This window comes from Adiantum capillus-veneris, chromosome 22 (assembly GCF_014529385.1).
Source record: "Adiantum capillus-veneris isolate H3 chromosome 22, ASM1452938v2, whole genome shotgun sequence".
In the NCBI taxonomy this organism is placed as follows: Eukaryota; Viridiplantae; Streptophyta; class Polypodiopsida; order Polypodiales; family Pteridaceae; genus Adiantum; species Adiantum capillus-veneris.
In genome coordinates, this window is record NC_140952.1 from 44,007,381 (window position 1) to 44,078,859 (window position 71,479).

The following is a 71,479-nucleotide window of genomic DNA, read 5'->3' on the forward strand; positions in this document are numbered from 1 at the left end:
TGACATCTTCAACATTTTCTAACCTACAATATGGGCCAAATGAAGCTTGTTTAATTATAATTAACTCTCTCTCTCTCTCTCACTCAGTAACTTGTTTTTATTTTTTAATTGAATTCATGCATAAGAGCTCTATTTTACCTCTCTGCCATAGCTAAATGTGCAATGGTGTGTGTTGTTAGAATCAGGTGAAGCTGATTTAGACTCGACAAGCCTTGTCTCCACTCTTCGAGGGTGGGCAGCCACTCTTCCAAGCAAGATACGAAAAAATTACACTGTATGGATAATGCGCTGGTGTGTACTCGACTGCTTATTGGCCGCAGAGGAAGAACGGGACGTGAGATGCATGATCTTCATGGCGTAGACAGCATTGCAAGTTGCCAGTACTGTGCGCACGCAGGCATGAGCTGGTACTGCATGCGGCACGCAAGCAGTAGGGATGATCACAGTAGACATTTAACATCCGTGCTCGGCAACGAGTAGCTGGTGCTAGACTGCAATATGCTGGATACTGAGAACGTGGTGCGCACAGGAGCTAGACATGGCGATGTTGATCAGGCCTTTGTCACACATGTCAAAACGTGTGTGACATTGAGTTGGTGAAAGTTGAATTACTGAAGGATTTGTTCGTACAGGCAAAAAATAGATCTGGATTACCCTCTCGCTCAACAACGGGTAACATAGGATCCGTACATGCAAAACACAGGTACAGGGATTGAATTGCATCGCCCTCTCGAAGGCTCTCGCGGTTGACCAATTGTCATAACATTGTTGGTTGCATTTCTCCCTTTAGATGTAATATATAAAGTGTAACTCGCCATGTGTGGTAGCCCAAGCACCCAAAACAACATGTTGAAGTTTGTCCGGGTTTAGGCCTAAGAGTTGTTTTGTATCCACCTTTGACCTAGTCTTTTAGAGATGTTTGCCTCAACTTAGGCCTGTGCCGGTTGAAAATCAAGACAAGCTAATTGGTAGGTGCATTTGCAAGGTATTTTATAACTCCTATGTTTGACATGAATAGGTAAACCTCTCATTTTTTTAATGAATGAGCGGGTTTTTTCCAAAATGGATGAATAAAACTCCTCTTGTTAACATATATTTGTTAAATTGCTTAAATAAAAACCTCTTTTGCTAAATTCGCGTGGTACATTCCCATGTTACATGGTGGACCCCCCATGATTACTAGTGGTGACCGGTTTTTAATTCTTCCATCATCCTTGTGACTTGTTCACATTTCTTGTGATGATGTATTTGTTGACATGATTTAGGAAACTAGCAATTCTTTTAATATAAACCTTAAGCTCTTTGTAGGCCTGGACATTTAATAGCATTTTTTTAGCTTCATTTCATGAAAAATATTTAAGGTTTTGCTGAGATATTGTAATTATTCTAGTCTTTGATAAAAGGATCTCGCTTATAGTGTGCACATGTACATGCCACTCGTTTTATGGGTTTTTTTCATGATTTTAAAGTTAGCTTCCTTGGGAAAATATGCAAGTGGATTCAAAGGACATGAAAAATTAAGTTCTTCAAGATTGATCTGCACTTTGGTAGTAACAGGATGGGTAGTCCTGCTCTCCTTGTGTGCACTCAAATAATGAGATACTACTTCTTTCACCATATTTGGCAAGCAAGGAACCGCTGCGTGTTTGAGGGGGATTTGGCTGTGGCAAGCTTTTGTGAAATCATACAAGAGAGCAAAGTGACGATCCACATGATCGGAGGCAAACAAGCCTCAGAGGATTGGTATAGAACCATACATGTCATGATGAAACTTTGGAGTAGTTGTGGTCTCTCTGTCAAGCAAAAAACTTGTAATCTTTTGACCCTCAAGGCTCGGTTTGAGCTTGAGGTTGGTGTATTTTTATGATGTTTTTAATACTATCCACTCACAATTGTGAGTTTTGCAAAAAAAAAGAAAAAAAACATTAGCTTCCTTGGGGTAGCTTCTTTTACCCTATGGCAAGGAGCAAGTCAGCAAGATCATTACTATGTGATATGGGATGAGAATGATACTTCAGCAAATGGCTTGCAACTATTAACAAATACCCAAAGTAAGATAATGGGTCATTATAAGTGGGTCTAGCCGTGCTGGTGAAAGTGCAACAACTGGTAGCTTTGGGTCCCGAAGCACTCGCATGCCAAGCTTTAGGGTTCATCCTCTACCCGCGGTTAAGGAGAATGTGAGGCGATTCAGGTTTTACTGCCGAGAGAGTTTTCCAGATTGATACTAAAACATATGCTTAAATAAAAAACCTCTTTTGCTAAATTCACGTGGTACATTGCCATGATTACATGGTGGACCCCCCATGATTACTAGTGGTGATCGGTTTTTAATTTTTCCATCATCCTTTTGACTTGTTCACATTTCTTGTGATGATGTGCTTGGTGACATGATTTAGGAGACTGGCAATTCTTTTAATATAAATCTTAAGCTCTTTGTAGACCTGGATATTTAATATCATTTTTTAGCTTCATTTCATGAAAAATATTTAAGGTTTTGGTGAGATATTGTTATCCTAGTCTTTGATAAAAAGGATATCGCTTATGGGAGAGCAATGGGAGAAATGGGTCCCTTCCGTTGACAGACTCACATGACTTACCTTCTTTGTCCACTGATGTTGAATGAGGATCTCCTTCGAGAGGTCCGTCGAGCTCCATGAGGACGGAGCAAGGGTCGGGGGAAACGATGGGTTCAGGCAGCCGCCATAGCTACGACTAAAGGGTGGTTACACAGCTCATCCCATGACAATGAGCAATGAGGAGGCTCTTGGAGTTTGGAATTCTTATCTAATGCTTGTCAAAAGTGGGAAATGTGGAATTAGATAAATGGGTATGGAGCTGGATTATACGAGTGCAACACCTGTCCTACGGTCCTACGGACGGAAAAGGGCCTCAAAAGACATCTTTTTGACAACACAGAAACACTCACTCTCTCTCTCTCTCTCTCTCTCTCTCTCTCTCTGGTTGCGTGCACTGTGTTTAGTGAGGCTCTAGAAGTGAAAAGCTCGTGCCATGTGTCAAACATATAAAGCTCCCTACTTTAACGGTGTTCAACGTCCTTTAGTATATAGGAAGGAAGATTAGAAGGTCTTTACACAAAGTCTCTCTAGATTTTATAGGTATTCCAATTTCCCACCTTCAATTTTAAGTTTTACAGGTAAATAGCAGCTCCAAATTTCGTCTGTGTTTAATGCACTGGTCATGGCGACGTGATGTCTACAGTCCTGCATCTGCATCTGTGCATGCTGATTGATACCACGAGCTCTTGATGATCTGCGCACGACGTATAACAGTTGTTATGTAGGATATCACGCTTATGGGCGTCCGTGTGCTGCAGCATCCTAGTTTAACCTTCAAAGCCTTCTCCTGCCAAGGAAAGCTCGCGATCAGGCCCGTGAGTTCCTTTACAAATATAATACATTTGTAATGCGATCCTCGACTTTGCATGATGTGCTTCATGTCCGTTTCTGCCTGACAATTTTTTGGTCTTTTATAGGATATTGTTGATGTAGTGGTGGGATGTGATTGTCTCGTTTTTGGCAAAGGCTGGCTTCACATAACACACCTGGGTTCTGGCTTGCCATAGTTGCGCCATTGAGGGGGTTTCACAAAGCTTTTTTGGAGTCGTTTTTGAACCTTTCAGTGCGAGAATTCAAGAGAACATTTTTGTAAGTTTCTCAATTTCACCATTTTCTGTTTAAGCCTTCTCTTCTTGGAGAGATTACTTGTCATTGTCATGTGGCATGCCCTTGTCTATTTTGAATGGGCTAGTATTGATTCCTTGAATTACTTAACCTGGACGTTTGATTGTTGGATATGTTAGGTCCCACATCTTGTATCATTTTGTAGACATTAGCTCACTATAATTAGTTGGCAGACAACACGCACACTAGCATAGTGTTAAGGCACTCGGTTCCTAATGGGAAGGTTAGGAGATCATACCCCAATGAACCCTTTGTTTTTTCCCCCAAATGGCACTTAGGATCCAGGGTTCCCTTTTTGGAGGCAAGCTCGCCATAACTAGGGTGGTCACTGGTGGCCATGCTTTTGAGCAGCTCGTAAGAGAGGTAAAGGGAGGTCAATAGAGAGAAGGGGAGTAATAGCTTGTGTTGCAGGAGAGGAGACAAGACGATTGATGGCATGGTTGCTATTGGCTATGATCGGTCCTTCTCTCTTGATGGTTAACCCCTGAACAAAAATCATCCCAACCCTCATTGGTTTGGATTTGTAAAGTTTTGACCACTAGGTAGGCTGAGACTAGGCCCTGCCCCTGTAACCTAAAACTGGAAATTAGTGCACTTGAAGAGTCGACATCCCAGGCATGAAGCTCCTCAAGCACTTTTCGTGCTTTCTGAAGTGCAACACTCCTGGCACACATGTTGACAAAGGGAATGCCAATATCGCATCTTATTTGAACAGCCCAGATCAATTGCCACACGCTCAAGATACAAGCATAGGTTATTGCAACTAGAGAGATGCCCCCGATTCACATCTGCTGAAAACAGCCTAAAGCTTGCTATCCCTACCCCTGTTGGGCATATCTAGAAATCAATGCAGTCCGCTGAAAATAGACCAGAGCTTCCTCACCCTGCCCCTATTCGGCATATCCCACAATTAGTGCATTCAAGAGTCGACATTCCGAAGAAGAAGCTTCTGAAGCTCTTTTCGTGCTTTCTGAACTGCATTATACTTGGCATACATGCCAACCACTATTGCCACACACCTTCAAGATGCAAGCATAGGTGATTGCAACTAGAGAGATGCCCCCGGTTCTCATCTGCTGAAAACAGCCCAAAGATTCTTGGCCCTGCCTTTGCTAGGCATATCTGGAAATCGGTGCACTCCAAGAGACAACATGACGGAGAAGAAGCTCTGAAGCACTTCTGTGCTTTCTGAAGTAGACCACAGTTGGCATACATTGTGAGCAAGGCAGTGCCAAGTATCACATTTTGTAGTGCCACATGCCTTCAACATTCAAGCTTTGTTAATTGCATCTGGAGAGATGTCCTCACTTCGCATCCTATGAAAACAGCCCAGACCTTCCTTGCCCTACCCCTATATCCTGCAATCAAAACATTGCAAGAGGGGGCATCTCTTCAAGCATTTTTTGTGCTTTTTGAAATAGATGACATTTGGCAGACATGTCGACCAAGGCATTGCCAAGAACGATGTTTCCTTTTAATAGCCCCTTGACTAACAATTTGATGCTTTCAACATTGTAATTAGAAGTCGTAGTATTGTAATTAGAAGTGGTTCGTTTACGAAAGTTCATTGGTGATTTGAGCATTGTAACTAGAAGTGGTTCATTTGGTAGTTTCAAAGTTTGACGTCTTTTGTTGCAGATAACTACATTGATTGGTCAACCTAATGTGAGATAGTGTGACCCTCCATAGTGAAGGCCTTGCATTGTTGCGGCTTCTGAAGCTTCTAAAAAAAATCTGTTGTGGTTCCTGGTTGGCTTCTAGAAATGGCTCATGGATTGCTTAGAGGTGCAAGATCTTGTCGTTCTTTTTGCCTTTTTGAATGTTTTGTTTGATGCTAGCTTTTCTAGAACTAGAAATTGATGTTGTAGAATTTATTCGATAAGCTTGTAGTGGATCTTAGTGTGAGTTGGCCTCGATAATCCTTGGTGATTGTCCTTTGAGGCAACATCTATCGCTTGTTGATAAACATTTTGTAGACAACATGTCTATTTTCAGTAGCCCTTGAATCTAAGTCGCATTTTTCCATTATTATCTCTCATTTGGCGATGCTAATGTCTTGCCACGTACATTCAAGCTCAAGCATACACGATAGTCAAGCCTCAGAATGGCCAATCATATAAGAAATAGCGTTTTGATACTAGCACAAATATAATTTTGATGTACTTGCTTGCTTGAATCTCTAAATTTTTTTCATTTTTGTACTTTGTTAATTTCAGTCAACACCGTTTATGGATCACAATGACAAAGAATTGGACTCAAGTCTTTTAGATTGTGTGATTCGAATCCGGTCATTGTGTGATCAACATCAGACATCTGTAAAATTTCAAGATGATCTCTTGAGAATTCTCTTCGAAGGTTTACATCCAACTGTGGGGAAAAAGATGGTCACATCCTCTGAGAAGAAGTGCTTGGCATCGCTCTTGGTTTGTAAGCTAAGCAATTGGAATGGGCGACTAGGTGACAAGCAAATTCCATGCAACTTTTCTCAATTGTTACATATGTACAAAGAGAAAGGTATGGTTAGCCCTCAAGAATGGAAGCTCTGTGTTGGCACTGAGGACACTCCACATAGTCCTCAAGTGTTTGAACCTAGCATGGAGGATGCATACGAGGGTGTTGTTCTAAAATGTAGATGTAGTATGGAAGGTAGTTCTTCAAGTTTGCAGCGTGATTGTAGCGCATGTTGTGTAAGGTGTCCCCAATGTAGGAAGCCAAGGAAAGAAATGATATCGTTTCAATATATCTCTTTTGTAGATCAGTTGCAATTGATATGTGGAAGTGAGTCCCTTCGCCATGATTTCCTTGCCATGTGGAGACAAAGAGCACAATGGCTTGGAAGAGAAACCCATGACTACCCCTCACATATTAATGAGTTTTGGGATGGAGAAAAGACAAGAATGTATCAAAATTTTTGGAATCCAGATGTGCATTGGGAGGCACTGTCACGAGGACGTGGCAATTGCTAACCTTAGTTGTTGGTTTCTTTCCAATGATTTTTGTTTAATTTTTGAGACCCTCTTTTTGAAGTTGCAAATGGTCGGACATTGTATGGCCAATGTGAACGGTAGTATCACCCGCAGATGGATAGTGGTCGGCACTGGAATTCGTATAGTAAGAGGATGTTTAGGCTCAGAGCAAGATCATGTAGGTCCCCTCGTTGCACTTAGCAAGTTGGTGGATACTAGGAAGTGAACTCAATAAAGGCATAAAGCCAAGGTGGGATCACCAACAGAAAGTATCCGATAGTTGGGCCACATTGCACTTTTGGATGCGGTCCCGATGAGGATAGATGGTCAGATGACCAGTGGGAGCCCAACGGAAGCATCTCCTAAAATTTAGGAACCTGCTATTTTGGGCCGTGAAATGTGTTCGCGTCATTACCTTCGGTATGACCCGGGGAACATTTTATTACTCTGCTGCAAAGTCAACTGATGTACTAGTTGCGAGATTTTTAAGCAAGAAGCCCAATGCGGGGAAATTGCATGCATGAGTGCCAAGTGACACTTTTTGGCCAATTTACCAAGTCTGTGAGAAGAGAACTCGTAACTAACTCTTTGGAGCAGTTTTGGAGGCTGATAACTCTGATTTTGAGCCATCTCTCTCCATTTTTGAGCTTCCCATGACTTTACCTTGGACCAAGGAGCTCATTTTCAGCATTGGAAGGCATTAGCTGCGTGTTTACAGGGCTGTTTTGCTGCGATTTTAGCGATACACAGGTTTTGGCAGCCATGGAAATCTTTCCCTTTTTGCATCTATTTGTTCACAGATGCATTACAGGTCAAGGGCAGAAGAGGGGGCGCTTGATTTATGCTGGAGGGATGCTTCATTGAGAACCTGTCACACAGGTTAAGAGCTATGGAGTGCTTTCTTTCCCTCTTATGTACAGTGTGGTGCCAGGAGTGATGCCCTGCACGCTACACACTGCTCTCTCTCTCCCCTACGTGCAGTTATGTGATGCCCCACAAGAGGGATTTTCATTTGACCAATGTACAGTTATGTGGGTTCATGCGCGATTGCCGAGGCAAGAGCCTCTTGCACAGGTACTGGATTAGCTAGCGGCTAATCCCCCGCAGGTACATGTGAATTTGGAGAGGTTTCACCTTAGAAATCTCGTCCGATTCAAAGGGCAAGTAGCCCTACAGGTGCGGGAGCTCGAGGTCTTGCTACAGATGCGATTGGCACGCGAAATGGAGCCCAAAACAGGGAATTACAGCCTGCTGTGTATTTTTGCAGGTTTAGGGTTTCGGCCCTAAACGGACCCTAATACCCCCAGGAGGTTCGGGGAAGCGGGGGGACCGCTGTACAGGTGAACTGGCGCATTTTTGAGGCAGAAAACAGAGAATTCAGCGTGCTGCAGATTCTCGCCAGGTTTTGCAAAGTGTCCGTATTCGTCGGGAAAGTCACCTATTGCGTGGGGATATTGACTGTGAAGCGTCCTAGTACAGTTATGCTACCGAAATCGGGGCAGAACAGGTGTTTCTTAGCCTAGATTGTGCGGGACAGCTTGTAGGAGATCACAGGTTTGTTAAAGAATAAAGAAATACCGAAAGGGGTGCCAATTTTGGGGCCTACAAGTTGTCGGCGTCTTCTCGGAGCATTCTAGCTTCCGAGCCCGTGTGTGTTCTTAAGTGTTAATCCCCGTTACAGGTTACCTTTGCAAAGTGCTCTGTGTGTGTCTGAAGTAAAGAATTTCGGGTGAAAGCCGAAGCCTACCGCCCCACAGGCCGGTTACATGGTTCCATTGCCGGGATAGAATCACTTTTTCCTCAAAGAGTGAGCCTCGGTTCTTTTGGGTAAAGACACAGAGTGTAGGAACGTGGGATTACACTATGGCCGACAAAGGGAAGGGCATTATGGAAGAGGGTTCCTCTTCACAGGACAGACAGGAAATTCCGCATGTACGCCCTGCTAAAAAGTGGTCAAATTAGGGCTGATTTTCTGCTGCGTTTTTAGGGTTTGCAAGTATGAACCAAGATGAGATAGGGAGAGGTCTCACAGTGGTAGATTGGCCACTAGATCTCCTCCGAGAGTGATGTGGGTCTGCCAGGTGACACGCTGCTTGCCGATTCTCTGAGGCAATTGCTTGGATTCTATGACGCATTGGTAAATCATCTTGAAATTTGAGCTTGCTTGGTCGTGGATAGTACGCTACAGTGTTGTGGAATTATGCTCGTTTGCAGAGGCAAGAGCCTTTTGCACACGTAAAAGTTAAGGGACACGTTGCAAGATGCTATGTGGTGAAGTTCAAGAACTATCCACCAATGGATGCAAAGTGGATGGAAGAGCATGAACTGTCAGAGTCACCAAATGTATTGCTGCTTTTCCTTAAGGCCTTTGGGTTACAGCCTACGTATGCCTCAACCCAATGTCTGCAAAGGAGGGGTAATGATAGAGCTAGCACATCAAATGTACTCATGGATTCAGTGCAACAGCAGTGTACAGTTTGACAAAAGTATGAAGGTCTCATTAAGTCATTTGTACATATGTTTTGACAGTCTTTCTTGCGGATACATGCGATGATAAAAGGGTGCTTACCACACAAGATCATCTATGGCATGTATTTATGGTATGCAATCGAGGACGTTTGCGATTTCAAGAGGGGGGTATGTCATGAGGACGTGGCAACTGCTAACCTTAGTTGTTGGTTTCTTTCCAATGATTTTTGTTTAATTTTGGAGACCCTCTTTTTGAAGTTGCAAATGTTCGGACATTGTATGCAAAGTTACTTGGAACGGGAACGGGGAACGGGAACGGGGGGCTTCGAAACGGTACCGGAACGTATAGGCGGGGACCGGAACGGGAACGTTGGAACGGTCCACCAAAAAACGCTGAAATTAGCCTCAAAACAGCCTATAAGTTAGGAAACAACTATAAGCCAAGCTTCTAACACCTACTTGGACAATTAGAATCATGTTCAAGCATGTTTTAAGTTTCAACATGTCGCTTGTGCGCGATGCGCGTTAGTGGTTGCGGATGTAAATTCAATTTACCGAGGTTGTAGACCATAGTTACCGGGGAACGCCCCCTAGCCCCCGTTCCGGCGTTCCGGGGGGCAGTTCCCTTCCCGAACGTTCCGGAACGTCCCGGAATGTCTGACGTTCCGGGTGGCCAATGCAAACCGGAACGGCCGTTCCGGAACGTTCCGAAACGCCCCCGGACCGTTCCGGAATGCTCCTGGAACGGCCAACGGCTACAAACAAATTTGGCAAAAATTGAAAAAATTGAAGTAAATGTTTGGGCTTCTTTTGAAAGTGTGCAAGGCCTCAAGGACTCATAAAATGCACCCCCCTCCCCCTTTCTCTTCACAAGCTAATCCTCAAGGCTCAAGCTCTCTCCCTCTCACTCTCAAGATCTCTCCCTCTCAAGACTCACTCTCTCAAGGCTCAAGGCTTCAAGCCTTCAAGCTCTCTTCCTCTCCCTCCCACTCTCTCAAATCTCTCCCTCTCCATCTCTCTCTCTCTCTCTCTCTCTCTCTCTCTCTCTCTCATCATCTAGTCATAGCAAGGTTGAATGGTCTTCAAAACGAGTTTTTTGTGAGTATTAGAGTCAAAGCACTCTAATATTCCTTGTATTTAAACACAAGGAGCTAAAAATTGCACTATTTGGGTGTTTTTTATACCTCCCGTTCCGCGACGTTCCCGTTCCGGACCCCTAGCCGTTCCCCCGTTCCGCGGGGATCCCGTTGCCGTTCCCGTTCCGCGTTTCGGGTAACTATGTTGTAAACACCTCATAACATACTAAGTGCATCACAAATAACATTATCTAGGAAGTGCAAAGATTGAAGAGCTCAATAAAGTTGAATAGACAGAAAGACGGATTAAAAACTTAAAAGACTATGACTATATAGTATAAATTCAAGTGTGGCTTATAAGGCCAGCCAAGGCACTACAAAAAGGTAAGCACTGAGAAAAGATAAGAGTCGAGGCTCAAGAGTAAAGACTAGCCACTATGGACTCAAGAGCTCAATACATAGATGCCAAAATGCCATAATGGAAACATGTCAAGGGCCAAGGCTCAAGGACCAGTGGCAGAAGAGCTAGCCTGCCAATCTGTAGTGGTGTCATGGAGATCATGGATGTCATCCCAATCCTCATCCCCAACAGGCTCGTCCGCATCATCCACTTCATGTAAAACCTCTGTAGATCCACCCTCCCCAAGTATCTCCGCCTCTGCCTCCATCTCCCACTGTAGAAAGGGATCTGATACTTTGGATGCCGACTTGCAAAGCATACGCAAGTTTGCACTCACAAATACAAGATCATTTGCTTTCTCCACTGCAAGTCGGTTTCTCTTCCTGGATGCAACGTGGCTATAAACACTCCACAATTGCTCCAAGCAAGAGGAGCTAACCGCTTGGCTGAGGATGCGGATAGCTAGTCTCTGAAGCTCTGGCCCATCTGAGCCATAGTCCTGCCACCACAAAACTGAGGAGATCTTGGTGCGATCAACTTGGGCATCGGCAAGCCCAAATGATCCTCGCATATCCCTGTACATAGCAAGTTGATCCTTGATTTTGCGGCGCTCTTCTCGATCAGGGTGAAACATGGTCAAGATCTCGTTCCATTGCTTGGTCACCTCCCCATCATGCTCCTGTCCTGCACCTTGAAACTCTGGATCCAGCACAAAAGCCGCACCATGGAAAGGGGAAGCATAGGCGTCCCATCTGCTCTGACAAAGCAAGCTAATCTCCTCAAACCTATCTGCATTTGGCTCAAGTGTTTGGAGGGCCTCCACCATGCGATCCATGGCCTCATAAACCTTGCCAATGCAAGGTTGCATGCCATCAACTACTCGAAGCAAGTGGAGTACCGGCTGTACCATTTGGTCTATAGTCTTCAGTGACTCCCAAAACTGGGGATCCTCTGACTTGCTTGCACATAAGATCCCTGCGACTGAACCTGCGTAGGATGAGGAAGTATACTCCGTACTGCTGAGGGTCTGCCGCACTGCACTCTGACATTCGCATAGGCGATGAACCATTAGGTAGTTGTAGGCAAAGCGGGTCTCGCAATACTTCAAGAGAACCTTATCCCCTGACCGCTTCAAGAATGCAGCACGAAGGAGATTGTGATTGTTGATGAAGGACACTATCTTGGACGCACTTGTAATGAGAGGCTCAATCCAAGGTAGGCGCCCTATATCCTTTAAAAGGTTATTGAGACAATGTGCCATACAAAATGACACTTTGATGCGGGGATACATGCCCTCCAAAATGGCGCCGGCTGCCCTGTTTGATGCCTCCCCATCCGTGACAAGTTGCAACACCATCTCTGGGCCAATGATCTCTATGGCAGACGCCCACTCTCCAGCAAGCACATCGGCGGATTTCCCTGTTTCTGTGGCGTCATGTGAGTGGGCAAAGTACATCTCTCCCTTGCAATAAGCCACAAGCCCATGAATGGATCTCCTCCTTGTGTCGCTCCATCCATCTGCAATGAGTGTCACTCCATACTTGGCCCATTGTCGCTTCATGTTTACGGCTGCCATCTCCACAACAGCCTTCTCTCTATCAAGAAGAGTAGTACGGAGGGCCTCTGAAGTGGGTGGCACGTAGCGTGGCCCGTAATCCCCAATCCTTGTGCACATTGCCTTGAAGTAGTCCGACCTATACAATGTACATGTCACAAAGGTCAAAAGAGAAGACAATGTAGATTGAAAAACAAACATACTAGTTATGGTCATGATATGAAAGAGCATTGAGAACTTGGAACTTACCGAGCCTTTATGAAAGGGATATGATCGTGATAAAAAAAGCGGGCAACGGCGGCATCCACATCCTCCTTCTTTTTGGGATCCCATGACGAATCTAGAGTTTGTTGACGATGGGTGGGATGAGAGGGAGTGCTCGTTTGAAATGATGATTGAGCCGCCGCACTACTACCTCCAACGGAAGCGTGCGAATGAGTGGTAGAAGAAGGAAAAACCAAGTGATTGGGGTCAATGGCTTTCCGCTTGGGTCGATCATTTGCTTTGGCTCTTATGATGGCATCCTTGATCTCAAGCTCCTTCTTCTTCTCGGCCGTCACATTAATGCAAAGTTTCACTTGCTCCCCCACTATGTGAAGGAGATGTGCTCGAACCTTGCTTGTCCCGGATTTGCGTTGAAATCCACATAGTTTGCACGTCCATGATCTTGCACCGCCTTCTTTGCCCAAGACTTCGGAGTGCACCTCATCCCACCATGAAGGCTCATCCTTCTTTCCTCTCTTACCAACCGAGGGACCTTCATTTGATGCGGAAGCTTGTGCCATGTTGATGGCGCTTGAGACTTGAGGCTTGAAACTCAAGAGAGAGATGGAGGCATGGAGCTTGAAAGTTGAGAGAGGGATGGAGCTTGAGAGAGGGATGCAATGAAGGAAATTGGAATGGAGCTTGCAAGTTGCGAGAGGGATGAAGCTTCAACCTTGAGAGCTTGTGGCTTCGAGCTTGAGAGAGAGGGTGAGAGAGGCTTGAAGCTTCAAGCTTGAGAGAGGGTGTGAGAGAGTGGCTTCAAGCTTCAAGCTTGAGAGGGAGGGTGAGAGGGAGAGAGTGGCGCTTCAAGACTCAAGTAGCAATGCGGGAGAGTGAGGGCTATGAAATTGTGAGGGGTGTGCATTAGCTTTTATAGGAGAAAATAGTGAAGACCCCCCCTCCCCCCCCCCCCCCCCCCAAACACACACACACCTCTAGTGTGAACCATCCCATGAGTGGGCGCTCCAAAAACTGCCACCCAAATTTGAATTTTAAAAACTGCCGCCAGACGTTCCGTCCGGCCGTTCCGTCCCGTTCCGTCCCGTTCCGCCCTGCTGGAACGCCGTTCCGCTGTTACGTTCCGGAACCGGAACGTCCGCCCGTTCCCGTAGCCGTTTCTCCGGCCGGCCTTGCTCGGAACGCCGTTATGGAACGAAATGCCCCCGTTCCGCCCGTTCCGTGTTACTGTGGGAAATTGGAATGGAGCTTGCAAGTTGCGAGAGGGATGAAGCTTCAACCTTGAGAGCTTGTGGCTTCGAGCTTGAGAGAGAGGGTGAGAGAGGCTTGAAGCTTCAAGCTTGAGAGAGGGTGTGAGAGAGTGGCTTCAAGCTTCAAGCTTGAGAGGGAGGGTGAGAGGGAGAGAGTGGCGCTTCAAGACTCAAGTAGCAATGCGGGAGAGTGAGGGCTATGAAATTGTGAGGGGTGTGCATTAGCTTTTATAGGAGAAAATAGTGAAGACCCCCCCCCCCCCCCCCCTCCCCCCCCCCCCCCCCCCCCAAAAAACACACACACACCTCTAGTGTGAACCATCCCATGAGTGGGCGCTCCAAAACTGCCGCCTGTTTTTGAAATTTAAAAACTGCCACCCAAATTTGAATTTTAAAAACTGCCGCCAGACGTTCCATCCGGCCGTTCCGGACCGTTCCGTCCCGTTCCGCCCTGCTGGAACGCCGTTCCGCTGTTACGTTCCGGAACCGGAACGTCCGCCCGTTCCCGTAGCCGTTTCTCCGGCCGGCCTTGCTCGGAACGCCGTTATGGAACGAAATTCCCCCGTTCCGCCCGTTCCGTGTTACTGTGGGAAATTGGAATGGAGCTTGCAAGTTGCGAGAGGGATGAAGCTTCAACCTTGAGAGCTTGTGGCTTCGAGCTTGAGAGAGAGGGTGAGAGAGGCTTGAAGCTTCAAGCTTGAGAGAGGGTGTGAGAGAGTGGCTTCAAGCTTCAAGCTTGAGAGGGAGGGTGAGAGGGAGAGAGTGGCGCTTCAAGACTCAAGTAGCAATGCGGGAGAGTGAGGGCTATGAAATTGTGAGGGGTGTGCATTAGCTTTTATAGGAGAAAATAGTGAAGACCCCCCCCCCCCCCCCCCCCCCCAAAACACACACACACCTCTAGTGTGAACCATCCCATGAGTGGGCGCTCCAAAAACTGCCGCCTGTTTTTGAAATTTAAAAACTGCCACCCAAATTTGAATTTTAAAAACTGCCGCCAAACGTTCCGTCCGGTCGTTCCGGACCGTTCCGTCCCGTTCCGCCCTGCTGGAACGCCGTTCCGCTGTTACGTTCCGGAATCGGAACGTCCGTCCGTTCCCGTAGCCGTTTCTCCGGCCGGTTGTTGCTCGGAACGCCGTTATGGAACGAAATGCCCCCGTTCCGCCCGTTCCGTGTTACTGTGATTGTATGGCCAATGTGAACGGTAGTTTCACCCGTAGATGGATAGTGGTCGGCACTGGAATTCGTATAGTAAGAGGATGTCTAGGCTCAGAGCAAGATCATGTAGGTCCCCTCGTTGCACTTAGCAAGTTGGTGGATACTAGGAAGTGAACTCAATAAAGGCATAAAGTCAAGGTGGGATCACCAACAGAAAGTATCCGATAGTTGGGTCACATTGCACTTTTGGATGCGGTCCCAATGAGGATAGATGCTATTTTGGGCCGTGAAATGTGTTCGCGTTGACGGACGCAAAGCGGACCCCGAACCCCGACGGCCTCTAAAACGCTGGGGGCTGAATGGCGCGCCTCGAGCATGCCACGTGAAAGTGAACAGGGGGCACCACCTAGCTTTGAGCGGCTAGGACGCAAACCACGATGATATGAACACCGCAAACTTACACACACACAGAGAGAGAGAGAGAGAGAGAGAGAGAGAGAGAGAGAGAGAGAGAGAGAGAGAGAGAGAGAGAATTTGCAAATGATGAAAACCCTCGGGGGTGTGAGGGTGAATTATTTCTGCAATATTTACAAAGTGGCACGCCGTGGTGGTAATTTACCATTCCAGTAATTTATAGTTTTATCTGGATTCATCTAGGGATATCCTGGATTCATCTAGGTATATTTTTTAGTCGTATAGCGGACATGCAGACCTCACATTCCAGGATTCACCATTCGCCGACGCCATTCCAGTAATTCCGGGTGAAAACTGAAGATAATGATGAAAATAACCTATAAATTACTGGAATGGCGTCCCGGTTGCGTGTTGCCGGTGCGTCGGTGTCGAGCGTACTTCTTTTCGGGGTCAAACGAGGCATGCCTTCAGCACATTTTCTCTTTTTGTTGTTGACGACGCGTGCTTTGGATCCTTCTTCTTTTTCGTCGATGTTGTAGTCATAAACCTTTGGGTTTTTTGTATTTGTGGTACGGTGCGTATATGCGTGTGTGTGTATGTATAGGTGCATGAGGGTGGATGTGTGTATGTATTGGTGCATGAGGGCGGATGTGTGTATGTGCGAGTGTGCACGCGTGCGTGTATGTGTGTATTTGTATATGTATGTGTGTGTGCATAAGCGTGCGTGGGAAATGGGGGCTTAATATTATTATGTAATTAATATATATATATATATATATATATATATATATATATATATATATATATATATATATATATATATATATATATATATTGTTTTCTATGGTGGTTGATGGCCGGCTGCCTGCTACGCTACGCGAGGCGGATGGGGGGGGAGATAGGGTCAGAGAGAGAGTGTGGGTGTGGGCGGTGTCGAGCGTGTATTGTGTGTGTGTGTGTGGTGTTTGTAGAGAGAGAGAGAGAGAGAGAGAGAGAGAGAGAGAGAGAGAGAGAGAGAGAGAGAGAGAGAGAGAGAGAGAGAGAGAGATGGGGTGAATGGGGGGGGGGAGATGGCGGGTTGTGGGTGTATGTGCATAGAGTGTGTGTGCATAGAGAGAGAGAGAGAGAGAGAGAGAGAGAGAGAGAGAGAGAGAGAGAGAGAGAGAGAGACTTCGGGCTGAGAGAAGGAGAGAGAGATGGGGTGAGGGAGAGGGAGGGATAGGGTGTGGTGTGTGGGTAGAGAGGGTGTGTAAGGGAGGGAGTGTGTGTGGATAATAGAGAGAGAGAGAGAGAGTATTTTTCTGTGCCTTCACAGGCTCGTGAGAGAGAGAGTGTGTGTGAGGGAGAGATAGGGTGAGGTCCACGCCTTCGGGGGCCGCCGGACAAGAGAGTGAGGGAGGGGGGGGGGGGGGTTTGGCAATGGAGTGGGGTAGGGGGAATGTGTGGGTGAGAGAGAGAGAGAGAATAGTATCTACTGTCTTGCATGGTATCTTAAAGACGAGAGGAGGGGAGCAAGTCAATGGGTGGGAGTGAGGGAATATTAGCGGGCCAAGGGAGGAGGGAATGAGGCCGAGGGGAGGGTGAGGCGAGCGGGTGGGGAAGAGGGGGGAGGGGTTAGGAAAAGAATATTAGCGGGCCAAGGGGGGGTAATGAGAGTGGGGGAAAACGTGTGAAGGGTGAGTGTAAGAATACTGGAGAGCGGAGGGGGGGGTTTCCATGCGGCTCACACAGAGGGAGCACGAGAGAGGGGTCGGGGGGTGAGTGCTCAAAGCTTGCGCCTGGCTGGGGGGGGGGGGGGGGGGGGGGGGGGGGGGTTTGGTAAATTTGGGAGAGAGGGAGAGAGATATTAGAGAGAGGTATGTAGGGAAAATGAGAGAGAGAGAGAGGGGGTGTTATTTCATCCAATGCCCGTCGGGCGGGGGGGGAATAAGCTATGGGAGGGGTGTGAGAAAGGGTATCTGAAATCGAGGGCGGCCGGCTAGACTGGGGTATGGATCAATGGGGCTGAGGGTGATAAGGTCGGCAAATCGAAGGGGGGGGGGGGGGTGTGTCATGCCCGTAGGGGTGTTGGGAGGATTGACCAGGTTGTGCCGAGCCTTCCAACAGTGTTGCCAAGGCTTCAACAGAGGAAAAATAAGTTTTTTTTTCTTCTTTTTTTCTTTGATTTTCAAAAGTCGGCTATCATTAGCCCTCTCCCTTTGGCTAGAGGCATTCATGCTTCTAGCCCTTCTTGTGCTTCTTCAACTGTAGAGTTAGAGGGTTCTCCCTCCTCTGGAATGTCTAGCACGAATTCTGGGTCAAACCTAAGAAAATATCTTTTCAGTCCCCATCCATTGACCCTAGTCTTGTGAATTCTCCCATCTGCTTCCATCAGCTTATAGCTGCTGTTTTCATAGCGCTTCTTGATGATGAATGGCCCTTCCCATCTGGGTTGAAATTTCTTATCCTTCCTAGTGTCAAATCTGTTGTCGTATCGCAGTACTAACATGCCTTTTTCCAGTCCCTTTTCTTTACGCCCTTGATTGAAAGTGAGCCGGCTTCGTTCTACCTGTGCTGCATAGTGATTGATTGCTTCTTCCCTATCCAGTTGGAGTCCCTCCAGATCCAAGATGTGGTTTCGGAGGTTTACAATCGGACGATGTGTCTGGCTAGCCAAAACTCGTAAGCTGGCTATCTATACCTCAATGGGTAGAATTTCCTCCGTCCCATAAACTAGATGGAAAGGGGTGAAACCTAGTGATGTTTGGAATGTTGTTCTCTAAGCCCAAAGAGCTGCCATGAGATGTTTATCCCAGTCCCGTGTGTGGTTGTTCACCTGTTTTGTGATGATTTTGCAAATCATTCCATTTACCTTCTCTACCAGACCATTGCATTGTGGATAGTATGGTGTGGAATGCCGACGTGTGATGCCTAACTTCTTCATCAGTTCTCCCACCAAATCACCTCTGAATCCTGGTCCTCTATCTGATATTATATCAAGAGGAGTCCAAAACGGCAAACGATATGCTCAAAAATGAACTTTGCCACCTCTTGGGCTGTAATGCGGGTGGTGACCGTTGCTTCTTCCCATCGAGTCATGTAGTCTACACCCACTATGATGTACAGTTTACTTGATTGGGCCCTTGGTAAAGGACCGATTGCATCTATTCCCCATTTCTCAAAAGGACCATATGAGATGATAGGGGTTTGTGGCTCGTAGGTTAACGTGCGATCACTGGCCACTTGACAAGCCTTGCATGTTTTACACCAATGGTGTACGTCCCTGTTCAAACTAGGCCAAAAGTATCCTGCCTGTAGAATCTTCCTACTGGTGATATTTAGAGCAAAATGACCGCCGCAGACGCCGTCATGGCAACTTGAAATTACCTCTGTGATTTCACTGGAGGTTGGCACCCGCCTGAGAATTTGATCTTTGCCCTGACAATACAAGTGGTCGTCTACAAGGCGGTACCTAGTATCCTTCCTTACCAGCCACTTTTTGGCCTTTAGTGTGTCCGGCTGGACATTCTCCTGTATCTAGAAAACTGATGACTTCAGGCATAGCATCACTACCTTGGAAGAGGGGTAGCTTTAATTTGATCGCCCCTATGGGAACGTCTTGTATTCTTTCTTTAGCTAGAGCATCTGCCTCTTGATTTTCTGCTCTGGGGACATGGAATAGTTTCACTGCTTCAAACTTCTTTAGACGGGTCCTTCACTTGGCGAAGTTGACCAAGTAAAACCTGATTTTTACGATCCCAGGTGCCATTTATCTGCCTTATCAAAAGCAAAGCGTCGTCGAACACATTTAGGCGCTGAATTCTTTGTGAAATACATTGTTCCAACCCAAGAATTAGGGCTGCATATTCTGCTTCATTGTTGGAGTGGGAGTGTAATAACTACCCAATGGAGAATACTCTTTCTTGCCGTTCATTGAAAATGACCATGCCTGTTGCAGACTGATCCATTGTTCTCTTGTATGCTTCGTCAAAGAAAAGAGAGTGAGCTCTCTCTAGCCTAGGACTTTCTATCGTTGGTGTTTCTTCCTTTGCTTCCGTGTTGACCTTCAGCTTCTTCTCATAATGGCGATGAGTGAGAATTCCCGCTAAACTAGCCCTGGTGGAGTTTTCTACTTGCATGGTGTAGTCAAACTCTTGTAGTCTAATTAACCACTTTGAGATCCTAGATGAGACATCCATGTGTCGCATTACATATGGAAAAACCTCCTCCATTGTCAGGATTACAAAGGGTCTAGGCAGGAGATACGAGCGGAACTTTGTGGTAGCAAACATTAGTGCCAGAACCATGTGTTCTACTTCGGTAAATCCTTTTTCTGACGGGGTCATGACACGACTAGAGAAGTAAATAGGGCACATGAAAGAAGTTTTGGGGTCCTTTTGCATTAGCATTGTTCCGAGTGTATCACTTCCCACACTAGGGTTCACATAAAATGGCTTGTCCCACTTAGGAGGTGAAATAGTGGGAAGCTTAGCTAGGATTTGCTTTACCTCAGTAAATTGCTGCTCATTCTCTTCACTCCATGAGAAGACATCCCTCTGGGTGAGTTGTTGTAGGGGAAGGACCACTTGAGATAGCAGGTGAATGAACCTGCTTAAGTATCTTACCTTCTGAAGGAAAGAAACCAGCTGCTTGGCGGTGATGGGTGACGATAAAGATACCAAGGCCTGAATCTTGCTAGGGTCAGCCTCGATTCCTTTTGCTGAAATTACATGACCAAGGAGAGTGACTTTGCTTTCACCAATGTGACACTTGTCCATGTTGAGTTGGCCACCCAAGGTTTGCAGCCTGGTTAAGCCATCATAGACTTTGCTTAAATGAAGGGCTCGTGAGCTATAAATGCAAAAATCATCTATGAAAACCCGTATTGATGTTCCAAAGTAGGGTTGGAAAACAAAAGTCATATAGCATTGAAACGTGGCCGTGAAACGTGGCCGGGGCGTTAGTGAGGCCAAACGGCATCACTCTGTAGGCAAAACATCCCCAAGGTGTGATGAAGGTTGTCTTCTTCTGATCCTCCTCCGCAATGCTAATCTGGAAGTATCCTGAGTAGCCATCGCATACTGTGTATCGCTCGTGACTTGCCCTTCATTGAGTATTTCATCTTGGAATGGGAGGGGAAAGTGGTCCCTCTTCGTGGCTGCATTGAGAGGTTTATAATCCACACAGACTCTCCACTTACCATTTTTTTTTGGTGTGACTACTACTGGGGAGACCCATTCTGAGTCTTCGACAGGGTAGATGAAACCTGCTTGTAGCAAACTTCTCACTTCTTTAAGAAATGCCTCTTGTTGGATTACTCCAAGTCTTCTGAGCTTTTGTACTACGGATTTACTGCCTTCCTTGAGCTTTATGTGGTGTTGTACTACTGTAATTCTTATGATCTTATCATAGCCATCAATGAACAAAGTAGTGAAGTTACCTAGCATGGAGACGTACTCCTTCCTTTCTTCATTGGTTAGCTCATTTGAGAGCATTTTTTGTAGCTTACCTGCATCCTCCAAGGACTGCATACGTGATGATCCCTCTTGGTTTGTTGAGGTTGTTTCAGATTGTGTTAATCTGTTCGGGTCTTTGAGAATGACCCCCATTACTTCGATGCTACTGTCACTTCCGTCGGTGGTGGTCGTCTCTTCCCCTGAGGTAGACAAGTAGTCGCTGGTGGACTCATCTTCTGAAGCCTCCAAGATCATGTTGCACTGCTTCCCAGTCCTCATGTCGTAGAATATGGACTTCCCTTTAGCATCCTTCATTTGGATCATCTCGGTGCTCCTGTCTTGTTTAGCTTCCATAGCCATAAGCCAAGGCCTCCCAAGAATGATGGGGTAGCCCTCCCCTTTGTGTGGCATGACAAAGATGTCTACCTCCACTTCTGTATTGAATGCTTTTACTTTGACCGCATTTACAATGCCTACGCATTTCACTCTTACATTGTTTGCCATCTTGGCTCGGCAGGGTGCCGGCCTACTTACCTCTAGACCTAGATGGTGCATCATCTTTTCACTCATGACGCATATTTGCACGCCACCATCTATGTAGACGTTTGAAATTCATTGCCCCTTGATGTGAGCGTCCATGGTTGGCAGGATGTCGTTGAGATCCCTCCCAGAGATAGCCCCAGCTAGCCTGGGACCTGGGCCTTGATTTCCTGGTACTTACCATTTTTGTCCATTGCCTCCTCATTCTGGGTGAAAGGTGGAGTAATTGGGGCCAAGTTATCTTCGGGCCCTGCATTAACACATCCTGAACTAAGTCATAGGGTTTTGCATACTCACCTAGTGAGAAGTCCACGATGTTTATCTTCCGCCGCGGTTTAGCTGCTTGCTTGCTAGACTCGGCCTTTCCTTTCATCTTCTCTTCTCTTTGAGATGCCTCCTCGTGCCTCGCACGTTTCACTCCCATAGCATACACTTCTTCTACCTTCGCTTTTCCTTTGTGCTTATCTCAAATGATTCTTCTACCTTCGCCTTCCCTTTAGCCTCCAAGCTAATAACACTCACCGCTTGGTTCACAACAGGTGGTGGGGGTAGTGGTGGAATGAGAGGTTGGGGTGGTGGTTGCTGTTGTACAGGTGGTCGAAGGATTTGGACCGGTGGGATTGGTCCTGGTTGCCTAGGTGGTGGTGGTCTTGCTCTTGGCGGAGAGATCTGATTCTGTCTCCCCCCTCTATTGAAATTCTGCCTCCTCGGGTGTGGGCAGTAGTACATTCCATGGCCATCTTCCCCGTAGTTGTAACAGTGGTACTCTGGGTTCTGCCTTCGTTGTCCCCTTCCTTGTTCTCGGTTTTTGCCAGATGCATGTCCTTGCTGCATCAGATGCACAGATAAACTCTCTAGTTGAGTGGTGATGCGACTCAGCAGGTCTTGCTGCTCTTTTGATGCCTCTTGCGGTTGGACTCTATGATTGGCTGTTGCAGCCACTGGGGTTGGTCGGGCCGAGCTTGTTTCCTCTGACTCGTTTACTCTTGCTTGCATGCGCAGCTTCTTGTCTTTAAGGTGGGCTACTTTGACTACCAACTCATATGTTGCAGGAAACCTTCCCTTCATCTTCTCTCTAAGCGGCGACCATAGACCAGAAATAAACCGGTCCTTCTTTAGGAAATTAGGCGTTCCTTCACCTTCCTCCAGCGAAGAAACCCATCTCTCCCATAAGTCCACAAATTTGGACTCGTAGGTGGCATACTCCAGCAGGCCTCCCTGCTTTAATTCTGTCAATAGTTGCCATAGCTTCTCCGAGGTTGTGCCTCCACCAAACCTCTTTACAAAAGTAGCCCTTAACACATCCCATGCATTCTTGGTAGCCTGGGGCAATGCATTATACCAAGACTTGGCCTCTACTTTCATTAGTAGAGGAAAAATTCCAACTCGTGAAACGTCGTCATCTTTGTTGGAGACGACACAAGCAATGTTGAAATCATCCAAAAAGTTGGTGGTGAGATCCTCTCCCTTCTTTCCACTGAACGTGGGGAAAGAAACACTTGCCATGGTGGTGACTCAGGAAATTACAAACCCTTTTTTTAATTTTTTTTCGTTTTTTACATTACATTAACAATAGCGGCTCATAGCGGCTTTTTACAGGGGTGGGTGGATAGGTTAAAACAGGATAAAAATAGAGACATTAAAGGAATGATGGTAATCTAATATGGGGAGAATGATAGGGTTCGCGGAATTGAGGATTTCTCCTAGTACCGCCGCACCGAATAGGTGTACGATCTTCTATTGGTAGAAGACTTTCCTATCTACATAGATATTCACATGCATATGCTGCAGGAATTTGAATGGGAATGCCGTCGGCCCGTTTTCCATCATGCACAGAGGGTGGAATACTTACTTATACTCTTACCGTGCTAGTATTAATGAGTCGGCACATCCACAAGAGGTCGTCGCCTTTCGTGGGCTCTACCTTTCCTTCGTTGCTCAGTACGTACGGGGTGATGGCGACGCGTCTGACCACTCCCAGCCTCTTGGCTAATAGCAATTGCAGGTAATTTCCGTAGTCGGCGTGTTGCATGAATTCTACTCCATTCAGTTGCAACTCGTCCCCAACCCACTGGGTTTCTTCCGTGGTAGAGAGTTTCTTCAGGATAAGTTGTACAGGGAGAGAAGGAAGATCCTCCACTCACTTTCCAAAACAGCGAGAGCAGTAGCCGAACCACTCTTCTCTAGGACATGGGAATATTCTTACCACTTCTTCTTCCGGATTGTCGAAGTGGATTGGTAGCACTCGCATGCGTCGTGCAAATCGGTAGGCGACCTTCCACCGCTTAGCTTCGGATGACTTCTTCTTTGACAAAGTGGGTACAATCCGGTTTTCTGAGCTTGAAGCACTTGCTTGGCCATATGCCTCTCCCTTCGGGGTCATGTGTTTCCAGACTGGCTTATCTTCTCCTTGCCTTTGGCTCGAGTAGCCCCTTTAGGCCACTTTGGAGTTATAACTTTGACTGCAGTTTCTTTAGGGAAAAGAGGTCTCACCGTTTGCTTCCCTTCCTTGACGTCAATGACTTCTTCGCGATGAATGTCGATGTAGATGACTTCAGTCCTTTCGTTGCCTTCGTTGCTGACACTCATTGACAGTGTGCCTTGGTTGATAACAGTGATGGTACTTCACCGACCTCCCACCTGATGCTTTTAATTTATAGTTAGAACGAGTGACACGAGGTGGAGAATTTACCTCTTGAATACTGACGACACTGCAGCCTGACAGTAGCACCTTAATGAAGGCGGCTAGTGCCTCCTTCGTCTCCTCTTCTTCCGTCCTCCAGTTAGAAAATTCCTTCAGCCATTCGTCCATGATTGATAGTGGGCGTCACTTTCAGCATTGTAAACTGAAGGGTCTTAGAAGTCCCTCCTCAGTGGGGGCACCAAATGACGGACGCAAAGTGGACCCCGAACCCCGACGGCCTCTAAAACGTCGGGGGCCGAATGGCGCGCCTCGAGCTTGCCACGGTAAAGTGAACAGGGGGCACCACCTAGCTTTGAGCGGCTAGGACGCAAACCACGATGATATGAACACCGCAAACTTACACACAGAGAGAGAGAGAGAGAGAGAGAGAGAGAGAGAGAGAGAGAGAGAGAGAGAGAGAGAGAGAGAGAGAGAGAGAGAGATTTGCAAATGATGAAAACCCTCGGGGGTGTGAGGGTGAATTATTTCTGCAATATTTACAAAGTGGCACGCCGTGGTGGAGGAGAAGTAGGGAGAGGAGGTGGTGCAACCTACTTGGTGCGTTCTCTAAGACGACTCAATGATTGTGAATACTTGCTACCAAGAGCGTGTATACGTGTGTGCATCGACCATTGGAGTCGAGAGATGGATGTGGTTCCCTTCGCATGGTGCAATTCCCAAGGCAAACCCAACACACAAGCCCCCTCCCCGTGATGGTGATAGTGTCAATCCTTCCCACTACACTCTACCAAATGCTTGGCTCCTCATGAATTGTCCTCTCCCCCCCCCGATAGTGACCTCTCAGTGCCAATTTATAGGTGTTGGCTGCTTGGATTATGGTAATCCCAGTGTGGTTAGGGTAAGCTTCATCGGGGAGACAAAGCAAGTAGTAGGCCCGGTGTGGTTGACCCTTGCTTTGTTTTGGGAGGTTATTAAAAGATGGGAATCTCTAGGTGGGCCTTTGTGACCATCACCTATAGAGAGGATATTTACAAAAAAAAAAGGGAATTTACAATGGCTCGGGTGAAAACTGAAGATAATGATGAAAATAACCTATAAATTACTGGAATGGCGTCGTGGCTGCGTGTTGCCGGCGAATGGTGTGTTTTCGGTGCGTCGGTGTCGAGCGTACTTCTTTTTGGGATCGGACGAGGCATGCCTTCGACGCATTTTCTCTTTTTGTTGTTGGCAGCGCGTGCTTTGGATCCTTCTTCTTTTTCGTCGATGTCGTAGTCGTAAACCTTTGGGTTTTTTGTATTTGTGGTGCGGTGCGTATATGCATGTGTGTATGTATTTGCGCATGAGGACGGATGTGTGTGTATGTGCGAGTGCGCACGCATGCGTGTATGTGTGTGCACGTAAGCGTGCGTCGGAAAGGGGGGATTAATATTATTATGTAATTAATATATACATTAAATAATTTTTTTTTTGTTTTCTCTGTTGGTTGACAGCCGGCTGCCTGCTACGCTACGCGAGGCGGATGGGGGTGGAGATGGGGTCAGAGAGAGAGTGTGGGTGTGGGCGGTGTCCAAGCGTGTGTATTGTGTGTGTAGAGAGAGAGAGAGAGAGAGAGAGAGAGAGAGAGAGAGAGAGAGAGAGAGAGAGAGAGAAGTTATACGCGGCCTGAGCGCCCGAGAGGGGGAGAGAGAGAGAGAGGCCTGTGCCTGTGCGGCAAAGAGTGAGAGAGATGGGGTGAATGGGGGGGGGCGGGAAGGTGGCGGGCTGTGGGTGTGTGTGCATCTAGAGAGAGAGAGAGAGAGTTTATACGCCTGTACAGGCCCGTGAGAAGGAGAGAGAGAGAGAGGGAAACGATTTGCGCCTTCGGACTGAGAAAAAGGAGAGAGAGAGAGAGAGAGAGAGAGAGAGAGAGAGAGAGAGAGAGAGAGAGACTTCGGGCTGAGAGAAGGAGAGAGATATGGGGTGAGGGAGAGGGAGGGATAGGGTGTGTGGTGTGTGGGTAGAGAGGGTGTGTAAGGGAGGGAGTATGTGTGGATAAGAGAGAGAGAGAGAGAGAGAGAGAGAGAGAGAGAGAGAGAGAGAGAGAGAGAGAGAGTATTTTTTTGCGCCTTCACAGGCTTGTGAGAGAGAGAGAGAGAGTGTGAGGGAGAGATAGGGTAAGGTCCGCGCCTTCGGGGGCCGCCGGACAAGAGACCGAGGGAGGGGGGGTTTGGCAATGGAGTGGGGTAGGGGGAATGTGTGGGTGAGAGAGAGAGGGAATAGTATCTAGTGTCTTGCATGGTAGTTTAAAGACGAGAGGAGGGGAGCAAGTCAATGGGTGGGAGTGAGGGAATATTAGTGGGCCAAGGGAGGAGGGAATGAGGCCAAGGGGAGGGTGAGGCGAGCGGGTGGGGAAGAGGGGGGAGGGGTTAGGGAAAGAATATTAGCGGGCCAAGGGGGGTTAATGAGAGTGGGGGGAAAAAGTGTGAAGGGTGAGTGTAAGAATACGGGAGAGCGGAGGGGGGGGGGGGTTTCCATGCGGCTCACACAGAGGGAGCACGAGAGAGGGGTCGGGGGGTGAGTGCTCAAAGCTTGCGCCTGGCCGGGGGGGGGTGGTAAATTTGGGAGAGGGAGAGAGGATATTAGAGAGAGGTATGTAGGGAAAATGAGAGAGAGAGAGAGAGGGTGGCTGTTATTTCATCCAATGCCCGTCGGGCGGGGGGGGGGGAATAAACTACGGGAGGGGTGTGAGAAAGGGTATCTGAAACCGAGGGCAGCTGGCTAGGCTGGGGTATGGACCAACGGGGCTGAGGGTGATAAGGCCTGCAAATCGAAGGGGGGGGGGGGCGTTGTGTCTCATGCCCGAAGGGGTGTTGGGAGGATTGACCAGGTGGTGCCGAGCCTTCCAACAGTGTTGCCAAGGCTTCAACAGAGGAAAAATGATTTTTTTTTCTTCTTTTTTCTTTGATTTTCAAAAGTCGGCTATCAGCGTCATTACCTTTGGTATGACCAGGGGAACATTTTATTACTCTGCTGCAAAGTCAACTGATGTACCAGTTGAGAGATTTTTAAGCAGGAAGCCCAATGCGGGGAAATTGCATGCATGAGTGCCAAGTGGCACTTTTTGGCCAATTTACCAAGTCTGTGAGAAGAGAACTCGTAACTGACTCTTTGGAGCAGTTTTGGAGGCTGATAACTCTGATTTTCAGCCATTTCTCTCCATTTTTGAGCTTCCCATGACTTTACCTTAGACCAAGGAGCTCATTTTCAGCATTGGAAGGCATTAGATGCGTGTTTACAGGGCTGTTTTGCTGCATTTTCAGCGATACGCAAGTTTTGGCAGCCATGGAAACCTTCCCCTTTTTGATCTATTTGTTCACATATGCATTACAAATCAAGGGCAAAAGAGGGGGCGCTTGATTTATGCTGGTGGGATGCTTCATTGAGAACCTGTCACACAGGTTAAGAGCTATGGAGTGCTTTTTTTCCCTCTTATGTACAGTGTGATGCCACGAGTGATGCCCTGCACGCTACACACTGCACTCTCTCTCTCCCCTACGTGCAATTATGTGGGTTCATGCGCGATTGCCGAGGCAAGAGCCTCTTGCACAGGTACTGGATTAGCTAGCGGCTAATCCCTCGCAGGTACAAGTGAATTCGGAGAGGTTTCACCTTAGAAATCTCGTCCAATTCAAAGGGCAAGTAGCCCTACAGGTGTGGGAGCTCGAGGTCTTGCTACAGATGTGACTGGCACGCGAAATGGAGCCCAAAACAGGGAATTACAGCCTGCTATGTATTTTTGCAGGTTTAGGGTTTCGGCCCTAAAAGGACCCTAATACCCCCAGGAGGTTCGGGGACGCGAGGGGACCGCTGTACAGGTGAATTGGCGCATTTTTGAGACAGAAAACAGAGAATTCAGCGTGCTGCAGATTTTCGCCAGGTTTTGCAAAGTGTCCGTATGCATCGGGAAAGTCACCTATTGCGTGGGGATATTGACTATGAAGCGTCCTAGTACAGTTATGTTGCCGAAATCGGGCCAGAACAGGTGTTTCTTAGCCTAGATTGTGCGGGGCAGCTTGTAGGAGATCACAGGTTTTATTCCCTCTTTTAAAGAATAAAGAAATACCGAAAGGGGCGCCAATTTTGGGGCCTACAGGTTGTCGGCGTATGCTCGGAGCATTCTAGCTTCCGAGCCCGTGTGTGTTCTTAAGTTTAATCCCCATTACAGGTTACCTTTGCAAAGTGCTCTGTGTGTGTCTAAAGTAAAGAATTTCGGGTGAAAGCCAAAGCCTACCGTCCCACGGGCCGGTTACAGGCACTGGTGGTTTGCAACAATGAATGTTGCAAACATCCTTACAGAGCTTTTCCGTAGGACTGAAGAAGTCCCGAGCTATTGTCGGGGTGGCAAGAGGATCTCCAAGAGTATCGCTTTAGATGCTCAAAGTGTTTCAAGGAAATTCGCTCACAACGAAGAATGATAGAGGTATAATTTTTGGTATATCTTTTCTAGCCATGCATATTGATATTTTGGCTATTCGCATGCTCTAGATTGGTTATCTCAATGTAATTTTTTTTTTTTTGAAACAAAGGGAGATCCACGCAATTTCGCTCTAATGCTACATTGGGACGGTTTTCAAGCCGCCTCAACAACGGTGAAAGACAGTGTTGTGGTTGAGATAGTGGTGCTCAATGGGGTAAAAGATCAATTGTGGGATCTTTACTCGTATTATTTTTACCTCTCTCACATAAAGACTTGGAGAGAAAGCACAATGACATCCTTGGTTCTTTCTTCAATCCCTTATTTCTTGATCTAGAACGATCTTTTTTGGAGGGTTTTGATGTGAATTATGCTTATCTTGCGAATGACATCAGCGACAAAATACAAGGTGGAAGAGTGAAATTGAGGAGTATGCTTATGTTATACGCAGGAGACCACCCTGCACAATGCAAGTTAGGATAGGTTAAAGACGGAGGAATGAGTTTTTGTAGACGAGATATTCCGAAAGCAACTTTTCTCGATGATCGCTATGTCTATGATGCAAATCGATATCAAGGTAGATATCCGCCAAAAAAACGGCGAGTTGAGGATATGTGGAATAGCATCCGACAATCCAAAAGATGCATGACAAAGGAGAGAAAGGAGGAAATCCTCAGAGATAGAGGACTTTTGGGCGAATCTAAATTGTGGAGACTTTTTCACTTGTACGGGTTTGATATTTCCAAGAACTTGGTTTATGATGCAATGCATGTCTTGTCTTTGAACTTATTTCAAAAGTTCATAAAGAAATTGATGTCTCAAGCCTCCACATCTATGAAGAAGGAGATTGATAAGGCTGTGAAAGAAGTAGAGAAAGCAATTCCCAAGGCTATCGTGAATAGTGGAAGGTGGCCACGCAATCCTTCTAACCATTACAAGATGTTCAAAGCCGAAGAATGCCAGAAGTTCATCCAGTGGTGCTTACCTCATATTCTAAATGTGGTTTGTGGCATTTTAAAAGAGGACGTGGTCATTGGAAAGTTGTTGGTTGATATTTCACACATGTTTTTTGAGTGCACAAGATGAAAAGGTTGGACCAAGGATGACATTGAATGTGAGGATTCTAGGTGCTAATCCTTAATTAAGTACTTAAACTCATGATTAAGATTAAAGAAACTGGAACTATACTCGAGGTAAGACTTAGAAGACTCTGTGTTTGATTGAATGTGTGATACAAGGGCTCCTTATATAGGAGACGAAGAGACATAAATGAAAAGACACGTCTCTTGGTGAAGAGACACAACTTTAGACGTAAAGACACATCCTTTCGGCGAAGAGCTGCAACCATTGGGCGAAGAGTCGCACCCGTAGAGCAAAGGGGTGTGAACAGTCGTCGAAGGAGTGTGGCTTTTGGCGAAGAGACACGTCCTTTGGGTGAAGGGGTGTGACTATCCAAGCGCAGGGGTCCTCCTTGGCATGGCACTTCGCGTATCTGCAACTAGGAGTAGTTGTATTGCTGTTAACATAGTCACAATCGTGACATTCCCTCCCATTTAAAATGAGAGACTGTGTCAAAGAAATGACTTCTGAGGTTGATAGAACTCTGGAAAAGCATTGAATCTTTGAAAATCGTCAATCTTTGAGTTATCTAAAACCTTTGTCTTGAACCTTTGCTTCTTGCGAAACCTTTTTGCTTTGACTGCTAAGTCCCATATCATTGCATTATTCAAAGACTTTTTAGAGGAATCTGGCTTAATCAGGTTGACTGCAACAAGAGGTTGATCTTCAAAATCCTTTATGCGATGTAAGATTTTTGGTTCAAAATCTTCCAGGAACTGCGAAATATTTGGGGAAGAGGAAATCTTCTCAAGGTACTCTTCAGATGGGGTAACTTCAACTTTAGTAATCACTGGAGAGGATTTTGGCTTGAGACTGTAATCATCTTTCAATAACGAATCCCAAAATTCTTCAGAATCATCTTCTGGAACTGTAACTTCATGACTTGTAATTGGCATATCATCATCCAATAAAGAATCAAAGAAAGCATAGTCGTCTTCAGATGTAACAGACTTGGACACTCCAAGTCAAGAATCAATTGCGACAGCACCAAATAACCACTTCAAAACAATTCACAGATCACAATAGATTTGCACTGGCCCGGCGGAGTTCCGTGCCTAGAGATATTGGCCCCAAAGACTGGCGCCCCTTTTGGTATTTCTTTTTATATTAATCAATCATCAAAGTACAAGAGAGCGGTTAGGGTTTCACTCTCAGACTCTGCGTCCAGATGCTCTGAGAAGTGAGGCCCTCACCACTAATTTAAAGGTTACAAGGGATGCCCAAAAGCAGAGCCCCAAAAGCTTCAAATCAAAAGCAATTGCTCTCTCTGTCACAGAGAGTCAAAACATGAAAGCAAAAGCATTCTCTCTCTCTTTCTCATTTAAGTAGAGAAAAAGCGAAATCTGCGTCGCTCATCATTTTTTCCAAAATAAAAATAAAAATATATATTTTTTAATAATCCGCCTCCGCGATTTCCGGCAATTAGGGTTTCTGACAGAAATTAGGGTTTGCAGGAATTTTAGGGTTTCTGGCAGAAATTAGGGTTTCTGTTGTCCGCAACGTCATCACTTTGTGACATACCCCCCTCTTGAAAGCATTGTAATCGACCGCGATTACGCCTGCAAAACCGACAAAAGCCATAAACTGTCTTAGCAGACACTGACTGTTAGTACCTACGTAACACACATCTAGCACATGTACAAAATCGACAGTCACATCACACGACATCACAGGACATCACCAGACATCACATGACATTCAACATTCATTCGGATCTTAGACCATGATTTATCGGCAATGTAGCTAGCAATCACATCTAGGTCCAATCGGGACCTCATCGATGTCCGATTGACTAACCCCTATTGCAACCATGTCTATTCGAGATCAAGTAGACCAAAATGCTGCAGTCATTTCGTCTACCAGTTCCTGCACTCACAAGAAGTCAAGAACAAATCAGTATCATAATCAGGAATTCCATTTCATAAAGTCATCCAGCAGAATAGTGTCAGCTCTCAGTATCCCTGAAGCTCAAAGAGACATCAGTGACTTTAGTATCAAAATCGAGGCATTTGTTGACAAAGGAGCGGAGTAACTCCCCTCTCGTGCATCCCACTACACCAGATCTTCGGCCAAGCTAAGTTTTGGGTTCCGTTTGGAGTAGACTATGCTAAACCAAAACATCGAGATAAAGTTTCACAATCCGAGGAGTATCTGTTAGGTCCTCCTCCTCCATCCACTTCGCATCAAATGCAGGAAAGTTCTTGAACTTAACCAAGAACCACCTTCGGACTTTACCTTTCTTCGTATCATTTTGTGCCAAAATCTGTTCAGGAACAAGGATCTCCTCGTTTTCTTCCACTTTGGGTTGCTCATCAGGCTCCCCATCATCAGGCACATCACCCTTAACAGGTTTCAAGAGACTCACATGCAATGCATTGTGAATCCTATCTCGCAGTTCCAATCGGAAGGAGACATCATTTATCTTGTCAGTAATCTGGAAAGGTCCGTAGTATCACATACTAAGCTTTGGAAAAAGCCTCTCCTTTCCTTTTTTCTTTCTTAGGCGTGCCTTCTCAAAAGTAAGAGCACCCAATCATCCTCCTTCAGTTTCCAGTCGCGACGATGGCGATCCGTTGCCTTTTTCTGTCGTTCTTGAGACTTCTGTAAAGTCTCGCGAACCTTGGCAAAAGCCGTATCCAAATCTCGCGAATAACCATCCGCTTCAAATTTCTAATCTTTGGTGCTCAGGAAGGATGGAACCTTCGTAGCAGTTTCAACAATCTCACATGGCATCTTCCCCGTCGAAGAGTGTATCGTGTTATTGTAGGCAAATTCCACCAAAGGTAAGTTCTTTTCCCATTGAGTCTTCTGATGCGAGATGCAAGACTTCAATAAATCTAAAATCACTGAATTGGCAATCTCAGATTGCCGGTCAATCTGCAAGTGGAACGATGACGAGAACTGCAACCGCGTGCCAATGTTCTCCCAAATTGCCTTCCAAAACAAACTCATAAATCTGCGGTCTCTGTCGGAGACAATCGTCTCAGACGTGCCATGTAATCGGGAAAATCATCGTGATCATTCTGTGTTCTTGGGAGATAAAAAATGAAATCCATTGTAATACTTTCCCAGGGGTGGGTGGGTATGGGTAAAGGCTGTAACAATCCCTTTGCCTTATGCCTGTCAAACTTGACCTCTGGCATACCAAGCAACTGCGCACAAACTCTTCCACATCCTTCTTCAGTCTCCGCCAAAAGAAATCTCTCTACCCCTTTCATGGTGGTAGCAATGCCGCGGTGACCCGTAAAAGGTGGACAGTGGCAATCAGTCATAACCTTTTCCCTCAACGGCTGTGTAACGCACAACATAGTCTTTTTCATCAAGTAGCCTTCCCGAAGGGAGTATCCAGCTACTGTCTCCCCATCCCGTATCCGTGTGAAAATATCTGCAAAATCTGTATCTGTGGCACACTGATCAACCATATCCTCGAAGCTCCTATGATGTATCGCGGAAATAGCCAGAACCAACGGTTTCCGAGACAAAGCATCTGCCATCACATTCTTTTGTCCCTGCACATGGACAACCTTGAAGTGGAACTGTGACAAGATGTTTGCCCACCGCATCTGCTTTTCCGAAAGCTGCTTCTGTGACAAGAAGTAGCGCAAACTCTGATGGTCTGTAAAGACAGTAACATCCGCTCCGAGTAGGTAATGCCGCCACTGAGTAAGAGCGTGGATAACCGCCAAAAGCTCTTTCCCATAGATCTGTGCTGTCATCTCCGGCCTAGAGAACAAACGGCTCTCGTAAGCTATGACATGGCCTTCTTGCATCAAGACCGCACCCAGACTACGACCACAAGCATCACAATATACTTCAAATGACTTCTGCAATTCCGGCAAAGTCAAAATAGGTCTTGTAGTCAATTTCTCTTTCAATGTCCGAAAGGCAGTCACCTCTGTGGGTCCCCACGAAAAAGGTACTGAAACCGGCTCGTAGGGCGGTAGGCGTTGGCTTTCACCCGAAATTCTTTACTTTAAACACACACACAGAGCACTTTGCAAAGAGAACCTGCGACGGGAGTTAACACTTGAATACACACACGGCTCGGAAGCTAGAATGCTCCGAGCAGACGCCGACAACCTGCAGGCCCCAAAATTGGCGCCCCTTTCGGTATTTCTTTATTCTTTAGGAGGGTAAATTACAAGGTAAGGTCCTGGGAATCCTTCACGTGTATCCACCTAGATACCATTTGATTTGGCCAAATTTCGGCAGCATAACAGCCCCAAAACTTGCGCGAAACCAATTCCCCTGCTGGAACTCGCTTGCACTGTCGTATACCCTCTGATTCCTGTCCAAAAACAGTAAATTCAGCACGCTGTATTTACTGGTTTTTGCCCTGTTTTCAGCCCCAAACAGTCCCCTAACTGTCCTTTGCCAGTGGGGCACGATTCCCAATGATCCTGGTGTCCGTACGGCTGAAAAACAGTGAATTTACAGCGCATACACAGCGCTGATTTTGCACCTGTATGGTGAGGTTATGACCCTCACCAGTGCCTGCTTTGGAGCAGCAGTTAGCTACCCCTGTTCCTGCTCAAGGAGGCTCTTGCCTCAGCACAAAAGCATGAACCCACACAACTGTACATCAGTCAAATGAGTAGCCCTCTTGTGGGGCATCACATAACTGCACGTAGGGGAGAGAGAGAGCAATGTGTAGTGTGCAGGGCATCACTCCTAGCACCACACTGTACATGAGAGGGAAAGAAAGCACTCCATAGCTCTTAACCTGTGACAAAAGCTGAAATGAGGCCTCTCCCAGCATAAAAATTAGCGTCCATTTTTCTGCAAGAGGAAACTGCATGAAAAGTTGACACTTGGCGCATTTACAAGCATTTTCCGGTTTCGGGTTTGCCGCTTAAAAATATCATGACCGGTTGCCCAATTGACTTCGCGGCAGAGTTATAAAATGTTCCCCTAGTCATACCGGAGGTAATGAGGCGAACACATTTCCCGGCCCAAAATAGCAGTTCCCTAAATTTTAGGAGATGCTTCCGTTGGGCTCCCATTGGTCTTCTGACCATCTATCCTCATTGGAGCCGCATCCAAAAGTGCAATGTGGCCCAAACGTCGGATACTTTTTGTTGGTAGTCCCACCTTGACTTTACGCCTTAATTGAGTTCACTTCCTAGTATCCACCAACTTGCTAAGTGCGACGGGGGGACCTATATGATCTTGCTCTGAGCCTAGACATCCTCTTACCATACGAATTCCAGTGCCGACCACTTCCCGTCTGCGGGTGAATCTACCGTTCACATTGGCCATACAATGTCCGACCGTTTGCTACTTCAAAAAGAGGGTCTTAAACAAATAAAATAAACCCCATTGGAAAGAAACCAACAACCAAGGTTAGCAGTTGCCACATCTCTGTGACATGGTTAATAACTGCTACGTCCTCGTGACATACCCCCCTCTTGAAATCGCAAACGTCCTCGATTGCATTCCATAAATACACGCCACTGATGATCTTGTGCTATGAACACTCTTTTATCATCGCATGTATCCGCAAGAAAGGTCGTAACATACATAGATACAAATGACTTAATGAGGCCTTCATACTTTTGCCATTTCTATCTATGGCACTGAATTCATATGTACTAGCTCTATCATTACCCCTCCTTTGCACACGTTGGGTTGGGGCATAAGTAGGCTGTAACCCAAAGGCTTCAAGGTAAAGCTGCAATACATTTGGTGACTCTGACAGTTCATGCTCTTCCATCCACTTTGCATCCATAGGTGGATAGTTCTTGAACTTCACCAAATAACGTCTTGCAACTTGTCCTTTAACATTTTTGTCCTTATGTGCCAAAACTTGCTCAGGTACCAGGATCTCATCAAGTTCCTCAACTTCTGGCTGATCCTCAACTGGCATATCTTCTGGCACATCACCCACGAAGGGTCTTAGAAGACTCACGTGAAACGCATTATGAATCTTCCACGCATCAGACAGTTTCAGCCTGTAAGCCACACCGCTGATCTTGTCAAGCACTTGAAAAGGCCCATAGTATCGCATGCTGAGCTTAGGAAAAAGGCGTTCCTTGCCCTTCATCTTCTTTAACCTTGCCTTTTCGAACCTTAAGAGAACCCAATCACCAGGTGATAGTAGCAATTCACGACGGTGATGATCAACAGCCTTTTTCTGTTTTGCCTGAGTCTTCTCCAAGGCAACTTTAATCTTCTTATACATCTCATCCATGTTCTCAACATATCGATCTGCCTCAAAGATCTTGTCCTTTGTATGCAAAATGGGAGGAACCTTTTTGCCGCCTTCAACCATTTCAAAAGGTGCTTTGCCAGTAGACGAATGCACCGTATTATTGTACGCATACTCAAGCATAGGCAAATACTGTTCCCACTTGCCCTTATTATCTGACACATAGCATTTCAGCAGATCTAAGACAATAGAATTGGCCTCTTCTGACTGTCCATCAGTTTGTGGATGAAACGAAGACGAGAACTTGAGCGTAGTACCCATGTTCTCAAACAATCCTCTCCAGAACAAATTGGTCATGCGAGGATCACGATCACTGATAATCGATTGTGGCATACCATGGTACTTAAACACATTGTACATGAACAAGCGTGCCATCTGATCAGATTTTATCTTCTTCCTGACAGGGATAAAATGGGCTTGCTTGCTGAACCTGCAGATAATGGTCCATATACCATCATTCCCTGTTGGCGTCCTTGGAAGATCAAAGATAAAGTCCATAGCAATGCTTTCCCATGGCTTATCCGGAATCGGCAGTGGTTGTAACAACCCTGGTGCCTTTTGCCTGTCAAACTTGACCTTTTGGCAAACTATGCATGCTCGCACAAAGGCATCCACATCATAGTTACCAGGAACGGGAAACCGGAACGGGAACGGGGAACGGGAACGCGGAACAAAATGCCATTCCCTGTTACGGGTACTCACGTTTGAAACACGGAACGGGGATTCGGAACAGGAACTTGGAATGGGAACGGGGAACGGAGACCTGAAAACGGCCATTCCCTGTTACTATGATCCACATCTCTCCTCAAGGTAGGCCAATAGAAGAATGTCTCTACCGCCTTAAGTGTTGCATCAATGCCACGATGCCCTGCATACGGTGGGACATGACTCTCTTCCATGACCTTATGTCACAGTGGCCTAGTGACACAAAGTCTGCCATGCATCATCATAATACCATCTCTGAGGAGGTAGTGCTCGTGATGTTGCTCCTCTTGTAACTGTTCAAAGATCCTTGCAAAATCTTCATCAGCAGTATACTGTTCCTTCATGTCATCTAACTCATGATGATAAGGAATTGACACAGCTGAAATTTGTGGCTTTCTTGATAACGCATTAGCCACAACATTCTTTTTGCCTTCCACATGCATAATCTGGAAGTGGAACATGGAAAGAATGTTTGCCCATCGTATATGCTTTTCGGATAACTTTGACTGTGTCAAGAAGTATCGCAAGGTCTGATGATCTGTTTGGACAACAAAATCAGCACCTAAGAGGTAGTGCTTCCAGCTAGAAAGCGCATGAATCACGGCCAAGAGCTCTTTCTCATAGACTTGCATAGTCCTCTTTGGCCCTTGCAAAATTCGGCTTTCATAGGCTACTACCCGTCCATCTTGCATTAGCACTGCTCCGATGCTACTGCCACACGCGTCACACTGGACCACAAATGACTTCCTGAGATCTGGCAAAACAATAACTGGATCTGAAGTCAACTTTTCCTTTAAGAGACTAAAAGCTGAAATCTCTTTTTGGGTCCATCTGAAAGTGACCTCTTTCTTTTGCAATGCATGAAGAGGCGATGCTATCTCTGCAAAATTTCTGATAAACCTTCTATAGTAGGAACACAATCCCAAGAAGCTTCTGACATCGTGCACAGTCTTCAAGTCTGGCCATGTCTTGATAGCTTCGACCTTTGCGGGATCCATTCTTACACCATCCTTTGAGACTATGTGGCCCAGAAAGTGGATCTCTTCAAGGAAGAATTCACTTTTCTTAGGATTGACAAGTAACCTGTGACTGCGCAGCTCTTCGAACACAATGGTCAAGTGACGCCTATGCTCCTCTTCATTCTTCGAATACACAATCATGTCATCGAAGAATGTTCCAACAAACTGTTGATGCGAGCGGAAAATCCGGTCCATCATTCTGTTGAACGTGGCAGGAGCATTTGTTAGCCCAAACGGCTAGAAACTCATAAAGACCAAATGTCGTTCTAAACGCAGTCTTGTGCACATCCTCTGGGCTTATACGAATCTGATGGTACCCACTCTTCAGGTCTATCCTGCTGAAAATTGCAGCACCCTCTAAACGATCGAGAATATCATCAATGCGAGGAATAGGAAACCTATTCTTGATGGTATTCTTATTCAACGCACGGTAATCAATACACATGCGCCATGAGCCATCCTTCTTCTGCACTAGGAGCACTGGGGAGCAAAAGGGTGAAGAACTAGGCTGAATCAGCCCCTGCTCTAGTAACTCCTCAACCTGGCCCATGATCTCTTTCTGCTGTGCCGTACTAACCCTGTAGGGAGGTCTATTTGGTGGGCTACACCCTGGCACCAAATCTATCCGATGGTCCTCAGGTCTCTCTGGCGGCAATTGCGATGGTAATGAATCAGAAAAACAGTCACTAAACTTTTGCAAAAATGCTGACCTTTCTTTATCTAACACAGATAAATTTGACTGATCACTATCTGAGACATCACGTGCAAAAATCAGGTACACAGAAAGATGATTCTTTATTACAGAAGTGATAGCAGAAGCAGATACAATAGGGACTGACTCTCCTTTAAGCTTTACATCCAAGATGTGAGTTTTGCCCCTATGCTGTACAGTGATCTTTTTGTTGTAGGCATCCAAGACTCCATGCACTCGGAACATCCACTGGATCCCCAACAAGGCGTCACAACCTTCCAGCGGCATGATGTAAAACTCTTCCGTGTCCACATACGACTGAATATGCAGACGCAGTTTTCCAATGATGGGAGTAACACACTCTGAGTGGCCAGGACATGCCAACCCTGCCTCTGCTGTGTACCCCATCTCTTCAGCTTTGATGCCGAGCTTCATAGCTAACTCTGGTGAGATAAAGTTGGCTTTGGTACTTGGATCAAAGAAGATGAGTGCCGTCTGATCCCTAACTTTACCCCATGCCCTGCATAACTCACTGGCATCTGTGCTGGGCCTGTCACCCACCATGTCTGGCACTAAACCTGCCGTGGGTTTAGGCTTCTTACCTTTCTGGTCTTCTTTATCCTCTGAGTCAGCTGGCCTTTTCCTTTGTGGACAATTGATAGAAATATGACCAGGCTGCTCGCATATAAAGCATTTGTTCTCAGCCATTAGGACCTTCTTTTCCTCGAGCGACTTGCGCACAAAAGGCTTCCTTTTCTGTTTCTTTGCCTGCGCTCCAGAAGTCCCAGCTGAATCCTTATCTTTGGTGGCCTGTTCTAACCCCTGTGACGCATCAGGAGCCGTTTTCACAAAGGGCTTCTTCGCTGAATTTTTCTTTTGCTACCCTCCTTTATCACTGCTCGGAAATCCACTGTCCTCTCCTTTCAACAGGGCAAGACCAGTGTTCGCAACTTCCATAAGCTGAGTAAGGGTAGCCACTCTGTTCGTTGTACAGTAATCACGAAGCCCTTTAGGCAGCCCACAACAATACTTCTCTATCTGCTCTGTCAATGGCACAAATCTGTAGGAGGTCACTGAGAGTAATGCTTTACAAAACCTCCTATTGTACTCCAGCAAGCTCTTACACGAAGCTGCCGTAAGCTGGTGCCAATCTGTCAGGACATCGGCTTCAAATTCATTTGATAGCCAAGCAGATGCAAACATTTGCTTGAAGTAAACCCAAGTGGCGGGTGCCTGTCCTTGCATTAACAATGTCGTCCACCAAGTAAGCGCATTGTCCTTTAAGAAAGTGGCAGCTTTCCTAACCTTCGAGGCCTCTGTAAAATTCCCTCCCGCATAAGCTGTATCAAATTGCTGGAGGAAAGTGAGTGCCTTTGTCTTGTCCTCGAAACCACTGAAGGTATTGAACTTTACTGCTGCACCACCTTCTTTGTAAGCCTTCGGCTTCTCTAGTGCCCCCAAGTTGTCATACGGAATGGTCTGCAACATGGGCACTGTACTAGGCATGATCGGCACGCCTTGGCCATTCACATTTTGCGAAAGAGGTGCGATATCTGGCTGCTGTCCAGAAAAACCAGCCATGCCAAAATGACCCTGTGGCACCCCAAACTGGCCCTGGCTGCCGTGGAAACCTTGCTGCATGCCGATAGTACCATACATGGGGTTTGGCATGATGCCTTGCATACCCCCGAACACTGTTCCTGGCATGTACGGCTGACTTCCAGACGCATAACCAGCCATACTTTGGAACACTGATCCACCCCCGAAATACCCAGGATGTACCGTGGGTGGTGGAAAAACTGAGTGCATAGCCTGGTATCCAGCTCCCTGTCCATTCAAGACAGCATGCTGGCTCTGAAAGGTGGCGGGTTGAACTGGCATAACCTGTGGAATAGGCGTTCTAGCCACCTGTTCAAGCACGGGAGGAACCTGCTTTGGAGCCCCCGACTCCGCAACGTGCGAGTGTTCCCTTTCCTCCTGCGCCTCATGAAGTACCTGGGCTTGAGCTTCAACAAGCTCTGTACGCGGCGTAGGTTGCCTATTTTGATGTTGCACTGGTGGTGCTTGCAAGAATTCCATAAACCTCGGATTCTGCACCAGCTGCGAAAAGACATTCACCGCGGCAACTAACTGAGTCTTAAACGCATCATCCTCAAGTTGCCCTGTCATAAAGCCCTGTACTACTGGAGGGACATTCACGTTGACAGGAGGTACAGACTGACGTGGTCGTGAGCTCTCGCCAATCTCAAAAACCATAGGAATCTCCTGCCTCTCCTTTGGAGAGGAACCCTCTTCCATAATTCCCTTCCCCTTGTCGGCCATAGTGTAATCCCCGCGTTCTTGCACTGTGTGTCTTTACCCTGAACAATCCAGGCTCACTCTTTAAGGAAAAAGTGATTGAGGTCCCGGCAACGGAACCATGAAACCGGCCCGTAGGGCGGTAGGCGTTGGCTTTCACCCGAAATTCTTTACTTTAAACACACACACAGAGCACTTTGCAAAGAGAACCTGCGACGGGAGTTAACACTTGAATACACACACGGCTCGGAAGCTAGAATGCTCCGAGCAGACGCCGACAACCTGCAGGCCCCAAAATTGGCGCCCCTTTCGGTATTTCTTTATTCTTTAGGAGGGTAAATTACAAGGTAAGGTCCTGGGAATCCTTCACGTGTATCCACCTAGATACCATTTGATTTGGCCAAATTTCGGCAGCATAACAGCCCCAAAACTTGCGCGAAACCAATTCCCCTGCTGGAACTCGCTTGCACTGTCGTATACCCTCTGATTCCTGTCCAAAAACAGTAAATTCAGCACGCTGTATTTACTGGTTTTTGCCCTGTTTTCAGCCCCAAACAGTCCCCTAACTGTCCTTTGCCAGTGGGGCACGATTCCCAATGATCCTGGTGTCCGTACGGCTGAAAAACAGTGAATTTACAGCGCATACACAGCGCTGATTTTGCACCTGTACGGTGAGGTTATGACCCTCACCAGTGCCTGCTTTGGAGCAGCAGTTAGCTACCCCTGTTCCTGCTCAAGGAGGCTCTTGCCTCAGCACAAAAGCATGAACCCACACAACTGTACATCAGTCAAATGAGTAGCCCTCTTGTGGGGCATCACATAACTGCACGTAGGGGAGAGAGAGAGCAGTGTGTAGTGTGCAGGGCATCACTCCTAGCACCACACTGTACATGAGAGGGAAAGAAAGCACTCCATAGCTCTTAACCTGTGACAAAAGCTGAAATGAGGCCTCTCCCAGCATAAAAATTAGCGTCCATTTTTCTGCAAGAGGAAACTGCATGAAAAGTTGACACTTGGCGCATTTACAAGCATTTTCCCGTTTCGGGTTTGCCGCTTAAAAATATCCTGACCGGTTGCCCAGTTGACTTCGCGGCAGAGTTATAAAATGTTCCCCTAGTCAAACCGGAGGTAATGAGGCGAACACATTTCCCGGCCCAAAATAGCAGTTCCCTAAATTTTAGGAGATGCTTCCGTTGGGCTCCCACTGGTCTTCTGACCATCTATCCTGATTGGAGCCGCATCCAAAAGTGCAATGTGGCCCAACTGTCGGATACTTTTTGTTGGTAGTCCCACCTTGACTTTACGCCTTAATTGAGTTCACTTCCTAATATCCACCAACTTGCTAAGTGCGACGGGGGAACCTATATGATCTTGCTCTGAGCCTAGACATCCTCTTACCATACGAATTCCAGTGCCGACCACTTCCCGTCTGCGGGTGAATCTACCGTTCACATTGGCCATACAATGTCCGACCGTTTGCTACTTCAAAAAGAGGGTCTTAAACAAATAAAATAAACCCCATTGGAAAGAAACCAACAACCAAAGTTAGCAGTTGCCACATCTCTGTGACATGGTTAATAACTGCCACGTCCTCGTGACAGGTACTCCTTTCTGTGTCAAGGTATGCAAAGGGGAAGCAACCTCTGCAAACTTTCGTATGAACCGCCTGTAGTACGAACACAGTCCCAAGAAGCTTCTAACTTCATGGACATTCCTCAAATCGGGCCAATCACGGATAGTCTCTATCTTGGCCGGGTCCATTCGCACTCCTGCTGCTGACACAATGTGTCCCAAAAAGTGTATCTCTAGTAGGAAAAATTCACTTTTCTTTGCATTAATCACTAACGTGTGATCTCGTAATGCCTGAAAGACTTGAAGCAGATGATCTTTGTGTTCTGCCTCATTCTTGGAGAAAACAATGATGTCGTCAAAGAAAGTGCCAACAAATAGCCTGTACTCTCGAAAAATCCTATCCATCATCCGGTTAAATGTCGCAGGAGCATTGGTTAAGCCAAAAGGCATCACCAAAAACTCAAATAACCCAAAAGTCGTCCGAAAAGCTGTCTTGTAGACATCTCCTGGCGCTATCCTGATCTGATGATATCCACTCTTCAAGTCAATCCTGCTAAAGCACGAGGATCCCTGTAACCTGTCGAGTATATCATCGATCCTAGGAATCGGAAATCTGTTCTTGATGGTGATTTCGTTGAGAGTGCTATAATCGATGCACATTCTCCAAGATCCGTCTTTCTTCAAAACCAACAATACTGGAGAGCAATACGGTGAAGTACTAGGCTGGACAAGACCCTTTTCCAAGAGGTCTTTCACTGAGTTCATAATCTTTTCATTGTGTACTCGGCTCACACGATAAGGTGGCCGATTCGGTGGCGTGCTTCCAGATATCAGATCAATGGTATGATCTTCAGGCCCTCTCAAAAGCAATCGGCATGAGCGTGGAGAAAAAAAATCTTGGCGTTCTTTTCTTCAGGTCAAAACATATTCAACCTTTATCCATCGTTCAGTTCTCCCAAAAGAATGAGTAAGAAAACTGAAGTTCATCAAGTACAATCTCTAAGCCCTTCATTTATCAAAGTCGCTTTCTCGGCCCGGTAGTCAACCACGGTGTAGTTCTTGTGGTACCAAGGGATCCCGAGTAGAACGTCACTCACGTGCCCTGAACACCCCTGTCATTGCAAACGAAGTTTGCCAATGCTCGGTGTAATGGCAACATCCCATCCGGGTGCCAGTCGAACTACCTCCGCCTGTGGCGTCAGTCTGTCGGGCGTAGTTCCAAATCGAGCCGCCAATTCCAAGTGAAAAGAAGTTGGCCTTGGCTCCTTCAAAAGAGCTTCCTGATCCTTCGCTTTGCCCCGAAAGCGGCAAAGTTTGTACTTTCATTCATTAGATTCGGTGCAGGTCCCACGCCATGTGGTACCAATTCTGCTTTTCTATTTGCCTTTTCTGCCACATTCCTCAGCTGCTCTCGAACTCTCAGACCTGTCGTCGTTTTTATCATGCTGTTCTTTCTGTGCCGTATCAGGGCACTTCACGGAAATATGTCCATGTTCCCCGCATCCAAAGCACTTCCCCTCTCTGATGAAGCGAGCTCTCTCCTCAGGAGTAAGCTTGGGTCGTGCATCCTTTTTTTTCTCTGGGTTGCTCTTTTTCATTCTACTTTCATTCCCAGAAGTCTGTTCGGCTCGTTGTGTCATGGCCTCATCTGTGGGGTAGGTCAGACTGCCAGAGTGAATGGCAAAGCCCCGCTTCGCATGACTCATCAACTCCTGAATAGAAGCCGACTTCTGTTCCAAGCAGTGATCTCGGATCTCTGTAGGTAGACCCAAGGTAAACCGCTCAATCTGTTCTCTGAACGAGATCTTCTTGAATGAAGAGGCGGGTAGAAAAGAGCTCCAGAATCTTTCACAATAAGAATTCACTGTATCGCTCTTGGTCATCCGGAGATGGTTCCAAGCAGCTCGTATATCTCGCTCAAACTCTTGAGTCAACCAAGAAGAAATAAAAAGCCTCTTGAATTTCAGCCATGGCACAGTCTTGCTTAATAAAAGCGTGGACCACCAAGTACGAGCATTCCCCTTAGAGTAAGAGGCAGCTCTCCGAATCTTGGAGTGCTCTGAATAGCGTCCTCCCGCGAAAGCGATGTCAAACTGCTGTATAAAAGACAAAGCCTTCGAAGCATCTGAGTATCCTGAAAAGTATCAAACTTGATCGAGTGGCCACCTTCCTTAAACTCTCGGACTTTCTTGCTTTTATCTTCGAGAAAGTCATACTGGTTGGCTTTGTAAAAAATTCTTCTTGTTCGCATAAAACTTTCCGTCATCGGAATCTGAGCTGTCTGTAGACGAGTCCTCAGTAGAACTGTCAGTCTCTGGGCGAGATGTAGCCTTCTTTGCCTTTTTCTTGCCCGTTCCGAAGCTTTGTGTCTTGCTTCGCTTTTTCCTTTTTTCTGTCTTCTTCGCTCTAATCCGAGGAGCTAGAAGAACTGTCAGAAGAAGAAGAAGAAGAACTGGGTACTCCTTCAAATCGAACACGCTTCTTCCGTTTCTTTGCCTTGTCAAATGTCAACCGACGACCCAAATATCCCGGGAAGTCAGTGCCTTTCTTCTGCTTTTTGCCGTGCTTTTTGGCTTTCTTTTGCGTGTCAAAAAGCTGAGCAATCCGTGCATCAACCACGTTCTCCAGTTCCTTCTCCGTATATTTCTTGGAGGCAGAAGGTTTCTTGAGAGCGGGTTTCGGAAGTGGTGTTGTGGTTCTCTGCCACTCCATCTGTACCTCTTTCAAAGAGGTCTGGTTCATATATTTTGCCATCTTCGGGTCCTTGGCAAAATTGAGCATCATCTTTGTTGCATCGCCAATCAATTGACGACGCTCCATCTCTCTTTGCTCCGCCTGAGTAGGCCGAGGCGGGCCATACTCTCTGTCAGAATCTTCGTTGTGATCCCAGCCCGCATCTCCAGATGCAGAGGGAGTCGACTGATCATTGCCTAAAGCCATAGGTGCCGCGGGAAAAAATTTCGGGGATCGGATTTCCCGTAGAAGAGAAATCGGCCGTGCTCTGATACCACTATAACAGACTTGGACACTCCAAGTCAAGAATCAATTGCGACAGCACCAAATAACCACTTCAAAACAATTCACAGATCACAATAGATTTGCACTGGCCCGGCGGAGTTCCGTGCCTAGAGATATTGGCCCCAAAGACTGGCGCCCCTTTTGGTATTTCTTTTTATATTAATCAATCATCAAAGTAAAAGAGAGCGGTTAGGGTTTCACTCTCAGACTCTGCGTCCAGATGCTCTGAGAAGTGAGGCCCTCACCACTAATTTAAAGGTTACAAGGGATGCCCAAAAGCAGAGCCCCAAAAGCTTCAAATCAAAAGCAATTGCTCTCTCTGTCACAGAGAGTCAAAACATGAAAGCAAAAGCATTCTCTCTCTCTTTCTCATTTAAGTAGAGAAAAAGCGAAATTTGCGTCGCTCATCATTTTTTCCAAAAAAAAATAAAAATAAAATAAATATATTTTTTAATAATCCGCCTCCGCGATTTTCAGCAATTAGGGTTTCTGGCAAAAATTAGGGTTTGCAGGAATTTTAGGGTTTCTGCTGTCCGCCACGTCATCACTTTGTGACATCAGTCTCGGAATCTGCAACTATATCTTTATCTTTGTATGCATCAATTGATTCAAGAGAAGTTAATGAATTCAAAAATTCATCAATAATAATATCTGCATCTGCATCGGAAATTATATTCTCTTCATAATCCATTGTATCATGTCGTTTGACTAGTACACATGAGGCTTGAATCACTCTTTCTGCATGAGAAAGCACGTGTAAAGTCAATTCACGTCCATCTTTGAACAAATTGATAGTATGTCGTCAAAAGATAATTGCTGGATCGTATTGGAATAACCAATGTTGACCAAGAATCATGTCGTAATAAGATAAAGGCATGACTTCAAAATCCAGTTGATTTGCATAAGTTTGAATCTCGAACTGTAACTGTTGAACTGTCTGATCACGGGTCAAAATTGATCCATCTGCTAATTCCACATCATATAAGTGAGATGTCTTCTGAGTTGGTAAGCCAAGCTGTTGAACTATCTGAGTGTCGACGAAATTATTCGAGCATCCGCTGTCCATCAAAATATTGATGGAGCGACCATTGAGTAGTCCAAGAAGGCTCAAAACTTGCTTTGAGAGAGGCTCCAAAACTGAAGAATTGCACTGAGCATGCTTCATAGGAATACTCGTATCCTCTGAGACACGAATCGTATTGACCACAGATTTTCCTTCATCCTTAATAGATTCTGGTTGTTCAAAATTCGATGATGTTTCCACGTTGGAATTTCTTTTCGAATTAGACGGATTTGTTCTCTTTGGACATTGATACCATCTATGGTCACCACTGCAAATTGTACATAATCCTTCCTTCTTTGAAGTCAAAGATCCATTTGACGAAGAGCCTTGTTGAGTATTGGAATGCCGATCTTGAGAAAAATCACGTCCTTTACCACGATTAAGTGGAGGAACATGTGAAGAAGACCTGCTTTCAGATTGTCGATCTTGAGAATAGAACCTTAAAGTTGAATAAGGTTGCGTTGCTTGCTGTTTGAACTGAAACTGATGTTGCTGACTTTGGCTATGTTGTCTCTGCGATCGCGCTGTGAAAAGCAAGTGCTTTTTGAAGATCTGTCACCAGGGAGAAAATTCCGTGTAGGGCGCCAATTATCGCCAAGACGCTCCACATAGGCAATTGCAGCATCCAAGGTGGTAGGGTTGTATTTGTGCACATCATCCTTCAGATTGGGTTCGAGTCCGTCGATAAAGCTGTGAAGTTTATGGACTAAGGGTCTCTATCTCTAGAGTTAGCCTTTGGAACTCTCTGATGTACGCGGCCAAGGAACCTGTTTGGCTCAGGCGGCGAAGAGAGGACCGGGCATGAAAATCCGCATTGGCAGGTTAAAATGCCTTGTGAATAGCACGCCGGAATTTATCCCAAGAAGATGTGTGTTTACCATCAGCAACCCGTCGTTGCCACCAAAGAAATGCTGTGTCTTTGAGCAAAGAACTAGCAAGTGCAACTTTTTTACTTTCGACCAAGTCTGTGTTTGATAAGTAAATCTCCATTTTGAACAGCCATTGGTCCAGCACGCGCTTGTCGCGGCTACTTGTGTATGGTTCCGGCAATTTAACGTCAAGCTTCTTCTTCTGTGTAGCATTAAAAATTTTATAAAGTAATTGAAGTTCGCGATTGTCTACCTCATTAGTTGGATCTGGTTCGTTCGGTTCATCCACTGAAGCTTCGGAAGAATGTGTTGAAGATGTTGCATTAGTAGTCCGAGAAACAGCAGGTCGACTTCGAGAAGTGTTTTGCGTCTGCATCTCATCCAAGCGAGTGTGAAGTGATGCGAGGCTTATGGAAAGTGTAGCCACCTGCTCCTTGATGAGAGTAAGAGTATCGTCAGATTGTCCACCTCCGTCCTGAGAATTCGGCATGGTTACGCCTCAAAAGGAACTCGAACAGGTGCAAGTTCTGGGTCGGGAACAGGTTCGGGACGGGTTCTGAAGAGTCTGGAATAATAATAATCTCTGGTGCCGGGAGCAGGTGTGCCGGCAAAATTGTTCGGGCTCTGGAGTATCCGAAGTAAAAATTACCTCTGGTGCCAGAAGCGGGTGCGACGGCAAAATGGCGTCGGGAATCTCGTCTATGTACTAGAGATAGGACACTGGGACGTCGAAAGCATCGTCGGCCATGATGGCGAGTAATCCCACACGAGCACCAGGTGAAGGCCAGACTGCAGAGAGCAGAGAATTGGGTGACGAGGGGACGGCAGATTGTGCTCACGCTGGTTGCAATTGCCCATAGCGCTGGCTGTTTCGCTGGCTTGTAATCTTTATTTTTTTAAAAGAATTGGTACCCAATGGGTGCCCACTTAAATTAATCGGGCGGCCGGCCAAGGCCCTTTAAAATTTTAAAGGGTGGCCCTCTTATTAAATTCAGCGCTGGTTGTTAATAAAACTTACGCTGGCTGGGCAGAATTTGCAGCGCAGCCTTTTCTATTGCCTTGCGTAGCGTTTCGTGACGAAGAGTTGCCATCGATGGCTGGCTGTGCTGAGGATGCCCCTTGAGAGAGGTTCCCTTTGGGTGAGTTGGACCATGCGGAGAGTCACCAACGAAGAAACACCGCGAAGGGGTGCAATGCAGCTCGCCTAAAATTTCAGCCTGTCGGAGCAGGAAGTCTGCCAAGGGGTGCTCACGAGTACTCACAGGTTCACAGGTACTCCTTAGCACTTGAAAAGGCACACACTTCCACTCTTATCCATGCAGCAACACGCGAATCACATATGCACACAGCCATGCTATGTTTCTGGTTGACCGTATTATATTTTTTTATACGAGAACATAAGTAATTTATGTTACCTCATATCGAGATGTGTGCGTAAGCCACCGTTCTTCCAATTCCATACAACCCCGGGAAGGGGGGGTAGAGTGTAGCGTCAAGGGTGAGAGGCTCACAACCGTAGGGTCCCGAGATTTTTTTTTTCTCTGATACCACTGTGAGGATTCTAGGTGCTAATCCTTAATTAAGTACTTAAACTCATGATTAAGACTAAAGAAACTGGAATTGTACTCGAGACAAGACTTAGCAGACTCTGTGTTTGATTGATTGAATGTGTGATACAAGGGCTCCTTATATAGGACGAAGAGACATAAATGAAAAGACACGTCTCTTGGTGAAGAGACACAACTTTAGACTTAAAGACACATCCTTTCGGCGAAGAGTTGTAACCATTGGGCGAAGAGTCGCACTCGTAGAGTGAAGGGGTGTGACCAGTCGTCGAAGGAGTGTGGCTTTTGGCGAAGAGACACGTCCTTTGGGTGAAGGGGTGTGACCATCCAAGCACAGGGGTCCTCCTTGGCATGGCACTTCGCGTATCTTCAACTAGGAGTAGTTGTATTGCTGTTAACATAGTCACAATCGTGACATTGAAGTTTGTCATTCTCTCTTTCTTTCATGGCCCATCTTATCGGAGGAATGGGAGGGACCAAATAGCTCTCCTCTAGAGCATGTCGCAAGTTTGTTTGTCCTTCTCGATATTTTATCATGGTTTATAGTTTTGGATTAACACAATTAGTAAATATTTTGTAATTTATGCTTTTTTATAGGAAATGGTGAACTCCTTGATGACATCTTGAGACATGGGTCTCATGATTTCTTTTGGTGTTTTTCATTTGATAGGAGCATTTCTGGCTTCTTGAGTATACATACCGACAAGAAGGCAAATGAAGTATTGTACACCAAGTTTCATAGTCGCCACTTGTTTACAAGGGTATGGAAACAAGTGAGTACGGAGAACAGTGAAACAAGGTGTTTTGAGAGAGCTGAGATGTATGCACATCCGTTTCTGGTTCTTCCAGAGGGTAATGAAGATGGAGATCATCCAAAGAAATGTGAAGATTGGCATAGTAGATGCAATATGCGAGCTTCATCTGAGAGAAAAGCGCAAGATGCATGGAATGCATGTCGTAGACTCCTCCTAGGCATTTGCAAACATCTAATAGACAATAAGGGTATTGTAGTTGGCAGCAACAAGAAAAAGTTTTTTACACTCAACGGATTCGAGAAGGAGTCGTTGTTGGCCATCTATAATTGGATGCATCCATTTTCAAACACTTCAGAGACAATCCATTGTGGTGATGTGCTATGTTCAAAGGCTTTCTTGCACGAATGCAGGTATGCAATAGGTGATTGTATGGTACTCTAGAGACAATTGCAATCCGTTTTGGTGGTGTGTTATGCTCAAAGGCTTTATTGGCATGAATGTAGGTATGCGGTAGGTGATTATGTGGTTTTTGAGGACCAGCTATCTCAACCAAATAGATTGGAAGAGATCATACAGAGAGGCCATTTGAAGAAGTTATTTCTTCATGAACAAGAAGGGGAAATTCAATTATTTATGAATGTAGAGGCTTTGTTGCAAAGAGATTTTATCATGGATGAGGTGACAGGGATGCCTTTAATACATAGAAGCGAGAAGGCTAACACCACAGATATAATAAGGCCATTTGATTGTATAAAGCATAAGTTCTTTTGGTTAAGATCTAACATTAATGAAATGGATATCATGTATGAGCTGAATGGACACAAAGCTCGTAGTAGGTTGGTGTGTCCAGGGCAGCCAAGTTGCGTTCCACCATGGCCAGAGCTGGGGGATCTTGTACTCGCATTCTATACAGATTCTGAGATGATAGAAGCTTTTGTCGTAGAAGTCGACAATGATAACAAGAAAGTCCTTCTCTTTTGGGCTCATGATCACCATGCGAATGCTTTGTGGCTAGATCAGAAGTTGATTGTTAGTGTGCTTCTAAGCTCTTCTATCGAGGTAAATTTCAATGTGCATATTTTTCCTTCCTTGGCTCATATTTTGATTTTGCAATTAACCTTGTAATCTTGTTTATTTTTCAAGGTGGCGAGAGATGAAGATCTAAATTCACAGTAGGGATAGTTTTGTTCGTGAAGCTAGTGTTCTCGATTCTCAACAACAACCAATATGATGTATTTTTTGCTTGGTGGTTCTACCTCAATTGGTCTACATCATGGGTCCCGCCTTGGGTCCCATGGAGTCTGCTGTGGGAACTAATTCCCACTGGCTAGGGATATTCTAAACTAACGGCTTTTATTTATGTTTAGCCAGTATGTCACTATGATTTGACTTGGGTCCATGCTTTTATTACTAGGAAGTTCATATATAAATGTTCTTGAAAAGTTGATCTGTTTTAAGCATAGGTTGGTTTTTGTGTATGAACTTTGAAGTTCAGAATGCATGTGCTATCTGGATGTGCATGTAGACCAGCTAATCATCAACCTTATAAGCTACCTATTGCACCATGCTTTTACTGATCTTGTTTGATGGTCGACATACATATGGCTAAAAACTTTTTAGGATGATTGCTTTGCTTTCAAAACCCTGCCACCTTTTTTCATGTGTTGCAGTTTGCACTCTCCCTATTTGTGGAAATGGGGAGTGTGTCACCTCCAGCAACTCGAGTCTTTTGTATGAGTGCAAGTGCAATGCTGGGTCGACAAACCATTTTCAATTCGGCTAATGGCTACTGCATTCTGTAGTGTATGTGCTCTTCACATGAACCTCATAGCCATCTCTATTGCAATTCATGATTGACACTTCAAGCAAGGCCAGAGAGCTGATGATAGCTTCTTTTCACAGGTGCTGCAGGAGCGGGTTGCTTGGGCTTGAATGTCACGTTTGGTGATTCGCCTCCATCCCCTCCACTATTACCACCACCAAATACTGGCAGAACTCAAGTCAAGGTACAAGCTCAAGTCCCGACTCCTCAAAATAAACCATGCGCAACAGAGGTATGAAATCTTGCGATCATTTTGACATAGTGTTGGCATTATACTAGAGCATGCTGAATTTTACTTGAAACTTTTTGATTCGAAACAAAGCATCATTTGACATTCTTTATATGTTAGAGATCTTCTAACCTTTCTGGAGCCACTCTAAATGCATGATAAGTCTTTGCCTCCCAGCAAAGGCAGGGCTCAGCTGAGGATGGAGCTCCATTCTTGAGCAAACTTATACTTTGCATTGGCAGACTCTCTCTCAATAGTTTCTCTAATCATCACACAATCATGCATAGCATTGAATAGAGCCGCAGAATATGCCATCTACAACCAACATGTGGAAAGGATGTGCTCAACCTGGAAAAGTCAGGAGAGATAACTTTTCCATAGTCCATCCATAGCTTCCCAGCCTGATGAGCGTTGCACATTATTGCCCTTCTCCCATATTCTATATGTCTACCCGTAATCCAAGCAAGTTCAAGGGCTTGAAGGGCATAATGAAACTACGTTTCCACAACTGGATATTCCTCTCAATCTTCCCCACATCAGCTAGCTTTAGTACCCTTACATTAGCCATGTGTGTGAGATAATATTTCCAGCTTTTGGCATGCTAGATGGGATCTCCCTTGTCTGTCGGAAATGCTGGATTTAAGGACATGGTCTAATCAACTTAGAATGCTCACCCTGCAATGAATACCTTTCATCCAGCTTTGTTGCCCATTTGGCTTGTAGTTTATGCATCATGCAGAATGAGCCACTGATACGTTGTCGAGCAACAATGTGATAGGGAAAAAAGCTAGTCCCTTTTACAGGGTTGGGGTGTCGGGCTCATGACGGGGTGATGTTCTGGTTTCTTCCATGCTCGAGGACTCGTTGAATAATTTTTATTGTGTGGTAACAGGTTTGTAAGGGGAGGAGGATTATACAAGGAAGGAAAGGTGTATTTTGCAAACAATGGTCGTGCATATAGGGGTGAGATAGGGTCATATCATGTACACCATACATGCCAGCTTTTTATTAGTAGTCAGCTTATGATTAGTAGTGTATCCCCTAGGTTTCCATCAATGGGCTGTTAATGTGATGTTGCAATTGACTAGGTACATGAGCTGAAGTAGGAAAATTAAAGGGCAGCAATCTCATTTCATGTGTTGCAGAATGAAACTCTAGCTTACATCAAAGAGAGCTTTTGACATTTGGCTTTGTTATGGCAGGTACCAGGCAAAGATATGCAATTACTCTCATCATTTGTGGATTTTTATTGTTGTAGATGGGATGGCGTTTCAAGACCACCTCATTTGTGAAACATATACATGTAAACAAAATTGTAGAAGTCAAAATTTTTAATTACTCTCTCTCTCTCTCTCTCTCTCTTAGTTCCCTCTTGAGTAATAGGTCTTGAGTTGAAGACTCGTTGGATAGATTGTTAAGAGGACTCTTGGGATTGTTCCTACAACGTTAAGTTTTTGTGTTAAATTAGTTTACATTTGAAATTAATAATAAGAGTTTTTGGCTTGAGGTAAAGTCAACGCGGATCATTGGTACTATGGAGATGTTTTTATTAGATTTCTATTTCCCTTGGGTAAATTTGACTATTTAAATTGTATGCATATTTATTTCATATGGTTCATAGTGTAGACTGCTTTGATACTATGGTCAATTTAAATGCTTTACTTAATGAACAAGTAGTGAATTCTTGTGGTTAGGATAATTCAAGCTGAGCCGTAAAAGATGGTTGCAAGAGCACTACATTCATTCTTCATCTATATGCATCATATCAAATTTCACTATTGTGTCGATTACAAAGAATCTCTATGTGTGCGTGCGTTGCATTCTTTTTTGATCTAGTGGTGCACCTAGCAAACCCCACTATAGATTGGTTGTGCAAAGATTCTCTTTCTCAACACGGGCTGGGATCGGGTATGAAGAAGCCTCAAGGGTGCACCGTGGATCATGACCAAGCACGAGGATTGACAAAAAATGACCAATCTCTTTGGGTGTCGTCGACTATCATAGTGTTGGTAGATCACAATTACCAATGAGAAAAAGTGTGGCCGCATCAATTAACCAAATATGTCTTCGAGGTGCCCAAGTTTAATTTTGCATGTTATTCATGCAAATTGGTGCACTAGCGGATGACTAAATGGTTACGACAAGGTCGAAGTATGCACATTGTGTGAGCGAGATGAGTGCATAATATTGTCCTAGCTCCTCTCATTCCCACAATCGGAAAGTGGAAATACAAGTAGTCTCCATAAGGGAATGTGTTTCTATCACTTTCCCTCATGGGAGACTATTCATATTCCCACATTATGAAGGAGGGATAGATACTTAGCTATCTTGTGCTTTCCCATCTCCACAACATGGGAATGTGAGTAGTCCTCACAAGGGAAAGCTTCACTTTGACATGTCCCTTTTGATTGAAAATTTTCCCTCATGGAAAAAATGATCGATTTTTGCTCTTACAAAAGGGAAAGTTTTGCTAGGAGGGATTTTTATTCCCACTAAGAAAAAGCCTTTTCCCTTGTTTTTCCACGCTTTAATTGAGGGAAAAGAGGTGGGAAAGCCCTTTTGGTAATCCCAATTGGGAAGCCTTTTTCATCCTTCTTGGTTTTTTCATGGCGCTCCTCTTGTTCTTGCTTTGATTCATCTGAGCTTGAGTTTTCTGAGTCCATTTTCTTCATCAGGGATGATTTTCTTGTTTTTCTCTTCTTTATTTTGAGAGCCCTCCTCTCTGATATCTTGAACTCCTCAACGATCTCAACTTTTCGGGTGCTTATTGCCGAATGACATTCTGGATTTAGGCCCCTGATGAACCATTCAGCCACTTGTCTGATTGACGGTCGAAGTGGCTCTTCTATTCTCTGCATCATGCTAAGTATTTTTGTGGCGTATGCTTCCACATCCATGTCTTTCTACTTAAGCTCCTTCATTTTGTCACACAGCTGCATACTTGATTTTTCCCCCCGAAATCTTTGAAGGACTTGAAGTTGCGCCAATGACTGTCACAGTTGTCTATCAATTGCAGTCGTCCAGTATTCTATTCGTTTTCAATAGATGTGAAGCAAGGGCCCAAGAATTCGCATTGCATGAAAGACAGATGCAATCACCTATGTATGCATCTTGAAGACATGTGGCTCTATGTAAGATGTTGACATGGGCTGTTTTCAGCAGGTGAGATGGCGTGCTTGGCACTGTCTTGGTCGATATGTATTCCAAATGTGGTGCACTCGAGAAAGCACAAAAAGTGCTTGAGGTGCTTCCTGTCCAGAATGTCGCCTCTTGGAATGCACTAATTGTGGGATGTGCGCAACAAGAGCAGGGCCATAAAGCTATGTGGCTTTGCACAAGTGCTCGACAAGCTTCCTGTCCGCAGTGTGGACTCTTTGAACGTACTAGTTGCAAGATTTTCCCCACACGGCTGGGCTAGAAATCTCTATTTTGTTTTCGGTGGATACGTAGCGAGGGCTCTCTAGAGATGCATGCATCTTGAAGGCATGTGGTTCTACGAAAGATGCTGACATGTGCACAAAAATCCACAATTATATTCTTATTCAGAGGCTGTTGAAAAAAGATACTGTGTTTGGCATTGTCTTCGTCGATACGTGTCACGTGACACATCCCAACCCTATGTGTCCGTGGACAAGCTACACCACAACAGGGTTCAATCAATTCAGACAAGTCTAGATTAGCAGTGATCTGACACTTTTGTGAGTCTCTTTGTAGACCGTGCATGTCCAGTCACTGAGTGTAGATACATATCCTCCGGTTGCACATAGCATGATCATCACTATTCCCTTCAGAGTCCATCAGATTCAGTCAGGGGAATTTTTCAATGCATTTAGCCTATTTTCTCTATTTTTGGTATTTTCACTTATTATTTTTAAGTGACTTTCCAACAAAAGTAGGTAGGGCAATTTTGCTAAGTTAATATATAAGCAAACCCAAGTTAGCACTTTATGGCAGAAGAGGCAGCAGGAGCTTCCCGCTCAACAGACAACTTCTCAACCACTTGCCTTCTCAACAGTACCCCCTTAGCACTCTGGCGTTTTATGATTTCCCCATCCTTGCCTACCCTCCAAGACCTGGCGTTTTCCAGCAATGCTTGATCACCAGCCTCCCAACATTGCCTAGCGACTGTAGATCCCCATCATCGCCATCAAGTTCCAGTTGCTAGCGTTTTCCCAAATCAGTCCCATCAGCGTTTTGACTTTCCGGCCCGGATCAGCCTAGCGTTTTTGGCTAGCAGCAAGATCAGCCCCAATTCTGCTGCACCTAACATTGGTATCAGAGCTTTGGCAGTGTTCTGTATCACTCAAGGAAATAACCACAAGAACCAGAAGAATTTTTTTTTTCTTGTTGAGGTCGCACGAACCCAAGTTCGCTTGGGCGTGTCGATTCCTAATCGTGTTTTGTTGAAGAGTGACACGAATCCCAAGAAAGAAGGGCTTGTCCAGCCTCACCTTGTGTCTCTTTTCACTCATTGAGAGCGGACCGTGCACTTAGCGGCCGGCCAATCGACGTGAGGTGGGAAAAAGCAACCTTGGTGTGAGCGCAAGGCCGCCAAGGGGTGCGCCCACAGAAAAGAGTAGAACTCGGGTGAAGAGAAGATCCTTCTCCAACGCGATTTGCAAGCGAAAGAAAACCTCAAGAATCTCAAGAACCTCAAGATCCTCAAGAGCCCAAAAACCCAAGAACCAAGAACCTCAAGAACCCAAGTTCCTCGTGAACTAAGAACCAAAGATCATGGTGCATGGTCGTCACCCGAAGCGGAATGGATACTTCGCATACAAGTGATGAGCATGAGAGAGGCGGCGAAGATTTTTTCCCACGAGGAGATTTTTTCGACCCTCCCCCTTCGCCATCTACGCCACGAGTTGCACTCACTCCTATGGAGATGATGCTCAAGTCGATGTTGGACATGATGGCACAACAACAAGAAACGAATCGAGTTGCATTGGTACAACTCGCAAGCAAAGCAGAAGAACAAGCAGCAACGGACCATGCACAAGAAGCCAAGGACTACGAGCGCGACGAAAGAAACGCCAGACTTGCCGCACAATAGTAAGACAAGCGCCTTGCTTTAGAACGCGAGCGTGACGCAAGAAAAGAAAGAAAAGAACTAAGGAAGGAGGAAGCGGCAACACGAGCCGTGGCCTTGGAGGCCGAGCGTGAAGCTCGAAGGGAGCTACGTACTCAAGAACTGCTTGCCCAAGTCCTAGCCTCGAAGACCGAACCACCCAAAGATCGTGGGAGTTCCTCAAGTGGTGCAAGCCACGAGCGGATTCCAACCTTCTAGTCACAGAGAAGTTGACTTTCAGTAAGTATGATGGTAAGATGGATGCTACGGTTATTCATTCTTGGTTGCATCAATTTAATGCTTATTTTACGACAACTAAGAAGACAGGAAATAGCAAAGTTTTGACGGCAGCTATGTACCTTGCCGGTGATGCCATCAATTGGTACCACGCATGGCAAGAGGCAGAGCTAGCCGTGCACCTAAAGGAAGCCGACGAATTCACGCCCCTTTCCTTCAATTGGGTTGATTTCCAAGACAAGCTCAAGGCGCGGTTTATGCCACCTCAGTACCTCGCACGATTGAAGGACAATTGGCGCGCTCTCAAGCAAAATGGTATGCCGGTTATGTCTTTATCTAATCGTGTTTTGCAGCTTGTGAAACCGGCCCGTGGTGGGGCGGTAGGCGTTGGCTTTCACCCGAAATTCTTTACTTTAGACACACATACACAGAGCACTTTGCAAAAAGAACCTGCGAGACGGGAATTAACACTTGAATACACACACGGCTCGAAAGCTAGAATGCCCCGAGCAGATGCCGACAACCTGTAGACCCCAAAATTGGCGCCCCTTTCGGTATTTCTTTATACTTTGAGAGGGTAAATTTACAAAGTAGAGTCTTGGGAATCCTTTGTCGATATCCAACTAGATACCACTTGATTTGGTCAAATTTCGGCAGCATAACAATCCCAAAACTTGCGCGAAACCAATTTCCCTGCTAGAACTCACTTCCACTGGCATAAACCCTCTGATTCCTGCCCAAAAACAGTAAATTTAGCACGCTGTATTTATTGGTTTTTGCCCTGTTTTCAGCCCCAAACAGTCCCCTAATTGTCCTCTGCCAGTGGGACACGATTTCCAATGGTTCTGGCATCCATATGGCTGAAAAACATTCAATTTTCTTTGCATACATAGCGCTGAATTTGCACCTGTACGGTGAGGTTATGACCCTCACCAGTGCCTGCTTTGGAGTAGCAATTAGCTACCCCTGTTCCTGCTCAAGGAGGCTCTTGCCTAAGCACAAAAGCATGAACCCACACAGCTGTACATCAGTCAAATGAAGAGCCCTCTTGTGGGGCATCACATAATTGCACGTAGGGGAGAGAGAGAGCAATGTGTAGTGTACAGGTCATCACTCCTAGCACCGTACTGTACATAGAGAGGAAAGCATGCACTCCATAGTTCTTAACCTGTGAGACAGGTTCTTAATGAAGCATCCTCCCAGCATAAATCGAGTGCCCCCTCTTCCGCCTTTGACCTGTAATGCATCTGTGAACAAATAGATGCAAAAAGGGAAAGATTTCTATGGCTGCCATAACCTGCGTATCATTGAAAACGTAACAAAACAGCCCTGTAAACACGCATATGATGCCTTCCAATGCTAAAAATGAGCTCCTTGGTCCAAGGTAAAGTCATGGGAAGCTCAAAAATGGAGAGAAATGGCTGAAAATCGGAGTTATCAACCTCCAAAATTGCTCCAAAAACTCAGTTACGAGTTCTCTTCTCCCAGACTTGGTAAATTGGCCAAAAAGTGCCACTTGGTACTCATGCATGCAATTTCCCCGCATTGGGCTTCTTGCTTAAAAATCTCTCAACTGGTGCATCAGTTGACTTTGCAGCAGAGTAATAAAATGTTCCCCTGGTCATACCGAAGGTAATGACGCGAACACATTTCACGGCCCAAAATAGCAATTCCCTAAATTTTAGGAAATGATTCCGTTGGGCTCCCTGTGGTCATTTGACCATCTATCCTCATTGGGACCGCATCCAAAAGTGCAATGTGGCCCAACTGTTGGATACTTTCTGTTGGTAGTCCCACCTTGACATTATGCCTTTATTGAGTTCACTTCCTAGTATCCACCAACATGCTAAGTGCGACAGGGGGACCTACATGATCTTGCTATGAGCCTAGACATCCTCTTACTATACAAATTCCAGTGCCGACCACTTCCCGTCCGCGGGTGAAACTACCGTTCACATTGGCCATACAATGTCCGACCGTTTGTAACTTCAAAAAGAGGGTCTCAAAAATTAAACAAAAATCATTGAAAAGAAACCAACAACTAAGGTTAGTAGCTGCCACGTCCTCGTGACAGCTAGGTACCCAATTAGGCATGTCGGATGATGAACGCAAAGAGGCATTCCTTTTTGGATTAGACGACTATATCAAGTTCAATGTAGAAGTCTTCGATCCAATTGATCTCAACAAGGCGGTAGCGATTGCTCTCGCACAGGAGATGAAGCACAACAAGGGAAAACCTAAGGAGAACAAAACCTCCACAAGTACCTCGCAGACTTCTCAGAACCCGCAGAACGGTAAGAATGATAACTGTTCTAACCAATCTTCCAACAGTCCCTCATCAAAGAATTCTTCCAATGAATCTAAGGGTAAGGCTAACACAATTGCTAAACCTAAGCTTACTCCAGATAAAAAGGTAGCACAAGGAATTGTAGGAGGATACATCACGTCGGAAGAACAAAGCACTTATTCTAAGGAAGGTCGTTGTTTTCATTGTCACATTAAGGGTCACATAAAAAGAACATGTCCTAAGCTTGAATCGAATGAATCTAAAGAAACTACAACACCCACTTCATCTGTCAATGCAATGAATGATAACACGAGTGTGCCCCAAGTTTCTCAGGACCCTCCCATTGATGAATCTCTCATTAAATGTTATGGTTGTACGTCGGGGCACCGTTTTGTCATATTGTTTGACCCAGGTAGTATGCATGATGTGATCAGTTCCTCTCTTGTTGAGAGAGCCTGCTTCGAAGTTAGTCCGAGATCTCCTATCGAGGTCTCTGGCTTTCGTCCCGGTATGGACGCTCTCATCACGGAGGAGTGCCTTGATGTGTTGTTTGCAATCCAACAGACTGCCTTCACTAGAAGATTTGTTGTTTCTCCTCTCTCAGGATGTGATATGATTTGGGCATTCGATGGTTTTGTGAGACTAACGCTCTCATTGATTTTGAGGCTAACACTAACTCTCAATGCCAAAAGTGATTCTCCTACTGTCTTTCGTGGAGAGGACATTCCTCCTTCTCCATCTCTCATTGCTAATATGCAAGACAAGGTTGAAAGGATTTGGGCTAAGGAGATTCTCTCAGTCTCTTTTTCTCCACAACACGACACACAAGATTTGTATGATTATGAGAAGCATGATGATTTGAATGATAATGATTTGCATGATGATTTGGATGACAATGACAAGCATGATGATTTGCATGATCAAGATGTGATTTCTCACACGCATGATGATTTTCATGAAGAGGATGTGATTGTTCACAAGGATGATGTGTTAGTGGATGCTTTTTCTAGCGAAGCTAACCTCGTTGTAGATTCGATCAATCACGAAGAATCGATCTTGGCTTTCGAGTCGAGGTCTAAAGGACTCCCATAGGATGATTCGATCATTCAAGAAGAAGCAATCTTGGCTCTCGAGCTTAGGTCCAAAAAACCCTCACAGGAAGTATTACGTGTTCACATGATTGATACGCACGCATTGTTCGAGTGTTTCATTCGTGACGGTTTCCTGTATTTTAGTCAACATCGTTATGTGATCCCTTTTCCTAGGCATGACATACTGTATGTTGAGCACGTTTCTGTCATGGATGAGCACGAATGTATGCGGATTGTTCATGAAAAGCTGAAAAGTTTGTATGTCAGGAAGTCACATTCCATGTCTCTTCCTTGGCATGACACAGTTTTCGAAAGAGTACATGATAGTATGAGCACCACACATGGGCATTTCCATTGTGATTTGCCACAGTTGATTGATTTCGATCAAACAGAAACGATTTGATCTCATTGTTTGCATGTGTTTGATGAACGGGTTGTCACCCCGTCTCTATGTTCATCTACATTGCATACACAGTCTTTAGAGAATACAATATTTTTTTCCTTCACTTTACATGGAATGGGTATGTTCATGGTTTTGTGTTGGAGATGGTTTCAGGAATTTTCAGCCATGAAGATTCTTGAAGACGGAAGAAGCAAGTCTCTAGAAGAAGTTGAAGCATCGAAGGAGCCACAGAAGACTTTGTGTCGCTTTCGGCGCGGCCCAAAGAAGCAAGCATTGCAGACCTTTATGAAGTTCAAGTACCGCACGACCCACACATCAGAGTTGGCCGGTGACGAGTCCCTTCCAGGGTTCCAGATACTATTGGCGATCTCCCTCGAAGCCATTCAGTTCGGTACTAGTACCTAATTTTAAAAGGAGAGGATGTCACGTGACACATCCCAACCCTATGTGTCCATGGACAAGCTACACCACAGCAGGGTTCAATCAGTTCAATCAAGTCTAGATTAGCAGTGATTTGGAACTTTTGTTAGTCTATTCGTAGACCGTGCATGCCCAGTCACTGAGTGTAGATGCATATCCTCCGGTTGCACGCAGCATGATCATCAGTATTCCCTTCAAAGTCCATCAGATTCAGTCAGGGGAATTTTTCAGTGCATTTAGCTTATTTTCCCTATTTTTGGTATTTTCACTTATTATTTTTAAGTGACTTTCCAACAAAAGTAGGTAGGGCAATTTTGCTAAGTTAATATATAAGCAAACCCAAGTTAGCACTTTCTGGCAGAAGAGGCAGCAGGAGCTTCCCGCTCATCAGGCAACTTCTCAGCAGTACCCCCTCAGCACTCTGGCGTTTTTGGATTTCCCCATCCTCGCCTACCCTCCAAGACCTGGCGTTTTCTAGCAGTGCTTGATCGCCAGCCTCCCACCATTGCCTAGTGACTGCAGATCCCCATCATCGCCATCAAGTTCCAGTTGCTAGCGTTTTCCCAAATCAGCCCCATCAGCGTTTTTGACTTTCTGGCCCAGATCAGCCTAGCGTTTTTGGCTAGCAGCAAGAGTGCCTCAACGTTTTTGGTTTTCAGCCCAACCTGCATCGGAACCACAACATTTTCAGCCCTAAGTGACAGCAGCAGATCAGCCCCAAGTTGGTTGCAGAAGTTCCCCCAATTTCAGCCATAGAAACGCAGCCAAAACAGTCATTTTCAGCCACCGAAACAGTCCCGAATTTCAGCAGTTAGAAGATCTCAGATTTTAGCCATCAAGTCGTCGTCGTCATCACCGTCGTCGTCATCGGCATAGTCCAAGTTGCATCAGTCCATTGCATACGCATTGTACCACTTTGTGCAATCAAAAAGTAGACCACTCTTGCCGACGAGAGTGGGGCCTTCGGAGGAGGGTTTTACGTCGTCTTTGGTGTCGTATCTCTCTTCTCTCTCTATCTCTCAGTATCATACACTTGCACGCACATTGTCCATCCACTTTGTCGTGATCATAGCACTTTCCATTAAGAATGGAAGGCTCTCCCTTCCACAAGAACTAAAAAGAACCTTGAGCATAGTTCGGAGCACTCATCTTGAGCAAAGCGCAAACATTCATTCCGCTGCACCGAACAATACGTATGCAAAGCAAGGGCCTCTCTCCAGATGCAATTACCCACGAATGTATCTTGAAGGCATGTGGCTCTACGCAAGATGCTGATATGGGCACAATTATATTGTTAGTCAAAGGCTGTTGAAAACATATGCCGTGCTTGGAATTTCCTTGGGCGATATGTATGCCAAATATGGAGCACTTGAGAAAGCACAAAAAGTGCTTGAGGTGCTTCCTTTCCGGAATGTCATCTCTTGGAATACACATATTGCGGGATGTGCACAACAAGAGCAGCACCAAAAAAATCTACAGCATTTCCATCGGATGCAAAGCGAGAGTGTATCTCTCCAAATTCAGTCACCTATACTTTCGTCTTGAAGGCTATGCTTACATCTTAAGGCACGTGGCTCTACACAAGTGCTCGAGGAGCTTCCTGTCCAGAGTGTGGACTCTTGGAATGCATTGATTGCAATGTTTGCCCCACTCAATATGGCTAGAAAGCTCTAGCCCGTTTTCAGGAAGATGCAAAGTGAGGGCCCCTCTCTAGATGCAATCACCTACGTATCCAGGTATGAGATGGGAGATGGTTTGACACTTCTCGGATTGACAAGTAGATTTTGTTGGAGGTACTAGCTATAAAAAAGATATCATGCTTGGCATTGTCTTTGTGGATATGTATGCAAAGCAAGGGCCTCTCTCCAGATGCAATCACCCACACATGTATCTTGACGGCATGTATCTCTACGCAAGATGCTGATATATGGCCAAAAAGCTCTCGGTTGCTTTCAACGGATGCAAAGCAAGGGCCTCTCTCCAGATGCAATTACCCACGAATGTGTCTTGAAGGCATATGGCTCTACGCAAGATGCTGATATGGGCACAATTATATTGTTAGTCAAAGGCTGTTGAAAACATATGTCGTGCTTGGCAATTCCTTGGGCGATATGTATGCCAAATATGGAGCGCTTGAGAAAGCACAAAAAGTGCTTGAGGTGCTTCCTATCCTGAATGTCATCTCTTGGAATGCACAGATTGAGATGTGCGCAACAAGAGCAGCACCAAAAAAATCTACAGCATTTCCATCGGATGCAAAGCAAGTGTATCTCTCCATATTCAGTTACCTATACTTTCGTCCTGAAGGCTATGCTTACTTCTTGAAGGCATGTGGCTCTACACAAGTGCTCGAGGAGCTTCCTGTCCAGAGTGTGGACTCTTGGAATGCATTGATTGCAATATTTGTCCCACTCAATATGGCTAGAAAGCTCTAGCCCGTGTTCAGAAGATGCAAAGTGAGGGCCTCTCTCTAGATGCAATCACCTACGTATGTAGGTATGAGATGGGAGATGGTTTGACACTCCTCGGATTGACAAGTAGATTTTGTCGGAGGTACTAGCTATAAAAAAGATATCGTGCTTGGCATTGTCTTTGTCGATATGTATGCAAAGCAAGGGCCTCTCTCCAGATGCAATCACCCACACATGTATCTTGACTGCATGTGACTCTATGCAAGATGCTGATATAGGTACAATTATATTGTTAGTCAGAGGTTGTTGAAAACAGATGTTGTGCTTGGCATTGCCTTGGTAGATATGTATGCCAAATGAGGGGTAACCTGGCTGTGGCAAGAAAGCTTTGGGCTTTTTTTACCAGATGTAAAGGAAAGGCCTCTCTCTAATTGTCACAAAGTGATGATGTGGCTACGGACAACAGAAACCCTAATTTTTGCTAGAAACCCTAAAATTCCTAGAAACCCTAAAATTCCTACAAACCCTAATTTTCGCCAGAAACCCTAATTTTTGGAAATCGCGGAGGTGATTTTTTTCTTTTTGGAAATTTTGAGCGACGCAAATCTCAGCTTTTTGCTATGATTTGGGAGAAAGAGAGAGAATCTGCTTTTGCTTTCAAGCTTTTGGGGCTCTGCTTTTGGGCATCCCTTGTAATCTTTAAATTAGTGGTGAGGGCCTCACTTCTCAGAGCATCTGGACGCAGAGTCTGAGAGTGAAACCCTAATCGCTCTCGTGTACTTTGATGATTGATTAATATAAAAAGAAATACCGAAAGGGGCGCCAGTCTTTGGGGCCAATATCTCTAGGCACGGAACTCCGCCGAGCCAGTGCAAATCTATTGTGATCTGTGAATTGTTTTGAAGTGGTTATTTGGTGTTGTCGCGGTTGATTCTTGACTTGGAGTGTCCAAGTCTGTTACAGTGGTATCAGAGCACGGCCGATTTCTCTTCTACGAGAATTCCGATCCCCAATTTTTTTCCGCGGCACCTATGGCTTCACGCAAGGATCGGTCGACTCTCTCTTCATCTGGAGATGCGGGCTGGGATCACAACGAAGATTCAGATAGAGAGTATGGCCCGCCTCGCCCTACTCAGGCGGAGCAAAGAGAGATGAAGCGTCGTCAATTGATCGGCAATGCAGCAAAGATGATGCTCAGTTTTGCGAAGGATCCGAAATTAGCAAAATATATGAGCGAGATTTCTTTTCAGGAAGTGCATGCACAGTGGCAGAAAACCACTACACCACCCTCCAAATCTGCTTTCAAGAAACCTTCTGATCCCAAACAATATTCAGAGAAGGAACTAGAAGAGGTGGTTGATGCATGGATTGCTCAACTTTTTGATGCACAGAAGAAAGCCAAAAAGCATGGCAAAAAGCAAAAGAAAAGCACCGACTTTCCAGGTTATTTGGGTCATCAGTTGACTTTTGACAAGGCAAAGAAACAGAAGAAGCGTGTTCGATTTGAAGGAGTACCTAGTTCTTCTTCTTCTTCTTCTTCTTCTGACAGTTTGTCTAGCTCCTCGGATTCGAGCGAAGAAGACAGAAAAGGTAAAAAGCGAAGCAAGAAGCAACGCTTCGGAAAGGGCAAGAGAAAGGCAAAGAAGGCTAAATCTCGCCCAGAGACTGACAATTCTACTAAGGACTCGTCTACGGACAGTTCAGACTCTGACAACGGAAACTTTTATGCGAACAAGAAGAATCTTTACAAAGCCAACCAGTATGACTTTCTCGAAGTAAAAGCAAGAAAGTCCGAGAGTTAAAGGAAGGTGGACAAGCACTTAAGTTTGATACTTTTTCGGGATACTCCGATGCTTCGAAGGCTTTGTCTTTTATACAGCAGTTTGACATAGCTTTCGCGGGAGGATGCTATTCAGAGCACTCCAAGATTCGGAGAGCTGCCTCTTATTTTAAGGGGAATGCTCGCACTTGGTGGTCCACGCTTCTATTAAGCAAGACTGTGCCAGTTACATGGTTGAAATTCAAGAGGCTTTTTATTTCTTCTTGGTTGACTTAAGAGTTTGAGCGAGATATACGAGCTGCTTGGAACCATCTCCGGATGATCAAGAGTGATACAGTGAATTCTTACTGTGAAAGATTCTGGAACTCTTTTCTACCTGCCTCTTCATTTAAGAAGATCTCGTTCAGAGAACAGATTGAGCGGTTTACCTTGGGTCTACCTACAGAGATCCGAGACCACTGCTTGGAACAGAAGTCAGCTTCTATTCAGGAGTTGATGAGTCATGCGAATCGGGGCTTTGCAATTCACTCTGGCAGTCTGACCTACCCCACAGATGAGGTCACGACACAACGAACCGGACAGACTTCTGGGAATGAAAGTAGAAAAAGAAAGAGTAACCCAGAGAAAAAGGATGAACGACCTAGGCTTACTCCTCAGTAGCGGACTCGCTTCATCAGGGAGGGGAAGTGCTTTGGATGCGGGGAAACTGGACATATCTCCGCGAAGTGCCCTAAAAAGGCACAGAAAGAACAGAATGACAAGGACGACGAAAGGCCTGAGAGTTCGAGAGCAGCTGAAGACCGTGTACGAAAAGGCAAGATGAAAATAGGACTCGTTCCAGATTATGTGGGTACTGATCCCGACACCATGGATGAGAGTATAGAACTTTGCCGAGCTTGGGGCAAAGTGGAAGATCAAGAGGCCCTGATTTTCTTTGATGGAGGAGCCAAGGCCAACTTCATTTCACCGGAATTGGCAGCGCGGCTCGAGATTACTCCCGATTGGATGGGACCACTTTAAGAGGCAGTTCTAGCGGCACCCGGCAGGGACGTAGCCATTACACCTGTCATTGGCAAACTTTGGTTGCATTGTCAGGGTATTTGGGGCATGAGGACTTCTTCATAATGCCTTTGGAGGGTTGTGATGTTCTCTTAGGGATTCCTTGGTACCACAAGAACAACGCCGTGGTCGATTATCGGGCGAGAAAAGCGACTTTGACTACAGAAAAGGGCAGACAATTATACTTGATGTTAAACTTAAGGGCGAGTCTGTCCCTATTGTATCGGCTTCGGCCATTTCAAAATTAATGAAATCCAGTGTGTTTGTTTACTCGATCTTTATGAAAGAGTTGAGTGATGATGATAGGACAAATATGTCTAAACTTGATAAAGAACGCCAAGATTTTCTACACTCTCATGCCAATTGCTTCCCAGAAGGCCTTCCAGGAGAGTTAACACCTGCTCTTCCTGAAGATCATACCATTGATCTGATACCTGGCACTACACCACCGAACCGGTCATCCTACCGTGTGAGCCGAGCACAAAATGAAGAGATTATGAACCAAGTGAAAGACCTCTTGGAAAAGGGTCTTGTCCAGCCTAGTACTTCACCGTCTTGCTCTCCAGTGTTGTTGGTTTTGAAGAAAGACGGATCTTGGAGAATGTGAATCGATTATAGAGCTCTCAACAAAATCACCATCAAGAACAGATTTTCGATTCCTAGGATCGATGATATACTCGACAGGTTACAGGGATCCTCGTGCTTTAGCAGGATTTGACTTGAAGAGTGGATATCATCAGATCAGGATAGCGCCGGGAGACGTCTACAAGACAGTTTTTCGGACGACTTTTGGGTTATTTGAGTTTTTGGTGATGCCTTTTGGCTTAACCAATGCTCCTGCGACATTCAAGCGGATGATGGATAGGATTTTTTGAGACTACAGGCTATTTGTTGGCACTTTCTTTGACGACATCATTGTTTTCTCCAAGAATGATTCAGAACACAGAAATCATCTTCTTCAAGTCTTTCAGGCATTATGAGACCACAAGTTAGTGATTAATGCAAAGAAAAGTGAATTTTTCCTACCAAAGATACACTTTTTGGGACACATTGTGTCAGCAGAGCAGGAGTGCAAATGGATGCGGCCAAGATAGAGACTATCCGCGATTGGCCCGACTTGAGGAATGTCCATGAAGTTAGAAGCTTCTTGGGACTGTGTTCTAACTTCTTGGGACTGTGTTCATACTACAGGCGGTTCATACGAAAGTTTGCAGAGGTTGCTTCCCCTTTGCATATCTTGACACAGAAAGGAGTACCTTTTTCATGGGGACCCACAGAGGTGACTGCCTTTCAGACATTGAAATAGAAATTGACTACGGGACCAGTTTTGACTTTGCCGGACTTGCAAAAGTCATTTGAAGTATATTGTGATACTTGTGGTCGTAGTCTGGGTACGGTCTTGATGCAAGAAGGCCATGTCATTGCTTACGAGAGCCGATTGTTCTCTAGACCGGAGATGATAGCACAGATATATGAGAAAGAGCAGTGATCCATGCTCTTACTCAATGGCGGCACTACCTACTCGGAGCGGATTTTACTGTCTTTACAGACCATCAGAGTTTGCGCTACTTCTTGCCACAGAAGCAGCTTTCGGAAAAGCAGATGCGGTGGGCGAACATCTTGTCACAGTTTTACTTCCAGATTGTCCATGTGCAGGGATAGAAGAATATGGTGGCAGATGCTTTGTCTCAGAAGCCGTTGGTTCTGGCTATTTCCGCGATACATCATAGGAGCTTCGAGTATATGGTCGATCAGTATGCCACAGATACAAATTTTTGCAGATATTTTCACATGGATACGGGATGGGGAGATAGTAGTTGGATACTCCCTTCGGGAAGGCTACTTGATGAGAAAGACTATGTTGTGCGTTACACAGCCGTTGCGGGAAAAGGTTATGACTGAATGCCACTGTCCACGCGGCATTGCTACCACCATGAAGGGGTAGAGAGATACTTCTTTTGGCCGAGACTCAAAAAGGATGTGGGAGAGTTTGTGCGTAGTATGCCAGAAGGTCAAGTTTGACAAGCATAAGGCATAGGAATTGTTACAGACTTTACCCATACCCACCCGCCCTTGGGAAAATATTGAAATGGATTTCATTTTTGATCTCCCGAGAACACAGAATGATCACGATGATTTTCCGATTACATGGCACGTCTGAGACGATTGTCTTCGACAGAGACCCTAGATTTATGAGTTTGTTTTGGAAGGCAATTTGGGAGAACATTGGCACGCGGTTGCAGATCCTCCGGAGACATCTTCACTTGGTTGTATCCATTGAACCCATCCAGAAAAGTGTACATCTCTTTACCTGTGCTTGCTTAAGCTCCTTCATTTTGTCACACACCTGCGTGCTGGACTTTTCCTCCCGTTTTGATGAATGCTTGCTTACTAAATGTGTTGATGGAAGCATCCCGTTTGATTACAGCAAGCTCCACTCATGCTATTGTGTAGTCGCGGGGATTTTCCACTCTCTAACATTGTTCAAATTGAGCTACATGGATGTCTGCATCCTCTAATTTTTTCCCAACAAAAATCGAAAAGGTTTTTGCTAAACTTATTTGTTCTATGAGTATAGTAGATGGTACCTGATGTATAGTTGGTTGCGGAAGTTGATGTCCTTGTTGGTGGCGTCGTCATTGCTTTTTTTGTTGTTGTGGTGTCATGTTGGATGTTGTGTTGCCTTCGAGTTGCCTGCTTCTTGTAACTATCTCCAAGTTTTTGTAGTTGGTATGTCAGCGTGCCCACTGCCTGAAAAAAGAGTCCCCAGCAGGATTGCTATGTGTTGCCGTTTTTTTGAGAGTTGTGCCACACACAAGTGCATGGTAACAATGTCACTAGGGAGTTTAATCCTAATGAGCTAAACCCTGCGTACTAGCACTCACACACTCACTTGCACACTTGAAAGAGTAATCTCAGTAACTCAATAATTAGTTCACAAATACTCATTCACACACTCAGAAAGACAATGCAAATAGTATCAAGACAAGTTGCATATCTAGACAAAAGTTGATACTTACCTTCTATATAGTTACCCAAATTACAAGAGATAGCTAGCACAGTAGTTTGCACAATACAAGAGACACAATAGCTCTAGCTCTCAAACTTGGACCAACCCCGGCCTTCTGCCCGCCATCTTCTTATATCGAGCTTGTCACATTACGACTCCCCTTCTTGCCCCAGGCCATTAATAGATTGTGGATCATGGGCCACTTGGTCTATTCACTTTCTCGTTGCCCCCCGGTTGGATCCACCATTTCCTTGTGCCCCTTGCCCAACATGAGCCTCTATACTTCCTCAAGGATCATCGGCATTGTCACAGCATTGCCATCTGGATCTCTGTATACTCCTTGAAGGATTGTAGCTCCCTCTAACTCCAACTTTTCTTTATCTAGGTATGTGGTTGTCTCATTGAGAGAGTCGCGTAATACCACCTAAGATGACAATAAATCAATCTTTTTTTTTCTTGCTCCATTTCTTTGATGGAGTCTTCGCTGTCTTCATAGCTCGTGTAAGGTTAAATCATAGCCAAAGCAATTTTAGTGAGCGTTTTTAGGCATCGGTGCCATTTCCAAGGCTTCTATTGATCTCAACACACTTGAGCATGCTTCATACAGTCACATAAACCATACAGAACTCTAACTTGGAAGCTCTTGGCCCCATAATCCTCTTGGCCAAAATGTATTCACAAACTAAGGTTTTAATTCGGAAAATTATATACATCGTAATTTTTACAAAGCCTTGACACTTTGATGCTTAGAAACAAGGTGTGACTTGGCAACATCAGCATCTGTTGTTGGAGTCTTCCAACACTCCCCCCCTCCTACTTCATGTCATCCCTGACACAAGTTCTTTGCATCTTCCTTTGTGTGGCAAGCAACTACAATCCTTGTTGATATTCTTTTGCGAGCTCCGACAGTCGAAGATATTTCGCCGTAGTATTGTTGTTGCAACTCCATGGCTTGGTAGCTGACAAAATGTGCTCTTAAATCTGTTACTTTGGGGCCAAAAATCTTGGTGTTGAGAGTGAAAAACCTTGTATAAAATGCCTCTTCAGAAGTGCTCAAGTAGTAAGAGGGCACAAACATTAGACGAGCAAAAAATCCATGTATTGGGCTTATTGCTGAGATCGTAACCCATGCCATAGTTGCCTTCCAAAAAGGACATCCATGGGGTGTTAGCCACTTTTGCTTTATGGTACATAGAAATATAGGCAGCTAACATTCTACAGATTTTGTGTAGCATCTGACAAGACAAGTCGGAGAGCCCTTCAAAAAGAATTACGGCCTTTGAGAGTGTTTGTAGCATATACCTTTCATCTAGTTTTTTATCTTTAGCTGGTCCTAGAGAGCTGGGAAGTTCGACCAGTTCTTATGCTTCTCTTAGAGTAGCTCATGCTGCTGCTCTAGGTACTGGGAAAAAACATACATCCTCTTGAAGAAAAGCTGGCACTCTTACCATATGAATGTTGTAATGTGGATGTCAAGCTAACCAAGCTAATCTCCATTTTGGTTGTTTAGGGCTTGGCTTTGGTGTTGCATCCATCTCGTTTGTGATGACCTCTTTTCTTCGCAGGCATTCATATCTGATCAGTGGTAAGGGAATTGCCTCTTATACCAGTCTTTGTTCAGGCGTGTAGGTCGTAGAATTTGCACATTGACAGAGTGCAAGACTTGTACTTCCCATTCCATGGCTCTTTGCCAATGTAGCTCCTCTTTTGTTGAAATTTTCTCTTTAAGCTCATCAATCAGCAAGTACGTGAGCTACTGAGTCTGCTTTGTAGGATCAATATCCATATGTAGATATTTTCTCGCCTCTTTCACCTCATCCTTATGTGCTTCTGAATCCATTTTCTGCAAAGTTCTAGTTCTTTCTTGAGGAGCTTGAGATGTTTCTGGAGTGTGTGTAGTAGTGGTTTGCATCTGTTCACCTCCATGCGGATAATATCCCTGATCTCCAAGTTGGTCATGGTCACCATCGTCTTCTTGGTCATCATCATCACGCAGGGGACAGAGATGGGGATTGCAAGCTAACTGCTTCTGAAGGGCTTCAATCATTGATTTGAGATCCTGATTTTCTTTTCTCAGAGAGTCATTCTCTTTTTGTAACTCTTCCTCTCGGGCTATGGTCGTTGCGGTTGCATCCCGGTGCATTATCTCCTCTATCCTCAATGCTCTTTCTAAATTTGAGATCCTCTTTTTTGCACTAGCTAATGTCTCATCTCCTTCAGACAGCCGTGCCACTTTGGGTCGGCATTGATCCTTTCAATCATTCTTTTCTGCGAAGCTAGCTCCTCATCCTTGTGTTCAATTTCGGCTTTGGCTATTGCCAGTCTTCCTTCTACTTGATTTGACTGAGCTACCAAATCTTCATTGATCTCTTTAAGGGTTTCCATGACATCCATATCACCTGTATGTGTGTTATGTGCCGGCTTGAGCTCATCATTCTTTGCTTGCAGTTCTTTCTTTAAAGGCACCAACTCTTCCTGGAGTTGTGCTACTTCTTGC

The 71,479-nt window shown here is 45.4% G+C and overlaps 3 protein-coding genes across 7 annotated transcripts in view; 1 reads left to right on the forward strand and 2 right to left on the reverse strand.

The window, feature by feature from the left end:
* Positions 1-149, reverse strand: part of LOC147429238 (uncharacterized) — a 10,221-nt gene extending 10,072 nt beyond the window's left edge. The window contains exons 1-2 of the mRNA XM_086494996.1: positions 139-149; positions 1-23 (exon numbers count right to left, since the gene is read on the reverse strand). The exon at positions 1-23 is cut by the window's left edge and continues 115 nt beyond it. Coding sequence (XP_086351122.1) covers positions 1-23; positions 139-149 — 34 coding nt within the window. The remainder of the gene's footprint in view (positions 24-138) is intronic.
* A 3,001-nt stretch (positions 150-3,150) lies between these two features.
* LOC147429239 (uncharacterized) lies at positions 3,151-52,683 on the forward strand. 5 transcript variants are annotated; one of them, XM_086495367.1, is made up of 8 exons: positions 3,151-3,394; positions 3,497-3,668; positions 49,081-49,575; positions 49,669-50,224; positions 50,309-50,968; positions 51,068-51,219; positions 52,109-52,179; positions 52,419-52,683. In XM_086495367.1, the coding sequence occupies exons 3-5, from the start codon at positions 49,229-49,231 to the stop codon at positions 50,339-50,341; spliced, it is 936 nt and encodes a 311-aa protein (XP_086351493.1). In that variant the 5' UTR covers positions 3,151-3,394; positions 3,497-3,668; positions 49,081-49,228; the 3' UTR covers positions 50,342-50,968; positions 51,068-51,219; positions 52,109-52,179; positions 52,419-52,683. The 5 variants fall into 5 exon arrangements, with proteins under 5 accessions (XP_086351493.1, XP_086351494.1, XP_086351492.1 ...); XM_086495368.1 differs by having other exon boundaries at positions 51,068-51,171; XM_086495366.1 differs by lacking the exon at positions 52,109-52,179.
* LOC147429240 (uncharacterized) lies at positions 5,505-13,318 on the reverse strand. Its single transcript, XM_086495364.1, has one exon. The coding sequence runs from the start codon at positions 12,501-12,503 to the stop codon at positions 10,719-10,721; it is 1,785 nt and encodes a 594-aa protein (XP_086351490.1). The 5' UTR covers positions 12,504-13,318; the 3' UTR covers positions 5,505-10,718.
* Positions 52,684-71,479: the final 18,796 nt, after the last annotated feature.

Coding starts and splice junctions, on each gene's coding strand:
- LOC147429240 (XM_086495364.1), bottom strand. CDS start 12,503: ATGGGATCCCAAAAAGAAGGAGGATGTGGATGCCGCCGTTGCCCGCTT.
- LOC147429239 (XM_086495367.1), top strand. CDS start 49,229: ATGTATGCACATCCGTTTCTGGTTCTTCCAGAGGGTAATGAAGATGGA. Junction 49,576..49,668: donor GCTTTCTTGCACGAATGCAG/GTATGCAATAGG, acceptor GCATGAATGTAG/GTATGCGGTAGGTGATTATG. Junction 50,225..50,308: donor TTCTAAGCTCTTCTATCGAG/GTAAATTTCAAT, acceptor TTATTTTTCAAG/GTGGCGAGAGATGAAGATCT.